A 71,927-nucleotide genomic window follows, 5' to 3' on the forward strand; every position below is an offset into this window, starting at 1 on the left:
CACGGGTGCTGTCACCTCCCCTTCCCTTCCTTGTGAGTGCAGCTGTATTTTCTTTTTAATTTTTGTTTTTTTTTTCTGTGATTTAATTTTTTGAACCGGTTTAATAAATCGGTTTGTTAGGTCGGTTTAGTCATGAGTGATGTGTCATACTGTGATTGGTACATAGATCAGGATATATTGGATGTCGCGGAAATCGGTACATATGGCAAGAAGATTCGAGAATGGTGATAGTATTGTGAGTGAAAATTGTTAATTAATATGAAGAACTAGAAATACCAGGGGCAAAATATGTAAATGATGGACGCATGAGAATAAAAGTTGATGAGATCTAATGGTTGAGAGTAATGTTCCAGCATGGATCACATTCCATTCTAGAATCACCCGTGATTATTTTCTTTTAATCTTTTTTCAAACTTTTCATCAGTTACATGCTTTTGTGCTTTATTAGTTTTTCCCTTCCAATTTCATCCAATACACTATTTATATCATTTTATCCAAAATGAAGTTTCAATTTTGGATCCCAAATCTTTAATTTACTTAATATTGTTCCACCATTAAATTTTGATCCCTTCAATTGTATCACTCAATTTTTCGATACAAAATTATGAGATTGACATCTTTTGAAGTCAAAATTATTTTTTGGGCCAAATTTGGGGGGGTCAGTTCTCCTTCTATGTATATGCATTTTGCTAAATTTTGGTTTGTATAGAAACCTTATAAAACGTATTACAAATTATAAAAAAAAAAATGGGAGTTCAAAAGAAGAAGAGACAATGTTGAAGATTCAAGCTTTTAAAGGTGACTATTTGTCATAGTTGCAGGAATTTGAATCGAGTATAACTTTCAAATTGCATAAAATGAGTTTTACATACGGCTTCCTTATGTTGCGGGGAGTCACCCTATGAAATCTCAAACGAGAAATGCCTTTCCCGGCCGATATCAACAATTAATCAACTTGGGCAATCTTGTATCTTTAAAGTTACACAAACATGAACAAATTACCAAGGAGATGAATGTCAAATTTGATACTGTGAGGTAGAGAGATTAGACATTCATCACTTTTACAATCCTCGACAGAGTTATCTGGTATCTCACATTCGAGATAATGAGGCCATCACCATTTGCCTTCATTCCTATATGTCTAGTCGTAGTTGCCTGAGCCCTTTAAGTTTATGGGCTGTTGTGATGGGGCGGGTCGTTAAGCCCTCCATTGCTCTAAAAGACTATTAGCCCTCCAAGGCCTATTAGGCCTCCCACAATCTCTAGTATTGCCTATGTTCACGGTGAAAGGCTATCCATTCGGGATCCCAAATCTCGATTTGGATTAAAGGGAGCCTCGCCGTCTGCCACCATTGGTTTCGCGGGGTCGTCAATTACCTTTGTAGTCTACAGACGACCTTGAGCGGCCAAATTGATGTTTTCAAGCAATCTTCCCACTGACCACCACACTACTCTAGAGATCGCTAATAGTTATACAAAAGTATAAGCCTCGTAAGAATAAAAAGTTATCACGTAACATAATAGGGACCGGATTTTTTAATGTATTTAAAATGATATCAGTTAATATTTAATTTGACGTATCACAACTGTGCAATACCGTAGTAAAAGAATCATTGTGTTATTTCCGAATCGCCTTGGTTTTAATTTTTATATCATTCAATTTCGCTTTGCTGTCATTTTGATTATAACTGCAATCAGAACGATTATTATCTCGTTCTAATTACTAGGATAACAATATAATTTTGGATTGTGCCACAAATCTTCTAGATATTTCAAATTTAATGCAGATGGAAATGCAGCATCGGTGAAAGAAAGCTTAATGCAAAGAAATTATATAAATTTCGAATCTTAATTTTCATGATTGTAATTGCCACAAATAACGCACAACTTACTTTGTGCATTATTTTGGCCAAATTCAAAGGAAAAATAAAAAAGATTTCTTCTAAGGACCTTTAGAAAGTGTAGTTGGTTTCAGAGTTAAAGTAACTTTGATTTTGATTGTGGAAAAGGACAAATGAGATGGTATTATAAATTTGACTTGGGAAACGTGTGTTTTTGTTGTGTAGTGGATATAGTTAAAATCAAAATCATGATTCTAAAATCAAACTATCAAACCAAATGGGCTCTTAAATCCATAGACATTTCTTGAAATTCAAATTTGGGCACGTAGCACGAATTGATCCTTAAAATGCTTTTGACTCGCCCGGGCAGGTGAGTTAGTTGAGATGCGTGCAATGCTGCCTCAGATGCAGCCCGATTGCCCGAACAAGAGAAAAAAAATACTTCGTCATTAAAGTCCTTAAACGGGATTAATTTGGAATGTTGATTGTTCTAAATACCCATGATTGCATTTAATAGGTTTCCATGTCGTTTAAGGAAAAATGTCTCCCAGATTCTCCTCCCGGCCCACGTCCTCTCGTCTTCATTTTCATGGTATTCCGAAAGTACCCCTCATCAAATCATAGCCACCCCAAAGAATAAGCGAGGGCAGAGGAGTAGTTATGCAAAATACGTAGGGGCATTTCTGGAATTTGCATTGAAAGGGGCACAATAGGCTTCCTCGTCGTCCTCTTAATCGAATCTGCAACTCGAAGGATTCTTCTTCTCTTCCCCCAAATCCCCCTTTTATCTCTTCGTCTCTCTCGCTCTCTCTTATCGGTGAGTTTGCTCTCGCTTCCGAGCTCCTTCTGTCTTTCAATCCGTGCATTGGTGTACGTGATTGGGCTCTGCAACTCTTAGGAGTAAGTTGCTTGAAATCTGGAGATCCAAGCTACGAGCTTTCTCGGCTATTGGAATTCATCCGGAGATTGAGCTGAAGGGTTCCTTAATTTCGTTATTCTTCTCTCAGTTTTGGGGTTCACGGCATTGTTGGCTGCGTCAATTGGTTGAATTGGGGAACCCCTTTTTCTGTAATCGCTTATTGAAATGGAATTAGGAAGTGGGGCTGTAGGGATTTGGTCTGAGTGCCATTTTTTTTTCCCTTTGAAGGATTAGGGAAATGGATGCATCGAATCGGGGGAGCAGCCATGCTGACATTTACTTGCCGAACTACAAGCTGGGGAAGACCCTTGGTATTGGCTCTTTCGGTAAAGTGAAGGTAGCGGAGCATGTGTTGACCGGGCACAAGGTCGCGATCAAGATCCTCAACCGGCGCAAGATAAAGAACATGGAGATGGAGGAAAAGGGTGAGCTTGTGCTCCAAACAGTTCTCGGCCTTTGGTTTTGCTTCAGCTGGGTTTTTGGGATGTAAAATTTGACTTTTGATTGATGATGATGTTATGTTTAGCATTACTTCCATGGACTTGAGTTCAGGAAGAGATGGTTTTAACTAGTCGTTCTCTTGATCCGTATTATGTTCGTGTAGTATCTCGATTATAAGCTATTTAGCATGCAGCTACCTTATTCAAATAAATAGGTCAGAAGGTTCTTCCATCTTAGCCGATCAATTTTGTGTAGATGCCTGACTTTCTTGGCAATTCTCCGTCAAGTCTTGTGATTCGCTGTCTGTCCAATTCTGGAAGGCCATTGTTGTTGTATTTTCTGGACCTCATAGTTTTTGCACAGTGTTTGATATGAGGAGCTATTTGAACTTAGAGTTAGAAATCCTTTGTTGATAGCTCAAAGTCTAATGCGTTAAAATTTGTGTTTTAAGAGTCTGATTGCATCTTGATTGGAAGGTTGATTGATTTGTTGTCCCATTTCCCCCCCTTTCATTGCAGTTAGACGAGAAATTAAGATTCTAAGACTTTTTATGCACCCCCATATCATACGACTTTATGAAGTCATAGAGACGCCTTCGGATATCTATGTTGTGATGGAATATGTGAAGTCCGGTGAGCTCTTTGATTATATTGTTGAGAAGGGTAGGCTGCAGGAAGATGAAGCTCGTAAATTCTTTCAGCAGGTATGGATTCCCTTTTGATTACCATCAATCAGACTTTCACCTTCCTGCCATATTTTGAATCTTTTGGATGAGTTTTTTGTGTCAACTCTGTTTTTTTCTTTTTTTTTTGGGTAGATAATATCTGGTGTGGAGTATTGCCATCGCAATATGGTGGTTCATAGAGATTTGAAGCCGGAGAATTTGTTGTTGGATTCAAAGTGCAATGTGAAGATTGCCGATTTTGGGCTGAGCAATATTATGCGGGATGGTCATTTTCTTAAGACTAGTTGTGGGAGTCCAAACTATGCTGCGCCTGAGGTAGAGAATTGCACTCATAATCTATACTTTTGAATGACACTCTTGTTTTCATTTTTTATTCTTGGAAAATACAAACAATTTGATGAAAATGTGTTCAGATCGCATTTCAGATAAATTCTTGAAGAAAACTGGAAATTAGTTTTTTCTTTTATAAAAACTGAGAACTGGCAAATGCATGATATCAAATGGCATTTACCTTGCAATAAATTGGAGTGCTGAAATATTTTCCAATACTATATTTGTTTTTCGTTTTGGCTGAGGTCGCTGTTCCTTTTGTGTTCACAATTTTTTGTTAATTCTAAAAATTTAAAGTGGATATTGTTGTCTTAATCGGTAGTCCTTTTAATTATGGCTTTCATTTACAGGTTATATCTGGAAAGTTGTATGCGGGTCCAGAGGTAGATGTTTGGAGTTGTGGGGTGATCCTGTATGCTCTTCTCTGTGGCACTCTGCCTTTTGATGATGAAAACATCCCCAATCTCTTCAAGAAGATAAAGGTACTGGTTTTTCTCCTGGAAACAAGTTCAAAGTTCTTCAAAAGTTAATATTTTCTCTTACTAAGCGTAACTGCTATTTATATTATAAACAGATAAATTGTTATGAACATAAAACAGTTTTCTCTTTGTGCTTTCGCTAGACCTAATTTGTGTAAAAAATAAATCAGTATTTGCAGGTTTGGCCAATAGCTAATATTGCTGTTTCTAACCATCTCTTGTGACCAGTGTGGAATATATACTCTTCCCAGTCACTTATCACCGGGTTCCAGAGATTTGATCCCTAGGATGCTTATAGTTGACCCGATGAAACGAATCACAATTCCTGAAATTCGTCAGCACCCATGGTTCCAAGCTCATCTACCACGTTATCTGGCAGTTCCACCGCCAGATACAATGCAACAAGCAAAGAAGGTCTGGCAGTCTTGTTCTTTGGTGTGGGAGAGCTAGGAGTTTCTCAAACATTCTATTATTTTCACTTGTTAAGAACAACAGGAAATAAAGGAGAGAAAAAAAAATGTTTTCTATTATTTTTAGAGGATGTGTTGGATCATATATGTCTTTCTGAAGAGTGAACCAACAATTTCTCTTTATTTGTCTTGCAAGAATAGAGATATGAAAACTTCAATATTGTTCCTTATAACAGTGGTATAGTTTGTGTGATGTTTGAGTTTTAACAAAATTTGGAAAATCATGTCTACTTATATTGTTAATATAGCAGACTTTAATGACTTCACTCTTGCTATGCATTTTTCCAGATTGATGAGGAAATATTACAAGAAGTGGTTAAGAGGGGTTTTGACCGCAATCAGCTGATCGAATCACTTAGCAATAGAATTCAAAATGAGGTTGGTGTACTCTCAAGCCCTTTTTTGTGCAACGTATTTACCTTTTTCCCTTCCTTGAGAAGGAAAGAAATGTGTTAATTTCACCATATTTCAGGCTACCGTGGCATATTACCTGTTGTTGGACAACCGATTCCGTGTTTCAAGTGGTTATCTTGGAGCAGAGTTCAGGGAATCCATGGTATTCACTGTCTACCCTCTTACGCTGTGGTCTAACGATAAGATAAAAGATTAGGCCAATAATGATCGAAACTTACGTCCAACAGATTCTTCAGAATGTCCTATAAGTGATGGATGCCTTAGTGTATAAATTTATGATACATGCAAGTGTTTCAAGGCCATATATTACTGTCTTATGTTGTATATAAAGTAGAGTGGCAATAACATACTCATGCTGAGTCATCTTGCCTAGGAATACAATCGAGGCCATCAAAATGAGATGACTTCTCCAGCAGCTTCATATCGATACCCAGGCCTTACAGGGTACATGGACTATCAAGGAAAAGCAGCGGCATATTTTGGTGCTGAGAAGAAATGGGCACTTGGTCTCCAGGTTAGATTTTGTTCAGTTTCATTTCTTCTAGTGCATAGAAAGAACAACTTGATGAGAATCTTCTTAAATTTGCTGAATTTTTCATGTTTGTCCAAAAAAATATTGGTTCAGCATGCTATGAAAAATTTTTTGGTGCCGGTATTGTGTATGATGACTTTTGGAAGAGAAAGTACTCCATTTGTTTTGTTGGACTATTGCTCTCCTACGCTGGTCTTCCAGACTCTATTTCTACTTGTTTTATGTCTATTCCTTTTCCACCAAAGGAAGAAAATAAAAAAAAGGGTCTGTTCCTTTCCTATAGATTAAGCATCAGAATTCTGTTTCCATGCCTGGCTATTCTATTGCTACTTCATTGTTTTTGTAAATATCAAATATGTTGTTAGTTCATTTATTCTGGGACTGTTGGTTTGTATTAGCTTGCCTGCACTTTTCTTTCCTCCCTTTTTGTTTTTTTGTGTTCTGTATTTTGTTTTCCGTGCTTATATGATTACCTTGTTTTGTTTTCTCGCATTTACATTACAGTCTCGGGCACATCCTCGGGAAATAATGACTGAAGTCCTGAAGGCTCTGCAAGAGCTGAATGTGGGGTGGAAAAAGATTGGGCATTACAACATGAAGTGCATGTGGAATCCTGGCCTTGCTGGTCATGAGGGCATGGTCAATGATGCCGTTCACGGTAATCACTACTTTGGCGATGAATCCACGATCATTGAGAGTGATGCATCGAAGTCGAGAAATGTGGTTAAGTTCGAAGTGCAGGTATATTCCATTATGATTTTCTTTTCTTTTCCAGCTGAATAAGTAAATCTATAACCCATCTAGAATTTTTAGCATGGTGGATTAATGCAATTTAATTGAATTGTATCATTATCTGACGTATGAGATCAACACTTTGCCACAATTGATTTGAATTTTGAACCTGATCGAAATCATGCAATTTGTGTTAACTCAATCCAGCATATATTGTGGCCAAAAAAAAATCCAATATATACCAGAATCGACAATGTTAAGTTTAATCCAGTCTCATTCGAGTTAGCCCTATGATAAAGGTAAGTAGGGAATATTTAGTTTCACATGATCAGAGCAACACTATTCAATACAACTAAATGTTACTTCCTTTCATGCATATATTGTACATGGTGTTTCACTTACAGCTGAATTTAATTGAATCGGAATGAACTCAGTTATTTCTTGCAAGAATCGAGGGCAGAGTGTGAATAACTGTTTTCTGGGTAAAAAATGCAATAATATGATTCAACCCTTACAGTGCTTAAATTTATGTGGGTCGTTTTACTCGGGCTGAAATTTTTGCTGGTTGTGTGGGCTACCCAGCTGTACAAGACAACCGAAGAGAAGTATCTGCTGGATCTGCAGAGGGTTCAGGGTCCACAGTTCCTCTTCTTGGACCTCTGCGCTGCTTTCCTGGCCCAGCTACGGGTCCTCTAAAGAAGAAGACGACGTTATCTATGAGAAGGGCTAAGCTCAAGAGAAAGTCTTCCCAGAGGAAGTTCTGTGTGATGCCTGTGAATAAATTAAAAAGATCAAAAGGGAGGTGTATATAACTTGTCTCTTCATCTTCTCTTTATTTTGTCTTTCTTAAATCTCCTCTGTCCCTGGTTTTTTTATGGGTAATCTTCATTGGGGTTCAAAATCGTGGTAACGGATTGTCCCGACTCTTTCTGGGAATCAATGTTGGGTTCGGATACGTCATCGGCCTTTTGGGCGCTTAGAGCCTACGGAGCTGGAGAGGGAAGTGTCTGTCTCACTAATTATGGTGCAAGCAGCTGACCTCACGGGTAATTCATTCTTGTCTTCACAGCAAAACAGCCTAGTAGTGTCCACTTTTCTACTACCTTTTTCCAAAATGATGTCGTGTAAGCAGTAGATATTGGTTACCTTATATTATTTCTCTTCCTTGATATCCATCCTTCGAAATTTTACTGGGAAGATTAGTATATTATGTTTCGTACTGGAAAGATGTAGTCTCTTTCAGCTTTCTGTGGGCGAATGCCGGGATGTGAACAAGTTTATGTTTCGTAGTTGGTCTGCTATGATTTGGAAAAGTACTGGAGACGTCATGTGCTACCTCTGCTGGTTGATTCCGCCTAGACCTGTTCCCATGCTGAGTTTCAGCTGGTTAGACTTGAACTATAAACCCGCGACTTGATGTTGAGCCAAATTGACGCTCGTGGCTCGGGTATGTTCCCCCTGTAGGGTTGTTCTGCAAGCTAGGTAGGGTTCGACAGCTTGATCTTGTTGGACTTTTGGAGAATTATATTGCCAACTAGATTAATTCACTTTAAAATTTTTAAAACAATATTATTTTAGATTGTTTTGTTTTTATAAATATTACATTAACTTATAATCATAAAATTTGTGTATAAAATTAAAATGTATAGCTATTCCTAACAGAATTTTCAAGCAATCAACTTGGGATATAAACGCATACTAACACATTGAATTTAGTAAAAATATATGATAAAATACTAATACATTTAATTTAGTGAAAATATATGATAAAATAAAAGAGAATATTATACAAAAGAGTTAGTTATAAAAACTTGTGAATTTTAGAAAATTAGAAATAAAAACAATTCAAATAAAATTAGAAAATTAATATTTATTTTTTATAAGTAATAGTGAGGGAAATAATTTTGGTTTTTGGAAATTTTATTTTTGATGGAAAAGGTGTAAAAATTCTTGGAATATATTTTAAGCGTTTGTATTATTGAAAGTATATTATTAGATATATTGAAACAAATATAAAATATAAATATGAAAAAAAAAATGAGGACATGTTCCTCTTAAAGGTGATACATCTTAATCCATATTTTCAGTGTACATATTCATTATTACCTAATCATTTGAGTTTTCTTTATTTCTTTTTTCTTTTTTCTTTTGAAGAAGTAAGAGAGAACAGAGATTAGAATATTTTGTTGTTATTTGTTACCCCCATTAAATGACACATGATTTAAAGAGACTTCCGTTTCGGAACTCTCCTTTAACTCAATATGTAAATAAGCAGAGAGAATAAATCATATAACCCTTTATGTGGGTCACGGATAGGTCTCATGTGTTTTATGGAATGCGATTGATCTGATTTATCGAACTCAAGATCTTTCTCCTTAATTTCTTGCTTTTGTCTAATAATAATTTCAAATTTTAGCAGTTGAACCTCGAAAAAGATTTAGACGATATACTCAAATTTTACCAGCCAAGGACTTCGAAGAAGATGGCACTGCAGTAAGTAAAGAGAGAAGTTGTTCTCTTATTAATTGACATGAAATTAAGCTAAAATCAAATTCCTTAATTCTGTAAAGGTTGCAAGACCCTGTGAAGAGATTAGCATAAGGTTGGAAACACATCAGAAGTTCTAACGTTCACTGTCACTGGCAATTAAAACCAGTGGAAAGAATTTTATCCAAGTCATACTACTAATCGATTATTAGTTCACGAAGCAGATGGGCTGGAGATCGAGTGAGCTCCATAATTCCCCCTCGTTTACGCTCGATCCCAGTGAGGAAGCAGATGAGACAGAGCCAGTAATAAAATCCTTGCAAGGAGTTTCTTCTTCGTGTTTCGCCGTCCCGTCGGGCTTCACTCCTTCTTCCATACTCTTCCTACTGCTACACGCGTTGCGGAGCTTGCTTAGTTGGTCACACTTCCCACCGTTTCCGGACCCAAGCTTCAGTTTCAGGCACTCGGGTATCCCGTTAAATGCATAGAGTGATGCCGAGAACTTCCTCTCGTAGTACTTCATCCTCTTCAGCGCGATGGAGGGCTCGTCCTCATCCCCCTCTGCCTCCAGCCCCATCGGGTCCACCACCACTATCTCCTCGGCAATCTTGAAGGGCGAGTAGTAGCAATCATCGGATTGCCTAACCTCGTCGAGGAAACGGAAATCTATGGCTCCGAGATCAGTCCCTCCCTCCTCCCCTTCCTCCACTGCATCTCCTCCAAGGCTGCAGTCCCCGCTCGAGGATTGATAGTCGAAGGCCCCGCATTCAGGGCTTCTGGTCTGGTAATTGTTGTCAGTGGCAGCGCTACTATTGGTTTTGTTATCACTGTTGTTATGGGGACTGTTTTCTTCCGGGAAGTTAAGGAAGTCGGTGAATTGCATCTCGGAGAAATCTGCTACGTGTTCCTGTACTAAGTGATTTTGTTGCTCGTTGAAGTTCGAGTTTGAATCCAATATGCTGGGACAGTCATGGCTGATGCTGTTGTTTCTAGCCCGGAGCCGCTGGAGGAGGAGGTTTGTGATCTTGGTTGGGAGGGCTGGGGAGGAGGAAGTGCCCGACCCCGAGCAAGGCCAGAAGTTGGTCCTGGTGTTGGCCCCACGTAGGAGGCAGGCGGCCTCATCATAGGCCCGGGCCGCCTCCTCGGCAGTGTCATAGGTCCCCAACCAAACCCGGATCTTCTGGATGGTGTCCTTGATCTCAGCCACCCATCTTCCCGATGGCCTCTGCCTGACCCCGACGAACCGTTTCCTTGCCCTCCTCATGCCTCCAAGCGCAGCCTCCTTCACCATCTCATCCCACGACGTGGTTTGCTCGGGTGTCGGGTTTGATGGGGTCTGCTCTTCTCCCTCACAAGCCTTTCTCTTCCTAGCCATATGAGTTTCTGTTTTAGGATTGAATTATGGGATTTTGAGTGTTTAAGGAATTATGAGGGTGAGTGTGGTAAGTTTTGCCCTTAATTCCTCACACTGTTGGTCATCAATTTATATATGAGTAGAAGGGGAAGATCATGTCAATTTTTTTTTTTTGGCCAATAAATGATGGGAAATTTGAATGAGTCTTTTGCTAATATTTTAGTCCATGTTGCCCTGATTTTCTTTAATGAATTAATTTATAAAATGAATTTGGCCAAAAAATTAATTTTATTAAATTAAGGCTTCCTTATATATCAAACCAAATGGATGATTGGAAATTTAGTAATGCTGCCTTGACTTGGAAAAAAGGGCATTTTTCTATTTATAAATACGTGAAATCTTTCTTCGTCTTTTTTTAATGAATATGAATATGTGAAATCACAATTTACATTTTGTTAACTGAAAAAATTATAGCATCATTCCATTTGTCGGATTTCTCCAGTTTTCCTAAAGCCTTTATACTAAAGAAAGGGTGCAATGTCGTGGAACTCATAGTCGTCTATTTTGGAAAACAAAGGAAAAAAAATGTTCATACGCGATTCAGAAGGTCTAAATTTCAACAATAATCAACAAGACTTGTAGCAATTTTTTTTATTAATATTCTTTTAAGGTGCAACGATCAAGTTTTTGCGGGTTAAAGCTTAGCCTTATCCTCCGAGTTGGTTTGGGGAGACCAACTGCGCCGGATGTGGTGTATACTTCACATAATTACTTCCCTCGGCTTCCCAAAAAGACTTTAACATGAGAATTTAAGAGAATAAACTGGCTTATCATTCGAGCCAACCACTTATTAGTACAATGCCAATTTATTTCTCTTTCCTCTATCCTCTACCAAAGCATATTTTCAACTTTGATGTGGTTGAAAATCTAGGTACACATCAAATGCATTATCTTTGATTTCGGAAAGATTATATCAAATTAAATTCAAACCAAATCTGCATTGCGCATAACGGGCTAAAAATTTTGGTAATTTTATCTCCTTGAATCATTTTGTATTTAGCTGGGTGCAGGATTCTTCTGAAATTCTTCCAGAATTACAGTATTTATGACATTTTAACGGGGGAAAAAAAAAGTCCCGTTTATAGTCTTACAAGAGAAATCGTAATTGCACTTACAGTAATTTATGGGGTTTCATGATATCGAAAATGACAAAAAAAATTAACCTATCTTAGTGAGCGTCATAGACAAAAACATAGAACTCATCACAGTGTTTGATCGTAACTGATTGTACCCACCTATTGGATGTTCTCAGGGGAAAGATTGAGCAAAGAAGATACGATCTAGGGAAATGGGGTATAGTATAGTGATACATGAAAGATTGCATGTTCAGATCTCGTCAGTAAAATTACTTGTATCCTTATTTAGATTTATATTATTTTGTACTAGTCTTATTGATCTTTTTTGTAATTGAAAAGAAAATTACAATGTACCTGAGCACATTTATTTTTTATAATTTTCCCCAAACATTTTTTATATTTTTTATGCGTACTTCTCTGTGCTTCTACAGTAAATTATATGTTTTTTTGGGTAAGTTATATACGCATTTTGAAAGAATAAGTTGGTGTAAATAACTTAAATTTCATGATAAATCACATGGATTTCGAAGAATTTTTTACCTATATTGTTAGAGAATTACAAGAATTCTGGAGAATTTTACTTAAATTTTTAGTGAAATATTTGATTGCACCATGCACTACTTTTGGTGATTGGACCGTATAATTTCCCTTGTTTCACAGCATATCAATTAACATCCTTTAATGTGTTTTTTTTTTCATGCTGAGGAGAGTTTTCCATATACAAGTGGAAAATCGATTTAAGGGGATAGTTAGGGGTTACATCACTAAAACTAATTTTTTTTTTGCACCATATTATTCAGAGATCCATGGAGCTCAATTTATCAAAATTCGAGCAGAGACAGCCCACTAATTAAAGGGTAAAAATCTCGCAATCATGAATTTTTACATTCGTATAATTCAAACTTAAAATTTTATTTAAGGAGAACAATTCCCAAAACACCTGAATTAATGGACATTTGTGAAATTTCTTAATTTAATTATTTGCTAATTGGTAATGCCTTAAAATTAACATTTTAATTTTCCATAATGGAATTTGTTAAAATTTTCCAAACATAAAATAGCTGTAAATGTGTGAATATCAAGATATCCCACGGTTCTTTTTCCACTATCTATCTATCTTCTGCAGTTAAAGATAATGAAAAACAGGTCCCTTGGGGACCTATGGGGCCCACCCCCCTCTTTTTTCAAACAAATATATTTTAATATTTTTAATTTTTATTAAATTTAATTATACAAATATCTTTCTTCCCACCTATTTGATATTCCGAAATTTACTAGGTCTGATTAATTTAAATTCAAGCAAGGTTGACCCACTAAGGAAATAACTTCTCCCATCGTGAATTTTCTCCAATAAAAAAACTTGCATTCAATAACTTATATAAGGATAACAAGCGTTGATTCACTTAAAACCAACTCACATTGATAGAAAGTCTATTTCAATTCGGTCATCAATTTTTCTGTTCAATAATTAGTCAACAATTTAAACAGTCTCTTTTTATTTGTTATTTTCAGTGTACCACTTAAAATTTGAAAGTCTACTAGATCCAATTAATTTAGATTTGAGCGAGATCGACCCACTAAGAAATGAACCTCCCCCGATCATGAATTTTCTCCAATCACAGAACTCACACCTGAGGCTATATGTGCCGTTTGTGGTAATATAAAAAATATATCAAAGAAGAATATATCATAATAATAATTTCTGACAAAAAATAACGATTGATTTAATGTCATATATAAAATTGTAATGATATATGATACATTATTAGGAAAAGTAAAAATTAAGTTATACATATATTGAAAGAAAAATGGCTCAATAAGGGGTAACTTCAACTGATAAATGTTTTCTAAACTAATGTGAGTGTTAAGAGAGGGGTTTTCATATTTCTTTGAAAGTTAATTTATTAAACTGATTATATATGTGGTTTCTTGAAAGTTAATAAGGTTTTTTTAAATATTATGACACTTTCTTGGTAATTTATTTAATGCTTTTGTTATAGTAATAGATGTTCGTAAGTAATTTTGAGTACTCTACTTTTCCGTGCATACCCTGGTTATATAATAAGTTCTGATATGTCATAATAGTTTTTTTATTAAAAATATCAGATAAATTCTTTTCATATATTTCAATATCCTAACATATATCGATGAGAAAATGGCTCTAATAAAATAGAATATAGCTTTATAATTATTAACAATAAAAAATTTAGACAAAGTATAAAGAGATATTATATACATACTTTTTGAATTACAAGTAATACGTTTTCTTTTATCCATACAAGAATACCTATAAACGTTCCAATAATATTTTAAGATATTATAATCCTAGATAAATTATCTAGGTATAAGAAATAATAATTTCTTAATATTACATGTATCTAACAAATTATTTGAGGAAACGTTTATACCCGCAAATAAGTGCGGGCACGTTCCCTAGGCAGGCTGTAATTATAGTCAGAAAGGTAATTATTTCATCTGCAGTTAGAAACCACATAATTCTATATAATGGACATCTTTCTTTTTTTTTTTAATCCACAACTACTTCTAGTTAATGGATAGCAAAAAAAAAAGTTTGGTAGACAAATAGTTTGCAATTCCTCTTTTTATGTCAATTGTACTTCAAGAATAGTACCTGATAATTCCCCTTTCGTAACTGGAAAATTCAAATATAGATACATATATTATGTATCATCGTTGATTAGAATTACATACAAGCCCTGCTGAACTCGTATTAATGATTGAAAAAGTCATGGTATGCTAGTGCTACAGGCTTGCATTGATTAAGGGTTCCCCATTAAAACAATAGATGCCACTTTCCAATCTGTTTAAAAAATAATTACTTCCATCCCATTAATTTAACCTTGGTTAATATACCGAAGCAAATAGGAGTCTTAATTTATCGGTTTGCATTTGTCTCTGCAGATGATAACAACCAACAACGACTTCCCCAAAGTCCCCACCAAGCCATTAATTAAATCACGACATTAACAGGTCGTATCGTATGTGACTATATTACATGTACGTATGCTTTTAAATTGTTCCCCCATTTGCGGCTATATTTTATACACAAATTGGATTTTCTGATTAAAAACTTCGTAGTGATGCTCTTTAAAAAAAATGATAAATCTACCACCCGAAAAAAAAAATGATAAATCTGAGACGGGCCTTTTTTCTTTGAGTTATTTTATTAGGCGGGGAAGTGACTTTCACGGGAACAAGAAATTGCTCCCCATTAATTCCTTTCACACATATGCTAAAGAATTCTAACATAAGATTCAAAATTTTTGGTTATACATGATGCCCATAAATTAATATAATAAAAATAAAGATGATAAATAAAGATGAAACCTCTAGATTACCCGGTGAGAGTGCATGCTATTATACGACACCCCTTTCTCCAAGATTCAATGTTTTTAACCGTACAATTAATTTTTTATTATATATTAGCCACGCTAGAAACTTCAAGGATTTTTCACTAGCTAATATTAATTAGTAGAAGCAGGCGACTCTTAGACATGTAAGAAATAGAAGGCCGGAGATATTTCAAGAAACAATTTCATGCCTAATTAAGTGCGATTTCAGGGGAAAAAAAAAGTGCGTTTTCAGCAAGCCAAAATCGAAAAAATTTACAGTAAAAATTCAATTGCGAGCACAGAAGTGCATCGAGCTGAATTATAATCACGACAATTGAAACTATGCTTTCTTTGGTTTTCGAGTAAAATAAATGATTGGGCTCTTCTCATTATTATGCAATAATTCTTTTAGAGGGAATCATAGCAATGGGTGAGCAATGTACGGCATAACGATGGAAGGAAGGGGAAGCTTCAAAAAAAGACAATTTCTCACATTTTCTTCCGTTGGTTGTGGTGGACTTCTATATCCCTTGAAGTTAACCGAATCATTTTGCGCTTGCAAGTCACTTTCATGGTTTCAAATCTTCCCCATAATAATAATAATAACATAACCAATATTATCTTACTTTTATACATGCGTCGCAGATATCGATATGAAATAAGATTAATAAAATTAAAAGAAAAAAATTCACTAAGACAAATGAAAAAAAACGAGAATGTCTAAATGAGAATGTCTGCCGTTCTACTGATATTTTCTTCATAATGATCTCAGGCTTATCAATTTTCTTATAAGTTATCATGAGGCCTCCTGGGTTTAATTCATAGAAAATTCTACATGAATGCCGGTCCTTCTATTTCACCTAACAAGTTTGCAATTTGAGTTTCGGGATGAATCTCACAATGCAGTATAAAAATTTGCAAATTCTTTTAAAAGCTGAAATCAAGAACCATTGTGACATTGTTATTTCCAATCCTTATATATATATGAAGCTGGAACTATAAAGTTCATGGTATTAAAAGGCCCTTATAAATCCATATTCGAGTCAGATTGACCCAGTAAAGGTGAAACTCCTCCAATCTTGAATTTTCTTCATTCATTACACTAGAACTCGAGATTCTCTTTCTTTTTTCTTTTTTTTTCTTTTTGCTTATTTAATAGAAAGAAGCGTCAAATCATCTAAACCAACTCTTTTTAGTAGGCAAGTGATGTAATTCTTCTTCTTTTTTTTTATGTGCACTATGGTATTTGAGAGACTAATAGACCCAATTAATCCAGTTCGAGTCGGATCGAACAAGTGAGATGTAATCTTTTTTTGCTGGGTACCCTAATATTTAAAAGCCCAATGAGTGCGAACTAATCTAGTTTGAGTAAAGTAGTCCACTATAGGGTAAAACTCTTCAAATCAATGATTTTCTCAATTCATAAAACTCGGACACGAAATCTTATTTAAGAGGAAGAAACGTCGAACAATTTGAACTACCTTTTATTGGTAATAAGTGATGTCACTAAGCTGTCAAACCGTATAATATTTGCACTTGCCAAATGGGATGCTAAATGATCATCAGCATTTCCTTTTCTGCTACAATCCGCCTAGTCGCTCGCGTTGTTTCAAAGAAAATGATAAACAAATCTATATCTAATGGTTTAATTATGTTATCTAATTTAATTGGAAGAAGAAGAAGACAAAAACACACTTTTGATTTGCTGATGGGAGATAGATCCTCTTCTTCATTTTTCAGGCGTCAATGGCCACTGAGTTGCTTCCACGTGGAGGGCCATCGCCAGACGCCCATGTCATTCTCCTAACCTGATGAGCTATATTAGGTTTGATTTAAGCTATAAGACTTGACTTGTATAATCCATCCAAATAATAATAATAATAATAATGCAGCTATATACTTATTGAATGCAAAAAAGTTGAGATTCCCACATGTTTGAGTCAGCAAGTGCTCTTAGTATAACGTCTGACAATGTCCTTAGAAACATTTAGATTGATGATGTTGCACCATTTGGACTCCCAACAAAGCTTCACCAAATTTCACATCTAGAACCAGCATGATACATGCGTGGTCGGGTGCAAGAGAGTTTGATTTTCCTTCCTCACTCTTTCATCATGGACATACTGCTTGTGGATCATGCTAATCATCTTAGACTTTTAATTTTTCTTCGTATCTCTTTTTAAAGCACGTTGTTGGCTCAAAACTAAGCTAGCAATAGAAATCAAGTGACATAGATTTGTTTAATAAGAGGATTCTGAAAAATGTCTTGTGGGTTTGGTCAGGTCCGACCATTTGTAGATAATCTTCATACTTACACACATAGAGAAAGGGGACTTTCTCAAGAAAGATTAACTTGGAGATATTGGACTATGAGGCGACTAGATCAGCAAATGGGGATGTAGCTCAAATGGTAGAGCGCTCGCTTTGCATGCGAGAGGCACGGGGTTCGATCCCCCGCATCTCCATCCATTTTAATTTTTCATTTCCATTATCATTGCTCTTTTGCCATACAATTACAAACGATTCCAGTTTCTCCACTGTCTACAAGGGACTTCTTGTTTCAATAGAATTTTATTACTGTCCGAGAATTTCTCTGAGAGTTAATATAATTTTAACTATTTATCTCTGTCCATGAGTGTCACAACCATTCATCTCTGTTCATGGATATCACTCAACTTATTTACGCCGATCCCAAACTACTTATACTATATGGATTTATTACATACAATCCTCGTATTTCGAGTCCTAAACCTTAACTAGGTAAACAGTTTCAGCATCATGCCACGACTTGCCCTTAAATTGTTTCTATGAATTTCAGGTAGTTAATTGAAAAAGAAAGTTATGAAACTTGTGATCAAGGCTTTATCGCTTCGAAGTTTTCATCTCGATAATGCAATAACTAATATTGCATTAGAGTGGATTTGCATCTAGAATAAATGGATCTATCGTTGATCAACAATTTACGTAGAGGTTACACCTAGTTAATACATTTTCCAGACTAAAATGAGATAAAAGCTAACTTTTAAGTATGGATAGGTAAACAAATTTTTTTGTTACATATGAAGCAATTCAAGCAAATGATTCCTCTGAGTCATTCGATCTTTTGATCAATTGAGCGATTAGTAGCTGTTGTATAACCATCAATGTCTTCAATGGCCAGACTAAAATCAGTCTTTGAGCAGCTCTCTTCGATAGTTGTTGTAGTCTGTGAGCAAGTTTCGGCTCATGTACGAGACCAATTTCTTTATCCCCTGCTTTGTTCATCAACTTGCAGGTCAGAAAATAATCGCAATTTTGAATTTCACCTTGCTGGAGGACAAAAAGAAAAGTTAGATTCTGATGCTGACCTCTTCGAAAACTTTGGATAGGAGATCCTTCGGGACAAATGAGAGAGTCGGGGGAAGAGAATAGCTTATGTCCATCTCCAGATGGCCCTTGAGCCTAGGCTGCAACTGCCTTCTATCCGGATATATCACTCCTCTCACGGAAAAGTCGAAGTGGGACGGCTTGACATTAAGCCCATGAAGCACCCATTTCATCTGCCACCAAAAGTACAGTGGGCGGCTGTTACTCTGTGTTTTCCTGTAAGAGCATCATGAAGAGGAAATTCCAACAAATATTTGAAGGTTCTTCATGGTGCTTACAATGCTGAAATTGAGAACGTTTGCTATGTCCGGAGGAACTTGCGGGAGGCAAACTTCTCCACTTGGTTGGCATTTTACTCGCATTTCGACCACTGGTGTGACAGTCAAGAACAACAGCTGTACAGGCAACATCTCGATTCTCCAAACATCCTTCGTAGCAACAAAGAATCAAGTCATAATTTGTCCTTTAAACCAGTAGAGAGCTGAAAACAGAATGAAGATGCCTTGACATATACATTTTTAGCTAGCACAACTGCCCGGAACCAGGATGGACGCATGATTCGAACTAAGGGGGTCCAAGGTCCTTGAAGAGGCAAATAGAAATATATATTTTCAGACTCACGGGGGCCAACTATAGGGATTTTCATTAAAATTTGAGGAATAATATGTAAATTTCCTTAGGAATGTCCCTGGGCCGGAATGAATGCATCATTCGAAGTCCAGTCCTGATTCCTAGAGGAGGACGATGTGCAATGAGTATCGTTGTTTTTCAGGCAGTAGGAAATGATTCAAAAATGAGTTTTGAGTTTGCATGAGATATATTTGAGTATATCCAGATGCAATGACGGTTTTAAAGAAAACACCAGCAGCTCTTGGGGAGTTTGTATTCGCCTGGAGATGACCTGGTCGAGTTGTTGGCTTTGTTCCTCCCGAAACAAAGCATTGAGAACTCTGGGTGTGTCTTCCAAGTACTGATCAAATGAAACCTGCAAAACATTCATATCGAGACAAATCACACAAACTGGCCCCTGCATCTTCGTGGTAATAAACTGATAAACCAGAGAAAAAATAAATGGAGAGGTGTCATGGCGTACCCCGTTCGACTCGTTGAGAAGGTTGTCAGTGTTGAACACGGAGGAATACTTGGATGGATTTATCTTGTTCCTCGTTCTGCTCGCGCCCATGAAGTTCATCAGGACCGTTGAGTTCCTCAACAACGGGGATGATTTCTTTCCCGGGTTCAACTGCAGCACCCATTTCTCTTCCTTGACAAACCGGAAACTGCTAGAAAGCCCTGAGAATTGTTGGGTCGGACGAAGGCCAAATCTCGAACATTGAGGAACCACAGTTGTCATCATCTCGAAAACTTTGGTCTAAATCAGTAGCTTTCAAGCTAATTGATTATAGTATATGAAAAGGAACATTGTTGGGGTTGGAACAGACGGCAAGTCTTGAAATATCGATAAAGAATCGATGGGAATGGGAGAGTTTGATTGCTTCTGTCTTGTACTCATTTGCTAGGACGGAAGATTCAATCCGACCCCTAAGTAAAGGAAAACGTTTTCCTCACTACCGCAGATTATGGAGAACAAGATCATTTTCTCTATGATATAAATGATCTAAGCGGTTCGTATTCTACATGGTACGATGTTGATTGCACAGTGTACAATCAGTTGACAATGACTCTGCATGGAAATGTTTAAGACCAGTATTGGTTTTCGGTTCCATTTGACTTCAATCGCCCCGCGATCCCGTTGGACAGAGCGAGAAAGATATAAAAGCTAAACAGGCACTTCATGCATTCCTAGCATGGATAACTCCCTCGCCCATGACTTAAGTCACTATGGCTCATTATCAAATTTTCACTTGCTATGTACTTTTCAAGGATATCCAAACTTAAGTCTAGGAATCAATGTAAATGCAACCACTTATTAACAAAATAGCATTATTCATCAAAAAAAAAAAAAAAAGAGGCTCTTACAGAGCTTTGCATTCATAGATAAACTCATCTGAATATGTCCAAATAGCAAGACTCCAGCCTTCCACCATAAGAAACATAGAACGAGACCTGTTTTACACCTCTGAACTCGAAAAGATTTCGAAATAGAACTATCCACATGTCGAGCTATGAAAGTATTTTATCTTATTCAATTGCACAACCCTATCTCCCGAGTTCTTCATTACAAAACCTTCGTGTATATAACTCCTCCAGTCTAGGCACAATATGGTATTCTGAGGGCCATTCGCATCGCAAGCCAAGGCCTCTCAGGATTAGGATCGATGAAGCTGTGCATGAGGAATTGTTCCGCTTCTTCATCCATGAGCTCTCGGGCCCACGCCACACGCTTAGATGGGCAACTTCCAGGCCCAAAACACCTGCAGCGGTTCCCAGTTAAAATGCGCATGTACTAACTTGAGTGCACATAATGTACATACTGATGAGTTCACGTGTTCTAAGTGCCAAGATTATATCGTTACAGAAGAAGCCACGAAAGGTTAGGGTTATTTGCATGCACTCAACAAATTGCTCTCACCCAATCAAACTGCATACAACCCACGTGCCTCACAGATAGCACATGTCCCACCTAAATCCTTAAAGCAATTGGCTTAGGGTGCCTAAGATGCCAGTGTTCCGAGAGCAATCAATTAGTTTTCTCCCAAGCTGAATTTTACCTGTACTCATAAAAGCAAGCGGATCTCTCATTCTCGACCTTGCCCCAATTGTTCCAGCCCTCTTGTCTGATGCAAGCGTCCATGTAAGTGTAAGCAAAGACAACTCTTCCAAATGGACCCCAAGGTCGCCCAAGATACATATATGAACGTCCTCCATTGCCAGTGATGACACACCTGCATCAGCACAAAGAGAATTGCTATAATGCCAAAGATAAAAGAACAATCAAAACAAGCAATTCTCGTGTCATGTTAAGTACAACAATTTCCACATTCGTTAGAAGGAATGTCTGATCTGTCGTAGAAAATGGCTCTAGATCCAGGTCTCATTTTTGTCATTTTGATAAATCAAAGAAGATAAAGGGAAAATAAAGGATAAGTTTGCACTTCCAAGACATTTTGTAGTCTAACCTCAGCAAAAGTGGTGAACCAACTTGCTCTTACCTCATCTGCCATTTTTACAAAGAGAGGAATTGAAAAACTGTACAGACACAGCAGTCCAAAACTTCTCCCTCAGGGAGACCTAGTCAAAGGTGAAAGAGAAACCTTAGGAAGACATAACCAGTTGACTCCTGAGAAGACTTCCTGCTCTGTGCTGTTATGAAACCCTGTGACTTGCAGTGAATGTGACAATGCTCCAGAAGAGCCGTACTGTTACCAAAGATGAAGTCTACACTCCCTTCAATGTAACAGTCTTTCAGGTACTGTTTCCCGTGATGCAAGTAGAGTGTATCCTGCAGCGGAAGCTTTACGGTTACTATATAATTAGGCATCAAGATTCAATTCTTTGTCCGGTTTGTCTAATATCCTTTCAAAGAAATGAGAAAAAAGAATAGATACATCATTGTTTTCGTCTTATGAGAAAGAATAATAGAGGTTGAGCTACTAAAACTTCTCGATGTTGCTCTTCTTTCTTCACCTAAGTTAACGGAAGAACGAACATGAGAATGTACCTGCCAACCAAGAAACCTGCAGTTGTAGAAGGCACATCGATCAGCTGTCACTCTAATGGCCACTGCTTGCCCTGAACCCTGTCAAATGAACAGAATCATAAATTCAGACTTGTATCCAGGAGAAACAGAGTGAGTGAGGTCGTTAAATGGGGGGAGAGAGAGAGAGAGCGAGGAAAAAAAAAAAAGAAGCCTAAAAGGTGGTTTCCGTGCCATCAGAAAATGTAAAACAACTAGCAAAATTAATAATAATAATAAAAGGAGACTTGGGCAATACAACAGGGCTAATGGTTAGGGCGCTCACATAATTGTTGAAGTTCTTAGCTTAGACCAAACCTAGATTATGCCGTACAATGCCTGTGCCAGAATGCTCTGTTTTATGAGCCTATTTGGATACTTGGAGGCGTGTGGTAGTTCGGTTAATAAGAATATTCAGCTAAGAGATTCTAGCCAAATGACAATAGATACATACAACCTTCAACTAATTACAAGACTTCCAACATCCTCATCTGAAACTGATCCTAATTGCCATTATTATTAATAACTGAAAGATGCACATGCCAGACTTGCATAATAACCTAATCCAGTACCTTGACTCAAGCATAGGCTTCGACATACTCGTTAACTGAAATATAGCATAGCGAATAGGCAGAAGGACAGTAGAGTGATCAAGAACTATGAGCAATACGAGCACATAATTTGCTAGCAAGCCGGAAAATGAAGCAGCATTACCTCAGGGGAGGAGTTCTCGAAAGTGATGTTCTCAGCTATGAAGTCCTCGCCTTCCACGATCGTGCTCCCGCATCCGAACGTCCCAGTCCCGATCACCCGAGCCACCTGACCAAATCCAAAAACCGATGGCAAACCTTATCAGAAACATGACCCACTTTCGAATTCCTAAAGATGCTAGCTCAAAAATTGAAAGAGCCTCGGCAAATCAAGAAATTCAGCAGACATTGATGTTAATTGAAAAGCTCAATTTGACCCGTTGGCGCCGCCGAACTGGTCTTGTTCCGACAAGGGGTTTAACTTTACCTGGTGGTGTTCGATCTTGGTGGCGGTGTTGTTCCAGGTGAGGACGGTGATCTCGGGCCCGAGTCCGGCGAGGGTGATCAGGTTCTTGGTCTTGGGCACGTAGATGGGCTGCCGGTAGATCCCCGGAGCCACCCGGATGATGGTCCGGCAGCTGTTGCAGAGTGGGACCGAGTCAACCGCGTCCTGCACCGTCCGGTAGTCCCCGCTCCCGTCCTGCGCCACCGTCACTACTCGCCCCGCCATCCGCCCGAGCTACTTCCCCCCAGCCACCCGGCTCTTCTGCTGCCTTCTTGGGGTTCTCCGATGGTGATGGGGTTGCGGTGAAGACAAAGCTGTCGGTCAATCCAAGAATCTTAAAATTGAATTTAATTCATTTTTCTATTTTCAAGAATCTAATTCTGTTCCGTCTTCGGATAAACTGACAAAGCTGCATTTTTTTTTGTTTTTTTTTTCATTTGTCGTCCCTTTTTCCATTTCGTTTCAATTGTCATGGATGTCTCTGTCGACTGACGAGGACGGCATGATTTGCTTACTGAATCTTCCTTCACAACATTTCTATCCCACCGATGTTTACGTGTTTGTGGTGACGCACTCGTTTTAGCAGACGCGTCATTCCACATGCATCATAGTCTTTATTCGAGCGTAAAATAATATGTTCAGAGATGGATAGCTTAGATCAATATGGTCGACAATCCAACAGAGACGAAAGCCGGCCCTAGTGATCCGGCAGTCTCGTCTCTGAGGGCTCTCGCTGAATGGATCAAAGGTACGGCGGAGATAACAGGCTGATGACTCCCATTTTAAGAGCTCTTAACCACGGAGGAGACTTCATTTGAGTACAAAGATGGCCTCACTCTTAGCGATGCTTACATACCTCTTCGAACACAAGTGTTCTTCCATACCAAGTTAGTTGTCCAGCATTTACCGAATTTCAGCGAAGTTAAAAAAATTTATGTGACCAAATATTCCTGTTCAAAGTAACTGCCTAGTTTTATGATGTAACTGTAATTACTATATCATCATATAAGAAAAGCAGTTTGACAGTAAGATCTGGAACGACTATGCTTTGTGAGTTGGGAACATTGCGTTTCATACAAATCATTGTTCTTTGGACTATAACAGCTTCTTTTTTTTAAGTTATAAGGAAGACTTATAGACTAATATAACGAAATGCAAATTTTAATAGCTAATAAAAATGTATAAATAGTCTCACAATAAATATCGAACCTGTGATATCTTGATTACACCCTCTTTCACGGCTGTAATAACTTTTGATAGGAAAAAATTGTAGAATGTGTCAAAAGTGACGCGGAGATACTCTGCTCAATAGAAAGTCTCTTTATTGAGCATGAATAGGCTATATTGGGCTACTATATATAGAGAGTATTAATAAGTTGGACGACATTAGATAGGTTTGAGGAGCTTGCTTAACCGAGTCTAATGAAAACAGTACAAACTAATTGCCATCTAGTGACGGTTTTTCTACTTATGGAAATTTCCGTCACTAAAGTCTACTTGACGAATTTGCAAATCAGTCAGTGTAAGTTAATTCTTTTACTGGCAGACCAGAGAGCAGTCACTATAGGTAGGCACTTACTGTTATCTAAAATTTTTCATTACTATAAGTTATTCTTTTACTGACAGACCATAGAGCAGTATGGTTTTATCAAATCACTATTGCGACAGCTTGAGATGTCAGTATACACTTTCTATTGACAAACAAAATTGCCGTCAGTATTGAATGTGTATTGCTATGGTACAAGTGACAGTCAGCATTATTTGACATTTACTGATGGACATCTCCAACATATATCATAATTGATTTCCAATCAAATACTTTGTGATAGTTTACCTTTTTAACGAAAAACTTTTGATGGACTTTTGTTTAAAATTATATCAGAAAATTTCATATAGAATTTTTGTAAATAATTTGTTTGTTGAGTAAAATAGTCAAAAATTCTTGTGGACATTGAATTTTTTTATGGATATATGGTTGTCGAATTTAAGTAGAGAATGAGAAGAGAAATATGGTGGGAGGAGAAACAATCGAGAAGAACATGTAAAGTATGACATGAGAAAATACTTGTGTTGAAGAGAAGATCGAATAAAGAATATATATATGTGTGTGTGTGTGCGCGCGCGCGCATGCGAAAAATATTTTTTAGGGAAAAAAGATGAAAGAGCGAAAAATTAAATGAATAAAATAAAAATAATGAATTGCAAGTTTCTTCATTTTTAACTTGTAAAACCTTTAATAGTATTTGATAAACCACGAGCTGGAAGAATATTTTAATAGTATATAATATATAGGTTTGTTGGTAATTGAATTTCGTAAATAAGGTAAGGAAAAACCATATTAGTGAAGAACATAAAAAAATATCTAAGTAATAATCGGGTCATGCAGGTAATTATCTAAGTAATAATAAAGGAATATATTGTTGATTAGATTATTAAAATTTAGAAAAATATTATTTCAAATTAAAAAATTTTGTAATTGTTAAATTTTGTAATAATATTATATTAGACATTATAAACTAGAAAATTCAAGATTGACTTATATATAAATTCAAATGAAAAAGAATTATTTTTTCCTAATCCGAGTATTTTGAGGTGGTCAAGGTGATCTCACTCAGCTTTCATCTCACCGTAAAAAAAGAAAAGAATCAGATATATAATTAAAACGTACCTAAGATTATATCCAAGTCTATTCCAATTAAAGATTAGTCACTTACTTTAATTTTCACTTCTCCCGCTAAGGCTTTTCGCTACTCCCTCCAATCTTTTCATTTCTCCCCGCCTACTTCCATAGAGGAAAAGTATGACTCTTGCCAAAAAAAAAAAAAGGGTTTTCTTCCCTGACTTCTCTTTCTCCTATACGTTAAGCTCTCTGGACTTGCTTTTAACTCGGCAGTTTGTCTATATATGTGAACTAATTTGAATTTTTTTGAATTATACGACTATTTGAATTTTTTTAACTCCTTGCTTTGCGTTTCTTGTAGGACTTATATGGGAGTTTCGACTGGCGATAACTTCCTTTTGGTAAAAACCTACTTAATGAATCTATGTAGCTTGGGCTTGATAGTGCTGCACATATTTGCAAAAACTTGAAATATACCAATGTCGTTGACATTATAGCTGAAGAAGGGGGCTGCCATATTTGTCGCATTGTTTAGCTCCCTTACAAATCTGCAATGAGCTTGTCGGTCTTGTTGATATGCTGCTTCTTTTTTTGTTATTTAGTTTCACTGCACTGCTGATTCGAGGAATTATAGTTACATGGTCTCAACTTGGTAAGAAATTTTTCATTGATAGATGGGTGTGCGGATTATTGGAGTTGCTGGCTGGATTTTCAGTGCTGTTAAGATAATAGCTGAAGCAGGGGGCTGGTATATTTGCTGCGTTGTCGAGCTCCATTGCAAATCTATGATGATGTTGTGGTTGATAACTTACTCCGGGTATGTTGCTTTTGTTGTGTTAGTTAGTTTTATTACGCTGATGGTATGAGAAATTATAGTTGCAAGGCATCAATTTGGTAATGAATTTTCCATTGTAAGAAACAAGTGTGGATTTTGTGGAGTTGCTGTTTGGATTTGAGGGCTGCCTGATGGTTTAAGAAGTGGATAAAATCAACAGATAGGATTAAATATTATTATCTTTTCCGTGGAAAAATTGGGATATGTTCTTTAGATTATCATGGATACGTCGCACTCCTCTTCCAGCATCATAAGCATGTGTTGCGTTTCCGCTTTAGTTAAACGATCTCACTAATCTTTTCTTGTATGTTTCTTGTATTTGCAGTTGGCAAAGATCAACGATTTAATTTGCTAATGGAATTAGAAACCATTTGTACTGAATTGGCTTTCCAATTGGTTGTTCCCTTTGTTGTCGTGATTTTTATATTCTATTTTGATCTTTAGCCAGGTGGGACTATTAGTTATATCGGTTACTCTTGTTGTAATTAGAATATTGGAGATACTTTTCCTCATGGCCCATCCACAAGTTCACTAGATCACTCTTGATAATTATATTAAAATGATGGTAAAGGTCTAGTTTGTCATTTTACTTTTGTGTATATAATAATTTAATGCTGTTCACTCTTGTCTTGGCTCATGATATTATCTCTTGCCATACTTCGAAGAGCTATATAATTGTATATCCTCGAGTATAAATGCCTTAGTTTTCACTTCATAGTTGTTGATATTTACAGCAATATTAAACTAGAAGCAAAAAGAAGCATGAAACAAGCTTTTAACTCAACTTTTTGTTCATGCATGTATACGTGGACTTATTATCTCAAGTTTATTGGGGAAGGCTAAATTTTGTGACAAGGTGAACTAATGTAATCCTTTCATTTTCATTTTGCTTTCAGGTTAGGAGTTTCAATTGGCACGGGACAGGTCCTTTTTGTAATTTGCATCCTTCATGTATGTATATAGCTCTTTTTTAATAATAGTTGTAATTTTGAGATTCAGATACCTTTTCCTATGACTAATTATACTGTCACATTTCTTGGATGATTTGTAATTACATTAGATATTATGCCAAAATAAATGTTTGTTTGGTTTCAAAGTGTGATTTTAAAATCACACTTTAACTTAATTCTATCCACAATAAAAAAAATAACTCATACAAAGTCAAAGGATGGGTTCTATTTATATCATTTTTTTTCACAATAAAACAAAATAACTCATACAAAATCAAAGGATATGTCTCATACATAACCATTTATACCATTCTTTTTCAAAATCAAAATCTGATTTTAAAATTATACTTTGAAACCAAACGCAGCATATAATGGCTCGTTTGATTTCTCAGTGTGATTTTAAAATCTAACTTTAACTTAATTCTATTCACAACAAAACAAAATAATTCATACAAAGTCAAAGGGTGGGCCTCATTTATACCACTTTTTTGTCCACAATAAAACAAAATAACTCATACAAAATCAAACGGTGTGCCCCATACATAACCATTTATACCACTCTTTTTCAAAATCAAAATCTGATTTTAAAATGTTACTTTGAATCCAAACGCAACATAAGAATTATATGCAAGCTGCAGGGTTGTTGCGATGAATTCTAAGTAGTTGCGATGAACGTACAAAATATTCCTTGAATATGGTCGAGATTGAGACCTCTTGAACAAGCAAGTGGAAAAAATTATTTGAAGAAATTACATATTTAATATCAAATTTGAAAAGGAGTGTGATTCAAATTGCAGATTGGGAAGGATGAAAATCACGGAGACATATACCACGTGCACGTGCCTATCTAATAGTATATAAATATATATATATATATATATATATGTATCCTCTATATCTATATATAGATATATATCTATGTATATATATATATATGTATAAATGCATTTATTAACGGTTTTAATAAAAAAGGAAAATAGAAATTAATAAAAATGCATTTATTCGTTTAATTGAAAAGCAGTATTCATTTTAATAAATACATTTTATTAATTTCCATTTTCCTTTTCTGTATTACAGCCCAGTAATAAATGCATTAATTAGAAGCATTTATCACTGACTATATATATATATATATATATATATTTATAGATATAAATATAAATGGGAATTAAATGGGATTCGTTTATATATATAGATATGTATATATACTTGTTTCAACAGTGGGTATTTAATTTTAGCCAAAAGGAAAAATTATAGCGCCTATTTGAAGAGAGTTTTAAACCTCGAAATTCTTATAACCATCATTTTCTTTACCAGAAACTCCCCTATGCCCTCGCTTTAACTTCTCTAAGCTAGGAAATTAGCTAAAATTAGGAATTATATATAGGATGTGGCCTTTAGGAGTGTTGCATGTTGTGGCCTTACTTGTGATTGGACTGATCCATTATTGGGTATGCAGATGGAGGAACCCTAAGTGTAATGGGAAGCTGCCTCCTGGTTCTATGGGACTGCCCCTCACTGGGGAGACCCTCCAGTTGTTTACCTGTGGCAACTCCATTGACATCCATCCTTTCTTCAAGACCCGTACCAAGAAGTTTCTTTCACCCAGATTTATTTCATGTACTGTACGACCTACCGTTTAAGTTCATTTGCGCAATTAATATTAATGGGGTCTTCAATATAATTTAATGAAATACATATCCACATCCACAGATGCATAAATATACGTAGAATAATTGAACCAACAATAATATGATTTTTTGTATGGCTGATTTTATTCCATATATATGTTTTAGTTTGATGAGAATATTTTGAAGTAGTTGATGAATTTAATTGTTTTTATCTCCATTGAGACCTGAGTGGTGGAGAAATTTTTCCAGAAATATTTTACTGTCGAGTCTCTAACTTGCAGGTCGTGAACGAATCGTTGAGAATGGCAAACATTGCACCAGGAATATTGAGGAGAGCGATCAAAGATATTCATGTGGATTGTAATTTATTCTGTTAATGTGGAATGTAACGTTTGGTTATTATTGGAAATAACTTTTGTTCAAATTTCTGAAAGTTGAAAAATGCCATAGGATATACAATTCAGGGAGGGTGGACAATCTTGGCCGTCCAATCAGCTCTTCAGCTTAACCCTGAGACGTACAAGGACCCGCTTTTGTTCAATCCATGGCGATGGAAGGTATATTTACATGAAGGACCCAAACTCTTTCATTCATTAGAAAAACGACCACAAAGGCTTTATCGTTTTTCTTCCAATTTTCATGCCCCGCAGGGTTTGGGAGCGAGTGTTAGGGCAAAAAGTTTCACCCCCTTTGGAGGCGGGACAAGAATGTGAGCTGGAGCAGAGTTCACTAAGGCATTCATGGCGGTTTTCCTCCACATCTTAGTCTCAAATTACAGGTGATACACCTATATGTATAATTTGCGGGGTACAATTTATAATTAGTTGAAGGTCAGGTGGATATGATTCATGGATTTGCTTTTACAAGTGGGAGAAAGTGAAGGGAGGCGAGATTACTAGGTCCCCGTTACTAGGGTTTGGAGATGGGTTTTACATCAAGATAAGGAAAAAAATCGGACGCAAGATATATCAAAAGAAGCTTACAAGTCTCCCTAAATGCAGACATCAAATAAGACTGAATTAGTTTGCTTTAAGAGCTTCAAGTTTTAACATAACTCGTATCTCAACCTCCACTGAAGGTGTCCGACCAACTATGAGAACAATGCAAAGGTTAGCAGATGTGAGCATGCAACTTGATCAGTCTCATGGAACGCATATTGCTTGACATCGTATAGTATGATATATTTCGTGTGAATTTGATGTGGCCTTTTGCAAGAATTTTCTACGAAGGACGCTTCACACAAACATATATGCTTAAGCCAATCAATCAAGATGCTAGACTAACCAAGGAAACCTAACTATCTGATCAATAAGAATCGAAATAACATGCTACCTAGATTACGAGAGTACTCTAATCTATAAGAATGACATCTAAAATAACAACTGAAAGTTAATCGGTGCATGAGTAGACGTAATTTTGGTGAACTTGATATTCTAACAAGAGTTAAGGAATGACGCGGACGGGAAGTGCTTCATAATTGCAAAGCTAACCACAAGTGTACTCTTGACCGAGGTATATGGACTTACCAATGACGGTATATATGTATGGTTATTTTCTATGTTAGGAATTTTTAGATGATTCGTCCACACAATCCAAAAAAACAATAGTATATACATACATACATATATATATATATATATATATATATATATATAGTTTTGATATTTTTAGCAAATAAAAAATCTGTTTCAAAGTTTTAATTATTGCCAAAAAAATATTTATGACTTTAAAATTTTTCTAATTATATAAGATGCCATGTGATTGATACTTGCGCTTGCTGCAATCTATATATCTTTTCTTAATAACCCCCACGGCAAGTTTAATTATACAAAAAGCTCGATCCAAGTTCGATCTGTGAACTTCATATAGGAATGTTCAATTCCGTTGGGGTTTATATCATTATGATTAGAACAAGAAATTAGAACCCTTTGATTATCTTGAAAATCGGACGAGTTAGTAATTGTAAGGGGAGTTTTCCGATCAGTATTTAATTTAGACGTACATGAATTCTTGAATGTGTGTTATTCACCCGATGTTCGGTGATTGGATGTCAAAATCAGCTCCAGTCATCAGGGACATGCCTTGACAGCCTAGAAGATGCGTGGATCACGGCATGCCGGTGGGATCCCAAAGTGAAATTAGGCAAATTCTTTCACCAGACCACGTTCAGTATCGGCCTTTCAGTGGTCAAGAGCTTCATCTGAGACGAGAAGAAGCTCGTTGACATGGAGTCGAGGTCCCTGTGTGGAACAGAATTGTACAATATCATTCTGATGAGATATGTGAAACCGTCACCAGCCAATCTGGGCAACCAGGACTTCGACATCACATACTATTGAAGTAAGGATCCCTTCAGCCCCAGGCAGTTCAAGGACGTTCTCGAGGAGGTCGAGTAGATGGTGATCTTCAAGCATGGTGCCCTGCCCCGCCGGGGTAAGAATCGAAATGTGGCATTCCAAGGCGCAGTCAAGAAATACAGGAACGCAACAGAATTCCTCAAGGTAAAAGATGCTTGCGATCCGTCAGGGCTCTTCTCAAGTGAATGGACCGATCAGATCCTCGGGACTACATCGTTGTATTAGAATTAGAACAAATGAAAGAGAAAAGCTGTAAAGGGACAACTAAAAGTTGAAATTTCTGATATCTCTCAAATATACAATTGAGAAATTATCAATACATTATGGCAAGAACGAGAGTTCATGATTTTTTTAAGTCATTTACTCGTAAGTTTATAACTATTCAATTCTGATTTTAGTGAAGTATGGGCTCAAAGTGGGCTCAGGCCGGGTTTACTCGATCCAGATTTGGTCCTCGAATAGTTTGCTCCTTTTCCTGTTTCGTGCAAACAGATCTGGGCCACCCAATTCGAGGGCCCACAATGGGTGCCACTAGTGATGCTAAAACCCTAGCCGTCGATCCACAGATAGACAGGCAGTCAGGAATAAGGTGTTAGCTAATCAATCCCATGTTAAGAATCCATACAGTATATATAAATCTAATGTCACCTTCACAGCCGACGGCCGTGAAATAGAACAGGGTGCAACTTCGAAGCTTGGGAAACCTACCAGGTATGGTTTCATGGGTGTTTGTTACTAATTAATTCTCGATGACATTCAGATTCCTATGCTAGTACTAAGTTTTACATCCTTTCTCGCATTGCTCGTGATGACTAACTACATTATAAGTTTCCTTGGAATGTTCCTTTAGGCCAAGTAACCATCGAGTTCCTTTAAACAATAATTGGTGATGCGTGGGTACGCATTAAGTTAGATTTTGAGTTTCATTGAGCTTAGAAACATCTCTGAGCTTTCTGAAAGCCGAAGACCGTTTTTCGGTATCAGTAGGTCAGGTTTTAGAATTCTACGAAATCGCACGAGTACTAAGGCTCCATGACAAATAAATCGCCAGGTTGCCTAATTATAAACGTGCAAAATGAATACTTGGGATCCGCTTTGCAGCCTAAACGTTCCCCGTGTTTTTTGCTGCCTGTAATGCCCTAACATTGTAAAAGGATATGCAATAATTGGAATGAGATATATAGCTGAATCTTGCACAGACAGTGAGACCGGGACATCGGAAATACCCGAAATATGTACTGCCGTCTCGAATCAGCATGGCTGCAATTCCAGAGATGCGCAGATTATATGAATAACTTGAGTTGGGTCTGCCCTTAGTCATGATGAGAACATTCATATTTGCAAGCCCATGTTCAAAGGTGTTCCGGTCCCCATGTCAATTCAATGGCACCGTGGGACTAATAAGGGACGGTATAATTTTCCACCTTTTCTCGCTCTTCTCCTTTCTTAACTTTTCAAATAAGTAATAAAAGAACTCGACAATATTCAGAGCAAACAACATCTAAGTGCGGTTTTGGTTTTGATTCTCATTAGTGATATTCGGGTCGATTGGATTTGTTTCTCTTTCCATGTCCCCTAAAGCTCAAGCGTCTTGCTTACAACCCAACTAATTAATAGAAGGGCTATGTCGGTGAATGATCTAAATGAGTCTATTCCACCAATGCGCTAATATTCAAGTTTCACGTCAGTAGTATTTAAGTGTTCTCGAAGACTTGGGGGCACATAATAATCTCCTGTTTGTTGTTGAACCTGCTGGATTTGCAGTGACGTGTCCAGCATTAAGGTCCTGGTGTAATTATGGTTCAAATCGGACATTCCGCGGAAAATTCGAACCCTATATATGGTTGCACTAGATGAGGATTGCGATACCGGTCAGCCCTTCGTACACCATTTTACCGATTAAAAACATAAATGGGCCTGCTCGGGTTTGCAATGGGCCCTTCTGTTTTATAGAAGGTCCAATAAAAAGTGAAAATTGCAAATGGGCCGATTATGTTTTCCATTCGAGTCCACGTCAGTCCAATTTCTCAATATATTCATTCATCATTAGAATGCCATGAAGACAATGACCACTTAAATAAAAAATTATGATGGACCTATTCGACATCATAAGATCTTCATAGCACCATCTAGTAGAAAGTTTCAAAAACCAAAAGTAAAATTGAAAATCACTATTAATCCATCGAAATATAGTTCATCTGCTTCCACTAAAGCGTCGTACATGCATGATATAATTCAATATAGATTATTCATCATCAACAACGTGTATGGTTCTCATTGTCTTTTCATTGTTTGTAAGTTGTGACCGAGTAGACGACATACGACTCGACACTGAAAAGCTTACCATGAAAGCTGCCGGCTAGGTTCTGCTGGGGGTACGAACGCATATTAAATGTGAGTGCGCATGTGGCAATGGGATGGTTAAAAAATTTCGAGGTCCGAATGTAGTTAACATCGCCAGTGGACATACACTCACACACACACACACAAGGGACATTGAATGCATATTTACGGATCAATGCAGTTTCTTAAAGTCTGAGAATGACGTTCACCCACCAAAGTGGCTGAGTTTAATTTCCTCTTCCCCATTTTTTTGACCTGCTGGTAGGACCTGCAATAGAAATTGGTCAAAGAAATCGGTAAGTTTCAAAGTGCTTCAATTACAGCTGGGGTTCCATTCAATCATATTAAATAAACACTTTTTTTTCCTAATTCCAATCGTAAAAGAGGATTATGAATCTAATAAAAGAAGAAAAAAGATTAATAAAGGTGTATAGAAAGTCCAACGCTAGCAAGAACCGAACTCAAAACTTTTTAGTTCTTAGTCGAGGGGTGTGCAACTGCTCAACGTGCCTGTTTTTCTAAATGAAGACTCACTTAAATACAATAAGATGCAAAAGATTATTTAAATTACAAAAATATGAAGGAAAAATTCTATGAGGATGTGGTATAACGGTAAACCGAGTTTCCTATTAAATAGACTTTATGTGCTATATTGGGATTTAAAACTCATCGATCGGTGCCACCATAACTGGGATTAGGTTTCATTAACTTTTTTTTTTAAAACGATGGGAGTTTATGTGTCTAATACAAGGAATTGTAAAGCTAAATGGAGTACACATAATCTCACTAACGTTAATCAAATGTAAAAGCTCTTGGTTTTGAAGTCAAGGCGTAGTGCTACAATCTTTCTCTAAACTCTCTTTCTTCGACTGAAGTTCGGTAAGCTATTGAAGTACATGAAAATTTAGGACTTCGGTGATGGGGTGATCAGAAAATTTATGTTTGTCACATCCAATTGGCAATTGCTATTATATTTTTCCTCTTTAGGCTCAAACATCAATCTCTGCGAGACGAAGGTTCTTCGGAACAAATGAGGCAGATTCCAAATAGGAATATCTGATCATTGCCATGGAAGTTGAAACACAACATATATATATATGTACATAGTGTATAATAGTTAACAAAAAAGGTTTTCTCACTCATTTGCTCCTCCCACAGCTTTCAAAGAACTATTTTATTGATTCCATTCCAACTATGACTATAACAAATTGGAATCAAGAAATTAGTCGCCATTGAGTCACTTCCGGTTTAACAGAGATCCCCGATTGCCTTACCTTGAAACTGTCACGTAATTGATATAAAAGTTATTAATCCATTGTTGCAAATTTGGTTCAAATGGGAAAAAATTGTACACAGCTTGATCCAAGATAAAGATTTAGGATGATATAGCACATGGTGGAGACAAATAGCTGAGGGAGATGGAAAGAGAGGGTCATAAATACCAGAATGTGAGCAGTTACATCTTACAATAGAAATTTAAAATAAATATCACCACGGGAGAAATATTATTTTCCTATCAGAGGTAAAAAAGACAAGACATCTGTTAATTTGTGCATGCTGTTTTCCTATACGCTTCGCATTGTCAGGAAACATTTTTGTATGGCTTCTTGATCGGGGAATAAGGATAAGAACACAAAGTTTAATATAGTTTTCGCAGCATCTACATGCCTATTGCATATAATATTTTACGACTTAATTAATTGGGTAATTTTTTTTTAGATAAGTACGTAATTAATTGGTTAAAGTTTGCATATGTCAAGAGGAAATTGTGGGTGGCCTATTTAAAAGAAAGGGTGGCTGCTCCTCTCCTTCGATGGATGAGATAAGTGATACATTTGCGCTGTGTCTCTCAAATAACAATGTAACCTTAAATGGAAAAAAGAAAAAAATTCACACAATTTCTTTTTTGATTATAAATGAGGCCCAAACCTAGTATAATAAAAGAGAAATCCTAAATAACTAATAAAGGGGTACAAGTAGTCTCACTAGGTATTGAACCTGCGACCTTTAGGTCAACAAGCGAAGGCATGTACCACTACGTTACACGCTCTTTTGATTTAAATTAACACTATTTATTTAGAAGGAAAGTCCTCAACTATAATCTTGACTGAGTTTAAAAAATATATAGGAATTTCCTTTAATGAGATCACGATGTGTCCTTAGTCTATAGAATCAAAATTTATATATTTATTTGAAAGTTAATTTGACTCTGATGGCGAGACCCTTTGAGTGAGTTTTTTAAACTGGTAAATATGAATATTCTCCTTTTGAGGAGGGCAAAGGTTCGCATCTGGGTAGATTTTTCCTCTCCTCAATTCCCCCGTTACTTTCAAGACAACCTGTCTTTGCATGGCATATGATCTCCATTCAATAATGAGAAAGTAACTCAATTTCATGTGATTGGGCATCATTTCCTTTTCCCATCTATTTCCGAATTGACAGATTAACATGTGGGATCGTTATAACAACTGCTGGCTGGTTCGCCATATGCATCTAACAATCAAAAAAAGTGTTTCTTTTTCTTTTTCTTTTTTTCCCCATTTTTCTAAGAAAAAGTATCATAGTATATGAAGTGATTGCGCATGCATGTGCAAACGGGAAATAGACTCATCAGTTTTCATTTGTTATTATGTTATTTATCACTGTCACCATTATGCGTATTTGTGTACCGTTGAAGTAGGATATCTCGATCCATAAAGATGAAAAGTTGGTGTACGGTACGCAAGAAGCTGTAGGAACAATCGTATCCATCATAAAAGTTTCAAAAGAAAAGATAATAGTCTTTCCAAATTAACATTGATCAAAATGTCTCTTAAACTAATGAAAACTAATGTAACAGGTTTTGTACGTAATATAGAGGATAATGCACTTTTTTATATATAAAATAAATGCAGTGGAGTTTTTTTTTTTTAGTCCAAAGAATCATTGGGATTAACTTGAAGAGTAAATTAATTTGCACACGCCAACACAAGATCACATAATAAAATGCAGGTTGAAACATGCACATTATGTCCTCTGAATTTTCCACACTTTTTATTATGACTCCATCAAACACATGGAGGACAAATTTATGTCACTGGCCGAAAGGGGAAAAAAAAAAAAGAGTTAAAGGCCCACATGTATCATTTAAGTTCAAGAGGTTCCCACGTGAGTAAATATCCCCATAATGCAGACGTAAATATATGGGGTTTAGAAGCACATGCTTATATTTAATGTATGCAGGTAATTCCTTTTTGAAAAGTTTCTCGATTAATATATTTCCACTGGATCTTATTAACAATCATAATTTAAGATTGTTATGTTTTGGTTTCATCAAGTTTAGATGTTTTCTGAAAAACTAATAAGATAACTAAGTAGTTATAAATAATGTTGATAGATATATCGTTTTATAAATGAACAAATATTATATAGGAATAAACCAAAGCCATCATTTAAGTTGATTATAATAAACCTCTTAATTATAAAAATAATAATAGGTAAAATAATAAATAAGTAATAAATTAATGAACTACTTATAGAAATTTTAAATGCTACTAGTTGATACCAGAGTGTTGAGTGGAAAATTTGTCCATTCTTAGGCGATCTAGATAATATTTAGCGCATATGATGTACAAATAAATACAGATATGAAGAAAAAGTATGATAAAAAGATAAGTGGACATAATAAATACTAAAATTTATAAAAAGAAGTATATATTATGATGGCAAACAAATACATAATTTAGTCCTATGGAATACGAATAATGTATGTGTAGAAAGTCAATAATCCTATAATATGATCCTAAAAGGATTAGTCTGTAATAAAAATAATCTTAAAATATGTATTGGCACAACAAAGAAGGTTAATATTTTTCATGATTTAAGATACAGGAAAAATTATAAATGTAAAAAATAATTGAAGAAAATGAATTTTCGTCTCATATTTATAGGAAATTTGGTACATTGAACTTGAAAAATGACGCATATCTCAAGGAGTTATTTTAAATTATCGTTTATTTTTTAAAAAAGTTAATTTTATATTATTACATACAAATAATATAGACAAATAACTTAAATACGCCGAATATGACACAAGCAAAATACAATAAAAATTCAGTGAATGAAATCGAAAGGTCAATTGAATGTGGAGTTGTGGGTCTCGTAATAAAGTGTAAGTTCACTCAACATGGAGCTAAGGATTTGCTAACAGAGCTTAGACAACATACTCTTTAGATTTTATATATTATAATAGATAGCTAAACCTGGAAAAATGTTAGGAAAATTTCGTTTATACTATTTAATTTCATTCATTATATATTTTTAACATAAAAAATCATATACTAGGTGTGACATTATTTTTTTATTTTATAAATTAGAAATATTGAATATCTAAGGGAAACATTAATCGATATTTCAAGAAGAAAATAGGGCAAGCGATGAAAAAGCAAATTTTGTTGATTGCATATAAATTAATATTATACTAGACTTAAGGTCCCAAGCGTTGCACGGGCACTTGCGAATTTTTTGGTTAATTTGTCATAAATAAATAAATAAATAAAATATTTATATTTCTATGACTTATTATGTTTATGTCTTATATGTAGTATTATATATTTGTAGATGTAACAATCATTGAGAGTATAGATTTGTTATTTTTATGGGTTATTATTTTTATGTGTTACTCTTTTCTTAATAGAAACTTTTAAATTTATTTGTAATATATTTGTCTAGATGGTTTTATTTATTTTTCATAGAAATTTATTCATAAACAATATTCAGTATAATGTTAAATCCAATACAACTTCTCATATGGATAGTTATATTAAATAATATATATTTCACATATTGATATTATAAAAATAGGACAATTTGTACATTTTATAGTAATAGGAGTTACATATTTGTAACTCTTACCTTAAAAGTTCCATATCCATATTATATATTAAACATATGATATATATGTCACTTTATAGGAGCCTAGAAAGGGGAGCCCCTGATCCAATCCCCCTCTCGACAACCATCTAGCCCCTTGGAGTTATTTTTTAAAAGTTTAATTTATTTATTTTATTTTAATTTATCATTTTTCTCACTTTTTAAATAATTTAAATTTGCTACCACTTATAAATTACCACGTATGCAAAATTAATGATGCCAAGTCCACATTAAAAAAGTCCTTTTTTGTCAAAAATAAAAATATGAAAAAAGCATAATAAACATATGAACAATTGGATAGAAAGTTTCGAACACATGACAATTGACACATGCTCAGGAATTGTTCAGAAATCCTACGTAGTAGGCTCCTGAATGCACATGCTCAAGGAGCATACTTTAAATACCTATAATTGATAGTAATATTATATATATATACATATAATATAAAAATAATCATTTCCATTTATAGTTATATATTTTAAAGTTTTGCTAAATCCTTCTAATCCTCTTAAAAATCCTCCAAACCACTCAAAATGACAGGAGTTGCAATTTTATTGATATTCAAGGACAATTTAACACATGTGAGTATTAGGTGGATAATTAGACACATCATTTTGAGGAGAGTTTAGCATTTTTTATTTATATATCGGTTTATCTATTCTATGCCCTAAGGGCATAGAATAAGCCAACAAATATTATAAAATTAAAACAACATATGCAATCATCCTAATTTTTTAGTGCGTAATATACCCATAAACCTCCCTTATCAAATAAATTTCATAACATTAAACCCATATTCTTTACGAAATAAATCCCCAGCATTTTATTCAGAAGATAGGATTTGATTGATTTCATTAGGAGGCATGATTTTTTCAGTGTACTTGACATTAAATTTGAATTCTCCTTTTCTTTATTAGAGTTTTAGGGTTTTACAATCGGAATTATTTGGGAAGAGATATGGATTTTATGTTATGGGATTTATTTGGTAAGAGATGTTTGAGGGCATATTAGATGCTAAAAATTAAAATCTTTGCATTAATAACATACTGTTTTAATTTGATAATATTTATTGGCTTATCCTATACTCTTAGGGCATAGAATAGGCAAACCCTCTATATATTTATCCCTTAATATTTATCCCTTACTGTTTGGGGCTCTTATATTAATGGGTTGATATCATTCTCCAGAGGCAATAATTAATTTTTTTCTCATGTCAAATTATAATTTGACGTAAGTTAAGAAGTTTGATTTAAATTGAATGAAATAATTTTTAAATTTTACCAAACCTAAACCTAGTTCTATCAATTAACATATAACATTCAGTCTTTGACAACTTTGAAAGCATAATTTTTTCATTGTATTTTTAGAATTATGTTTCTGATATATGTATATGAAATATTCGTATTATAATATATGTAGGAATAAATATGCAAATATTTAATATTTTATACTTGTCTAATATTTTTTTATATTAAATTGAAATGATTTCTTTAGTCTTAATTATTACAGTTATAAAAATGCTAAATTTTGGCAATGATCAGGTGCAATAAATGTGAATTTTCCGTTCTATTAAAAATTCATTTTTTCTATACGTATATTTTAAATAATAATATTTGATGCTCAGAAAAATTGTATGTAATAAATATTCAAATTTGAAAGACATTATTTTCTCACCATCTGAAATTTTAAGTTCATTTGTTTCTTGATTTTCATTATCGATTGAGGAGAATTTTTTTTTTAAAAAAGGAAAACTTGACTTAATCATTTTTCTTCTGACTAGAACGAAGGCCTATGGACTAGCTTAGTGTAACGAAATAGAAACTTAAACAAATGGATATAAATAATCTCACTGGCGAGAATTGAATGTTGATCCTATCAGTTCGTAGGTGAGAGTGTATACCACTAAATTACGTCTCTTTTTTCTTATATGAGTTTTAATTACTAAGAAATTATTTCATATATAGTACTAGTGATATCTCCTCTCCGCTGCAGCTAGAATCAGTGTTTGTTTTCAATGAAGCATAGAGCGGGGGGCCGGTTGGACCCGCCCCGAAACATGGCAGGTACGGATCCGTCTACCACTGCTCATGCCAGAGAGCGGGGCAAGGCGGAGCGCGGAGCAATTTTAGCAATTCAACTGTCCGCCCTGATCCGCCCTTTTGCTGTTCCTATACCCGCTAGGATTTCCCCATGCCTTTTTCGAGGTGGTGGCCCACATTATCCCCCCCTTCCTACTTCTTCTTGTCGTTCTCTTTTTTTTTAAAAAAAAAAATTAATTTTTGAAGTTTGTTTTATAATTCAAGAATTTCCGTTTAAGCAAATTATATTGAAATTTGTTTTTCTTTCGTGAGTAATTTCGACGTCAATAGATTTGATAGAAATTCAAACAGGGAATGGACAAGAAAATAATGACCTGGGATGAAATTGAAAAAACAACTTAAGATCGGGGACCAAAAGAACCTTTTTTTTATTAGTTAAACTTAGTCAATGAAATGGAGGGTCAGTTTTTATTAAAAATTGGCGTAGCGTGATTTAGCAATACGTGAAGTTAGGAGAGTACAATTTACCTCATGTGAGGGGAGTTCAAATTACCAATTGAAATGTTGGGTTTTCTATATATATATATATATATATATATATATAAGCATTTATGATTTCAAATCCTATTTTTTTATTTAGGGCGTTTGATTCGGTGTCGGATTTTACATTGTAAAGTTCGAATTTTACATAGCATTTTACAATATTTGGTTATAAAGATTATAAAAGTTAACCATTGTAATTATTTTCTTAAATTAGAACTTTTTACAGTCCTAGGTTGGTAAAAACTTTGCATCCGAAACATGTGCAATTATTAGATTACAATGAAAATTACGGTTATGGGATCCACAATCATCCCTATAAAAATAAATCATATATTATATTATCACCCATATTTTCCGTAATCCAACATAATTTACCAAATAAAACAATATCACATTTCAAATTGCAATCCATAAAAAACAATTCATAATTAAACTTTCTCTCAAATCTTCCCATTCCTCGAACCAAACACCCCCTTATCATTTCAAGTCCTTGCTAGTTTGAGACTCATTCACTTATTTCTTTAAAAATGGTGGCCGCATAATTCTAAGAAATTTGTGAAAACTTCCCAATATTATCACTGGAAGTCCAAAAAAGTGTCACCACCATATATGAGCCGACAGCCACCCCGACCTATATATGCTGTGATGGGAACTTTACAAATTTTGGAAAAAAAATATATTGGAGAATTTGCTTTTCTATTAAAAGAATTCTTTAAAAAAATATTTTATGATGCCCTATGCTATAATACATGTATATAGCATAGTTTTATATATTTGCAAAGATTCGGAATTAAATGTCTTTTATTGTCCAGATTTTTATTTATACCTCTTTACTCAATTAACTCCTAAAAACAATTAAGCTTACGGATCATCGTCATTAAAATGATATTTGATAGAAAATATGCGTGGGACCAATAAATCCTGACTAAAGCGGTACTTACGATATGTATATAGATATCTTCGCTATAACTGAGTCTTACTTCCCTTCTTTATTTTTTTTCCCTCCCTGTTTGTTTTTCAATCAATGAAGGAAAAGCATGCAGTACGAAAAGCGTGCAAAAATAGAACACTGCATTGTTTTATAAGCTTCCATTGAACTCTACTTTGTAAAATTCAATATCAATATCTATGTGTTAATCCAATATTTTTTTATATTTTCGAACTGCCAATAATATACAGATGCATATAGAGTAGAATCCTTTACCACTTAGTTAATAACATATATGTGGATATTTTCCTTTTCTGTCTTTTTCGATTATAAGGGCCTAATGATTAGTACAATGAAAGAAAAATTATAAATAATTAATAAAGAAAATTTTCCTTTTCTGCCTCTAATTAGGCTAAACCTATAAATAGGCGACGTGGAATCATTTCTTCTAAACTTATCTTTCGGTTGCATGCCCTCTTCTGAACTTTATTATCACGTTTACACAAGTGCAGACTAATCATGAGAACATTTTTTTTTATTAAATAAGCAAAACTGACATTTTTTGACAGACGAAAACTGCATATTGGAACATAAATTTTCAAACCATGCTCGTGCCATGTACACATGGCTGATTTTTAAATCGACTTTGTGCATGATCTTCTAAAGACATGTTCAGACGTGAACCATTTTGTTACTCAAGCTTTCAAATCGTTTCATACGTGAACTGTTTGATTTAGTTTACTTTAAAATCGCTATGCGTGCCTTTTTATTTTATTTTTATTAAGAGTTCACCAGAAATGACACCTTGATTCAAGGAAAAGGGACACAGGAGTAGTGAAGAAATAACTGACCAAGCCCAACCCTAGAAGCAGTCATTTTTCGTCTTCAGTCGAACGCCCTATGGACGGTGACCCGAATTGGGGCAATTGTAAGCACCTCATTCTTGTCTGGGTTAGGACCATTGTTCCGGGAGCATACCAAAATCAGAGAAAATGATAACGCACTTGAGAATTGCCTGTATAAAGACGGATTATCGAGAATAAGCAGATAAGTCCTCGAGTATTGAGTATCTAATTTTAACTATAGAGTACTGAGTATCTAATTTTAACTAGACATGCCTATTTTACAAAAATTATACTAGTTAATTGGCAGTATGGCTTTCTTCGGGGACGCGCGTGTAAAACGAATTTTGAAAAGTGACACTCACTCTCAGGAGACATTGTTTTAAACACAATTGCTCGTATTTTTTTCACGTAAAAATGTACAATAAATTTTCTCTGATTAAAACTCTTTAATTCATGACTTTTATTCAACATGACAGGAGTTCGAGACAGATAAATCAATATTCTCACATAACAAAAATATTCATGTCGGAGTGGTTTCTAGTGAAAAATATTTTTCTAAACAAGAGAATATTTTCTGATATTTTCTCTCCACTCAAATGTGCTTTAAAATCTCAAACAGAGTAAAAATGAAAGGTTTTCAAAAGTTTGAGGGCGGATATGTCACTTTTACTTGATCAAACTAGTTCAGTTCAACTGGTTTAAGTGAGTTCCCACCGAGATGGAATTTTAGGACAGGGGCGTGGTTTCCTCCCGCGTCCATATACAGAGGCGCGATAAGTAACCCCGCAAGCGGCCAGTTGCCTCCAACGGATAAGTTTAGACAACTGGCACCCTTCGAACCATTGAAATTTGAAAAATCCTTTCATATTCATCCCTGCAATTAAAATTGTAAAACGATCCCTGAGCCCCATTCCCTATAAATAGAGGGTCATTTTTAAGATTAAGGACTTTAGGCCAACTTCATATGCATCCTCTTCGAAGCAGTAGACCACCATCTCCCGATTTTCCGCCACCATTCTTGCAAGAGTTCAAGCTCAGCTGATGTTATCTTCCAACCCCGTCAACTTGAGAGGAGAGAAAGGGAGGCAAACACCCGCCCCAGAATTCAACACCCGATCGTCCAATCCAACAACGGCCGTCAATCGCAAAGATGATCGAGACTATGATCGACTGATTCTTCTAAGGATTCTTCTTCCTTCTGTTGTGTTTTCTTTTCTTTCATTCTTTTTTTTTCCTCCCTTCTTTATTTAATGGGACCGAAATAATTGAGACTTTTTTTATTGCGTTTATTAAGGAAGAGAGAGAAGGGGGAACCTCCTTACGGAGACAAAAGAAAGAGAGTAAAGCCTTTCTCCTAGGGTAATCAGGAGGTTTTCTTTTCTTTTTTTTTAATTAGTGAATATTATCTCTTATTTTAATATCCGGACTCTATTCTATTTTCAATACGATCTACTTTGAGCCTACTCTAATGGGTAGATTCCGACCGGTTCCGGATATACTCGGTATCCGTGCACACCTCTAGAAATGCCGCCAAATTACTGACTCAAATCCCTTAATTGAGCCTAGGATCCTTTAATTAGTAGAATAATTTAGAGCTTAAACCCCAATTTCGTCCAATTTGAGCTTGAAGATCCAAAAAGTTATTGGAATCAAGGCAATGCGAGGCTCCAAGCTTTTGTCCAGAACTGAGGTCAAGCTATTTAACATATATTTCGACGGATACTTGCTTAATTAGAGTAATTATGCGTAGATTAGATGCCAAGGTTGGTAGATTGTTTGAATTAGAGCTTAATTAGGATTAATTGAGTAGTATCTTTCTTAGTGAGGATCAAATTTGACTAATTAATCTTGATTGTACACTGGAGAGACTAATTGCATGATTCATTGGACTTGATTTGGTATTAATTGAGTTAATTTATGCATAATTGGTTGTAATTTGTAATAATTAGTTGTAATTAGTCTATGTATGTGCTAATTGGTTCCTAATTAGGTCTAAGCTTGCTTAATCGCTCATGTTGACATTCTGGTCTTGTAGTGATTAGGTGTAATTTGGGGTCAATTAGATGCAATTTGACTCGATTTGTATTTAATAGGACTAATTACGAACGTGGCCATTTGCGATTATGCTTAAATGTGCTTAATTGGGTGAAATTAGCATGAAAATTGGATATTCAATATTCTGTAATTTTCTGGAAAATGGGTTAAATGAGGCTTAGATATTTTAATTAGTGGAATTTCGGCTTAGTTAAGGTTGATATGCATGATTAGGCTCATCTAAGGTGAAATTGACGATTAAATCCACCAGATTAGCACGAAATGGACCTTATATGCATGCTGTACTTTTCTGTGCTGAATTGATACGAGGCCTCAGTTGTTTGATTTCGTGTTTAATTAGCCGCAATTAGTTGTTAATTAGGACAATTAGTTGTTCCTTAAGCTAGAATAGGCTAGGTGGCTTGTAAATATTATAAATTCCTCCAATTTCTTTCCTAATTGATGTATGGCGAATTTATGATGATGGATGCATGGCCAAGTGGGATTAGACTTGATTAGATGTTAATTAGGTTTGGTTTGACGACTTAGAGTCCGATTAGGCTTAATCAAGTGAAAATTAGCAAATTAGGTTGCGGCCACTTGTAATGGTAGTCTAATTGAATCTAAGTTGGAGTATATAGGTTGAATTGTTCGTGTATACATGTGAACAATTGATTGCGTAATCAATTGAGTCGATTCGAGTCAATTTGTAAAAATTCGAGTCCAATTGAATTTAATCATGTAAATTGAGACTAATTCCATGGGATTGGGGTTAATTAGACACTAATTAGGCCTCTTAGGGCTTAAGAAGGTCTTCGTGACCTTGACGTGAGTCATTAGGACTCGGGAATTGATTAAAGTCCTTAATTCGGCTAATTATTGACTAATTAACTAATAAAATCCATTCTTTTGCTAAACTTGCGCTAATCGAGATCAGGATAGATAATCATGTAAATTTGAACATAATTCCCCGGATTACAGGTATGTAACTCACATGTGAGTCTTAGGAATAAATTTAAAGGTCATTTGAGACCGTGAGGGATTAGGGTTTTCTTTTAGCATCTTGGGGATTAAGATAATTAATCACATAAATATGATTCTTGAATAAAATTGGAAAAGGGAAAAGAATGATGAAAATGAATAAAGACTCTACACTCATATCCTTTCTTTGTGTTTTAGGCTCGAGTTGCAGGTTTACTCGGCCTGTGGATGTGATTACATGTATGTTGGCTTATATGTATAGCCATTTTACTTTGGCTTGAAGGTATGACTCGTTTCATTTTTCTTGATTCGAGTGTGTGGCCTATTTTAATTCGGACTGTATAATTGTATAAGCACGTGTATCGTGCAGAGTCGGTAAATTCATTCTTTAAATTCCTTACACAATTGCAGATATAGACCCGACCCTATGATAAAATAACACGACTTTAACGAATAAAAAGTGTTAAAACTATTAAGAGTTTAGGAGGGTACTGAAAGAGCAAGTTATTGGCTTGGGACATTTAATCTTATAACAAAACCGCCAGACTCATTTCTCTAGTTAGAAAGTCCAAGTCAAACTCTAAATCCTTAGATGGTCAGTATCTTGACTCCTTAGATGATTATAGGTGGCTCATCGACCAAATTAAATAGTTTAGTGGCAACTCAAATCTCGAATTGGGTCCCAGGCCACGTGTACTAACAGACACACTTTAAAAGTTGGCGACAGAGGCCTAAAAATCACACCTGTAGCGACGGCCGAAACGGCTCACTAAGGAATAAAGCTCTCCTAGTATGGACTTGAAAAGCAAAAATTATTTTGGACAAAGTTAACGTAGTTAATTAATATGATTATCCAACAATTTTGTGATTTACTTATCATTTTAGTAATGCATTTTATTTGAAAATTTGCATTTATAGTTTTATATCCAAATTCATTTGCAATTTTTTTCATTTACTAAAGTAATTACTTAATTCTTATTCAAGCAAATGTTTTTCATCAAATATTAAGTGAAAAATCATGAAAAGCAAATTAATTCTTCGAAAATATTAATTATTAGTATTTTTACGAATTTAACTTTATATATAGTTTATAGCCCTGAATTATATGTTTATTAGCTAAAAATGTTAAAATTGAATTACAGAATCAAATAAGATTATTTAAGTTGAATAAATTGTTATATATTTCTATTTTAAAAAATTAATTACTTTAAACTCTCTATTATATGCCTTCTCATTTACTCTATGAAGGAGGCTTGACCCACAAGAATTAACTTCCCATTTATCTCTTTGATACATAACACTATCTTATTAACCTTAAGATGACACGTGGCGCAATCTCATTAAATCTCTTTTCGCGTTTCCTATATTATATATAGATTCATGATTGTCCCAACAATCTCTTTAATCTTCGGGACACAAGGGCATTAAAGAAAGAAGCATTGACTAAAGTGGGACCATAATGGAGTGGAGAACTATTTTGTCAGACTTTAGGCTTCTGTTGCTGAGTGGAACGCCTCTTTTAATATATAAATTTCATCAATCCAAAACATGGACTCATGATTTTCCAGTGACAGTCACCATATATGTATATTACTTGGAAAAAAAAATGCAAAAATTATTGAGCCCTGAAATTAACTAATTAATTAATTATACAAATAGCTATGATCTTTTTTCTTTTCTTTATTTTGTTCTTTTGATAATTCGTCATTGCTTGGTTTGGTTGAAAAAAATGGGGAAGGCCGCTGATTTTAAAGTAATGGCCAAAGTCCCCAGAAACGATTTTTTAAAAAAACCTTAAAAAAATTATGCTCCTTTTTCTGTGTAATTTCTTTGGAAGTACAATAAACTTAAAAAGAAGAGTAAACTAATTATTTGGCCGTCCAAAGATGCATATTACATCAAATCTAATCTCAAAATTTTTTTACATCAAATTGAACCTCGAGAGATTAAGTGTATATCAAATCCGAACGTAAGAAATTTTTTACATCAAATTAAACCTTGAGAGATTAAGTGTACATCAAATTGAATCTCGAGAGATTAAGTGTACATCAAATCTGACCTCAAGAAATTTTTTATGTCAAATTAAACCTGAGAGGTTAAGTGTACATCAAATTGAATCTCGAGAGATTAAGTGTACATCAAATCCGACCTCAAGAAATTTTTTACGTCAAATTAAACCTTGAGAGGTTAAGTGTACATCAAATTCGACTTTCCATCAGAATGCCATCAAAAAATGGATGGAAAAATCTGATCTGACATTCAATAGCTGATATGACATTGTTTAATTATTTTCTTCCATTTTTTTTATTATTCCTCATTTATGTTTGACTTAAAAGAAGTATTTCTTACAGTTCCCTCACTTTTCAGTCGGAGACGGGAAAAACTTCATCCTCCCGGCTCATCCTTCTCAATAGGAGGACCAATAGGGCTTTGTTGTCAATATGTATCTTCTCTTGTGTTGACATAAGCCTCAAAATATATCAACTTGAGCTTGAGGATATCATGGGCAATATATGATAGTTTTTCTTTAGCATAGGTTGGTTTTAATTACGCTTCACACACTTAGGTTATAATTTGAAATATCGCTCGTACAAAATTGATATCATAAACAATTCAAATCAATCACTTCCCAATTAGATTTTGTTAAATCTTTTTTGTGGTTCTTCTAGACGCGATAAAACTGATTTTCTCTATTTGTGCTGTGGGGATCAGCATTTTTGGCTCATTTTCAACTCTCATACGAGGATGACTACCAAATTTTGTATTTTGAGCTTTCCTTAACAGCACATATATTAAATGAATGCAGTTAATATATATATATATATATAATAAATATTCAATGAATATTACTCATTTAAGGTGAATGAGTAAGAACCTGTGAACACACTGTAGGGGACGGATTCCCACTTTTAAGTATTTTCATTGGATGTTACACATCCAAATGGATAAGTAATACTCATCCAATATTTGCTCGAGTACGGGGTATCGCCATATTCTATCAAAAGTATCAAGCCCTCTGGATCTATCGGTCATCCCTGGTAATTAATATATTGTCAAATATTAATTATAAAAGTTTAAAGTAAATAATATGTACGAGCTGCATAAATCTTAAGTTCAAGTTAATGTTTTAATTCCATCAACTTTGAGTTAATGAATCTCAGCTCATTCTTTTTCCGGTGATAAATGTGACTGTATTTTATTTGATAAATGTTATATGAATTTTAAATATTTTGATGTAAGTACAGACTATTTTTTTTAAGGAAAATTTTCTAAAAACCATAGAAAATAAAAAGTATGAAAACACGAAAATTCATCTTTCGCACCAATCTTCCTCTCTCTCATTCTGAACATCATATATTAAAAGAACCATTGTCTTCTTTACTTGGAACCTAAGAGTAACTAGTTATAGGTGATTGAATATGATGATATATAGAAAAATTAACTAAATCAAGGTAAAAGACCTATACAAATAACATATAAATTCAATAATTAAATGTTCATATAAAATACTTCAATATCATTAGCGGATTAAAGAAAATAAATTTCATAAATATATAAATCCACCCGCAGTGGCTCCGACAAGTCAATTAATAGATAATATATTGGATATTTAATACATCTAATTAATAAAGTATTTCCCTTTAAGGGAGATTTTTGGTTGAGGTCAGCTGGAGTAGGTACTTATTATAAGGGATATACTTGGGTTGTCGCGATTTATCCATTACTAATGTTGTATGGGATATTAACGTAAGTTATTTTTATAACAGAAAATTACGAAAGTAACCTATAAAAATACGATTAACATGGATTACAAAAGACATAAGAAAAGTTATTCTATTAACTAGAAATCAAACATTATAAATTGTCAGCGAGAATGGAAGAAGAGAAAATCATGTTAAGGATTAAGGTGTTGGAAAAACTATATTGAATCGAAAGATAGTGTAAAATGAATTTTTAATTCTTCTATTTATAGGATGCTAAAGTATTGGATTTGAAAAAAAATATATTATGTATCTCAAGGGGTTTTATTTAGTAATGGAGAAAACTTCTCGATATTCTATATACATTGGATATAGAAAAATATCTTCTCAGTATTCTATATACATAAATTAGAGATAATATACTTATGAAATATTAATGTAAAAATGGACAAATATTACGAATCTTTGATTTAGAATTAAATTGTCCGAGCAACCAAAAAGACTAAGGATTTGCGAATGAAACTCTCACAACATCATTTCTCAGCTTTTATATATTATAATAGATTGTAATCACTACAAACTTCTACGAAAATTTTCTTTGTAAGGCTCAATTTGCAACTAAGATATTCAACAATACAGTATATTTATTAAGGCAAAAACTTGATATCTTCCTCCCCGTTCTAATGAATTGTAGATGGTGAACGCAGATCGTCGAGGAAAATCCTTTTAACGAAGATATGGAAGGATCACCCTTTCAACGGATTTGTGAGTCCTTGCTTACTAGTAAAGAGGATAGCAAGTTGCAAATTCTGATGAAGATATCGGTAGCAATTTTACTCTCTAAGAGGACTTCCACACCTTGAAGATGATGTGAACTCCATCTTTTATTATTGGATTTTGTGCAGAACCATATTAAATGGGCATTATCTTTTGGAGTATTCAGAGCCCAGAATGTGACGTATAACCAACAGAAATAAATTCTATCAATTAATACTTATGGGACAGCATGTCTCCATAGAGGATAAATGAAGCATTAATAATAATAATTTCGAGAAGCAAATATTATATATTAGGGAGGCAATGGAGTTACACCCTATTCAAGAGAAGTTCTCATAAATTGGACTCAGCCACTCAGAAACTAGATCTAAAAGAGAATATTTATACATAATAAATACACAATATCCAAAAAATTCCAAAAGAAAATGAAATTTCAACTTCACGACAACTTCTAATTTCAAGAATTTTGCCTCGTGTTTTTTGGCAATTAAACAATCCTTTATGAGGAGAAATAACGATTGAGTTCGGTCTGGAGCAACTCCCTCATATATCTATCATTGCGGACCTTAAATCATCAGTGCGGAGGAATTATTTCACGCCTTCCACGGGGCACAAATCCTTTATGAGGAGAGCGTTCGCAATTTGATTTTCTATGGACATAATTCAATTGGTTTCATTCTAATTGACAATTGAAACAAATAGATGGTTCTTACTATATATACTTGAGGAAATGGACCGACCGAGATGACAACAAGTTAACCCCCTCGACCTTTACCGTGGCCTTCTGCTGACTCACCATCTTGACAAAACCCTAGAAAATAATTGAATTTAAGTAGAGCCGTAGCTAATTAGAACAAGGGGGACCCAGATGGGGAAGAATTCACCAAGTTGAGGATGCTATTCCAATAATTCTTGTTGTCCTCGTAGTAGTCGCTCCCGCTGCCGCTGCCACTCCCACTGCAGCCACTCTCCCCGCCATTCTCCGAGTCCCCACCGCTGCCTCCGCCGCCCTCCGATATGCTTTGCTCGCAGGAGCTGTTGAAAAGAAGATTAGTGAAACCTTCAGCTTCGATCTCATTCTCTAAACTGCCACCGTGCCCGCTAGTGCTTGCCCTAATCGGAGAATCATGCCCAGTCCATGGAGCTTCGAGGGACATGGACATTGAAATGTCGTGGAAGTTTGTGGATGTGAAGGACAGCGTGTTCCCGATTCCCTCCTTGAATTCTCCCAAATTAGGCATTGAGTTCTTCGTCCAATCTTGTTCACCTTCTTCCTTGATCATATTGTTCCTGCCTTCTGGATCAGACGTGCCGACAAACTCGATCATTTGCTGCTTAGAATTCTCCCTCATATTGCAACCAGCCATTATAGGGGGAGCACTCTCCGAGAATGTGAGAGTAGATGTTGGAGACTCGAGGTGGTCACCTCCAACCCCGGGGGTTTTAGTCAAGAGTTGTCCAGAAACAGCAAATGCCGAGGCTGGAGTGGTAAATCCCGATGGCGACGAATTGCCACCTTGGTGGAAGGAGTGAGATCGGAGCTTTGACTCCCTCACTAGTCGGGCCTCAGCCTCAAGTCGGGCACTCTCCCATTGAGCCATGTGGCTCAGCTTCGCAGCGCTCTTGGATTGGCCATCGCTGGATAGCAGGGCGTCATTTTTCGGCTTGTGGGTGACCGGATCAATCCCCATTTTCGCCAACCGCTTCTTCAGGTGAGTGTTCCAGTAGTTTTTGATTTCGTTGTCCGTTCTTTTAGGCAGGTGGGTAGCAATAGCCGACCACCTGAGTACAAAACAAAGAAGTCATTGTACCAAAAACCCTAGAATTCATCAACACCGGGAAAGGAGATCATTGGAAAATGATCTTTGCCATTAGAAGCAACTGTAAGGACAAATGCCCTTTTTTGGCTTTCTCCGTCTTGGGTGAAAAATTCAAGAGGAAGAAGCTTTTTATCAAAGGAGATCATTTGAAAATTCGTCTTAAAGAATAGACTTCGGAAGAAGTCCCAAAGACAATATAAGAAAACGAACCACATCCCAATCTCAATAAGATTCAAATTATATGACCCGAAAGTTAAATCAAAATTGTGAAAAACTGAAAAAAGACTATTCATAAAACAACCGAAATTGTGATAAACTGAAAGAATCCTCCAAAATGTTCAATTGCCAGGCAATTGGAAATTGTTACTCCGTTCTTTCTTGAGAATCGACATCGAATTTTCAATTACCGAGCCAGTCATTCTCTTTGAGAAGCCTTGTACCTGTTACCGAGAAGGGCGTGGAGTTGAATGATGGTTTGCTCTTCCTGCAAGCTGAACTTCCCTCGCTTGATGTCAGGCCTCAGGTAGTTAGTCCACCTCAGCCGGCAACTCTTCCCGCACCGCTGAAGGCCTACAAACACCGTTAGACTAACCGATGAGAACAGATGCCATGGGCGGTGAAAGCATTTCGTACACACTCTAAGACGGCATAATATACATAAGGTCTGAAAATATTCACCGGCTTTGGCAGGGAGGGCACGCCAACTTCCATGGCCGTGCTCTTCGATGTAGGCTAAGAGCTTCTGGTCTTCTTCGGGGGTCCACGGCCCTTTCTTGAGCCCTACTTTATCGCAGCAAGGCGATCTCCCCATATTTTTCGCCGAATCTCAACGTCGGGACGGAACGGCAGGCAAGTAGAGTTCTTCTTCTGCTCTTTATAGTATGGCTCGGAGGACCCAAAAACACCACTGAGATGGAGAGGAAAGGAGAGTGGAGGGGATGGGAATGGATGAGGGAAAAAGAAAGGGTGAAGCGGCATAAATTGGACAGAGAAATAAATATTGAGGGGCTCAATGGGAGTGGAGAGGACTGGAGAGTGTGTGGTGAGTCTGAGTAAGGAGTGAGGTGTATATATTTGCTTGCCTGACGAAATTGCCCTCTGTAAAAGTGTACATAATTAAGTTTCACCTTTTTTCACTTTTATTGTATTAGATCTTGAACTTTCTTTGTAACAAAAACAAAATCACACCATTTTTAAAAAGTGACATATTAAAGTGATGATAACCATGTAAAATGTTAAGATATAATGTGATACTATTGATTGATACTATGTGATTTTTTTTTCGGTGTGTATCCGATTGATATTCAACAGTTTAATAAGTCCCGATTAAATCAGTTCGAACCGGATCGGCCTATTAATTAAGGGGTAATAGCATGAATTTTTTCCATTTAGAAAACTTGAACCCGATACTTTACATAAGAGAAATAAGCGTCGCATCTCTTGAATCAATCCATGTTAGTGATACTATGTGAAATTTTAAGAAAATCATAACTATTTAATTAAAAAATTAAATTTGTTAGATATGATGGGATTTTTAATTATTTATATTCTTATTCCCTTGGGCGTTATCGATACTCAATATGGACTCCCTTCCTCTGGTTAAGTTTGACCAGTATATACCACAAGTACGGTGGTTTAGTGGTTAAGTATCAAGCGTTCCACTTGAACATCACGAGTTCGAACCTCACTGAGGAAGTAGAGCTCGTCACTATGTGGGTGTATTATGGGATGGCGGTGGCCAGCCCATAATACTTGATTCAGTGGGCCTTAGACTTAATTCACTAGTGTATTGATAGGTTTGCGGTGACCAAATTGGGCTAAATCTCAGCGAGCTATGGCGAAAGGAACATTTCGTGGCAGTTAAATTCCCTTAATTAGGACAACCACAGCGGGCTAATAATTCGAACTAACCTTTTTATTCAGCGAAAAATAGTTTGACCAGTATATGCAGTATATGTTTCATCCACGTTTTCTGCTGATTTTGGTGGCCTGATGCGGAGTTGTCCATAATTTGGATGTATCTCACATCCATCCATCCAAGGTGCGCCAATCATGCTTAACTAGTTACTGTACATTGTGCGAATAATTATTATCAAGAAAATAGTATATTTTATTATTTAACTCAATCATAAAAAAATATTAATTAATTTATGAATGAAGAATTTACTCTTTTTTATTTTTAAAACGATTGTGGGCTGAAAATGTTGCATTTGTTCCATTAAGTTAGCTCTAGTAAAATACTTCATTTACGGAAAAGGTAGTGTATATAATTATATAGTTTGCAACATATTTCTAAAATTTGCTTAGTCTTTTTGAGTCGATAATTTACTTAGTCTTTTATCTCATGCAGTGTGTGATTTATTATTATTATTATTGTTATTGTTATTATTTCTTCCTCATTAATTATCCCATTTGGTGAAAGTTGTTACTTTAATTATTAATTATTTCATAATCCTCCTAAATACATATTTCAATCAATGTCTCTTACGAAAGATATATTTCACTTTCATTAGTCCCACCCAAGCCTCAGCAACGCCAGCTTGTTCAGAAAGAGTACTTTTGTGTTCATCAATGCAATTAATTAGTTACTTGGTCCAGCATTTTACATATGTCTTGCCTTCGTTGGCCTATCTTCTGTTGTGTTATTATAAGTTCTTCATTGCTCATCACTCTTCCTAACTTTCCACAACCTGTCGTTCACAATTGTTTATAATCAAACTAGTAAAAAGAACCATGGATCGCACTCACGATCAATTACTAAAATTTAAAGATCTAATTTTATAATAATTTTTATTAAATTATAGAAGTAATTTTCCATGTTTAAATTATCCTTTTTATTCATGCAATACTGCATATAAAAATGTTCTAGCTGAAAAATTAATTATATATAAGGGCGCATTTTAGTATTTTGGCAATGCAAAATTTTAAAACACAACAATTCATATAGAATAATTCACCAAATAATTTGTACAACTGTATAATGCCAAAATCCCACATTTGGTCTCACTTTAACTTTCCTAAAATGTCCTTAATTACATAAATTTCAATATATATGGATTACTGGATTTTTGATATAATGATAATTGAATAATCCACTACTCACTTCTTTTTTACGGCCACCAATTCTAAAAACTACAATATTTTTATTCATTTCATTTTTTTCCTTATCTGATGAATTTTATCCTTTTTTAAATATCAAGCTCATCATATGCATATTAGATAGGATTAGGATATTGTTAAAAAATAAATATATAACACTTTTAGGGATTAAATAATGTTGAAAGAAATATTTACATATAATACTGAGAGAGCGTGATTTTGAAACTATAAGAAGAGTATTGTTGATGCAATTTTTATTAAAGAGTGACCTTTATTAATTAAATTATTATTTCCACCTATAGTAATATTGCAATTTAAATAAATCAAAGTATTGAAAAAAGTTGAAAATTACGTGCAATATGGCGCATAGTACAGACACAAACTTTAATAAAGTGATAGTTGAATTAAAGAGGGTGCAGAGCAGTAGTGCATGCTTCTCACATGAAAATCAAGATGTTTCAAGTTTGATATTCAAGCGGGACTATCCATGCTTTAGTTTTAGATATTATGATTTTTTATTCGTTGTACTAGGTTTATGAACCTCTTTTGTAATAAAAAAGAAAAAAAAATAAAGAGACATTTGAAATCTATTTAATTATTGATAAAAAAATTCTTAAGATATTATTTAATTTTCCATGAACCCTTCAACAATCAACAAATTCACTATATTCTCTTTAACTCTTTTAGGGGTGTAAACAAGCCAAGCCGAGCCAGAATATACAGGGTTCAAGCTTGGACTTGTTATACTTTTCCTAGGCTCAAGCTTGAAAATTCCGAGTTTGAGTTTAGCCCATCAGACAAATCAAAAGCTCGAGCTTGACTCGTATGAGGTTCGTCCAATGGACCAAGTTTAGTAGAAAAGTCATGCTAGGGCTTGGGCTCACGTCAGGCTTAGGCTTGAATCGGGCTCATTTAAGCTAAAAAAAAACTATAAACAAAATTATAAAACAACAGTATCATGTAAAATATAATTCAAAAATACCAATTACAATTTGATAGTACTCAAATTCAAATCACATGGAGTTTAGTTAAAATACTACGTTTGACAACATGAAAAACTATTAGAGTTTCGTTCGTAAAAGGATTAAAATCGATATCTTAAATCAATAATAATAATAATAATAATAGTTCTTTTAGGCTTGCAAGTTTCGTGAGCCAAATATTATTAAACTCGGCTTGGCTTGTCTGGTTTAACTGGCCAGCTCGAGCCCGAGCCGAGCTTGAGCTTAATAAGAGTAAGCTGAACTTGAGCTTTCGTCGAGCCGAACTGAAACCTTTCGCGAATAGTCTATTCTCATTTATACCCCTAATCTCTTTTCTGCTCCTTCCACCCTCCTTTTAAGAAATCCATTAATAAATCTCTCTTACATCTATCAAATATTTGAAACATGTCACACTAACAACAGTTCTTTGGAATTCCTCTTTAACTTAATATATAGATATCCCCTTATCTTATACTATTATTTACTTAAAAATTGGATCTTGTAATTGCATCCTAATTTGTAAGGTGAATGCAAAAGTCAAAAGTACCCCAAATTGTTAGTTTAAGTATAATATAATCAATATATATAATAACAAAGTTTTGGAGCTGAATTCTCAAGTTGCTACGTGTTTAAAAATATTAAACGGAGCTCTCTCGCGATACCTCGTTACCATTTATACTAAGGAAATTTTTATATACTTATTAAGGAGTGTAATAGGCAAGTCGGAATATACAATAAAATATATTTTCAATATGGATATATTAATGGAATTAGGGGAAGTGAAATATATATTGGAAAATATTTTTGATAGGGGTATATTAGTGGAATATAGTCTAATAAGGGTATTTGAAATATATAGCCCATCATTTAAATTTATATTATAATATTACATAAACTATATTTATAGTCTAGTATTTTCATAAGTAAGAAATATTTCAAATAATTATTAAGGAAATAATTACTTATGTATATTTCGTCATCTTACACAAAGAATCAGACCTAAAGGTAGATTTCTTTTTGCTCATATAGACTTGAAGGTAGATCTTTTCATCGGTTTTCAAGAGGTTCATAACATACTTGCTACCTCATGAACAATTTCATATTGATTGGAGTTAGAATAACTCTTTCTTTCGTTGATCCTTATTTTTTTTTCACATTCATTAGGTTCTCTTTATTATTAAATTTATTCATTGAGTCATCACTCATTCCACCACATTAGAATTTGATTGTTTTTCTATGTTATTGCGATCGTTTCAATTGATATGAGTTGGCACCGCCCATTTATTGAGCATTTAGATAGTTGCCTTACTCCTAATGATTTATTGGTTTGAAGGATTTTCTATTCTATTGAAGAGTTGTAGTTATCATGCGAGATGTAATTTTTGTTAAGATGACAAGTTCGATTGTGTGAGCCATCAAAAGTTGAGCTAAATAGAATATTGATAATATAATATGGTGGCATTTGGAACTCCACTCCACTCCAAATATTTATATGCATTTTTTAGTGGGGTTGTAATCATGGTTAGAAAAAATACCCGTGAGAATGTGTTATTAAATTGAGGAAGAAAATAAAAAAAGTAATTATTGTGTTGTTAAATTGTGGGAAATGTAATGAATAATTGAAAGAATTTAGTATTAAAAATTAATTGTAATGATAGTTAAGAAAAAGTATCTGAGATAATTTATTATTATATTGAAAAAAAATATAAAAAAGTAATGATTGCGTTGTTAAATTGAAAAAAAAGTAAAGTGGAGTAAAGCGAAATTAAGTGAAGTAAATTATACTCGATAAACAAACAAAGCACAATCATTATTATAGAGAAAATAGTTATTCTTAGAATAATTGATTCAAAAAACTTTCATTTTTAGTTATTTACTTTTCCAAACAATGACTTAAGATTTGCATTTCATATACTTGAAAAATCGGCACATTGCCGTTTTTCGCATAAAATTATTTACCACTTTCAAATTGAATTATTTCTAATTGTTGTACTTTCGTAAGTATTTATCTTAGATCATGTGATTTTGATGTAGGAAACAAAAAAACCCCACTTAGGATATTAAAATTTTGCTCTCTACTGAAAATAATTTTCTGCTCAATTCATTTAGAGAAATACAGTAAAAGTCCTATAAATTTGAACTCTTTTGAAGCTCAATTCTATAAGTTTTACTTTGGACTTTTCAGTCCTATAATGTTTGCTCTACAACACACTTTTTGGTTATATCTATAACCGGCCATTACAGAGATGCTGATGTGAGTTAACACCGTCAAATTCATCCTAGCTAGTCGTTAATTGTCCATGTGGCAATTTTCAACTGGTTGAAAATTAAAACATTAGAAAATCCAAAAATAATAAAATTAAAAATAATAAGTTCAAGTAGCAATTTTCTATTAGCTGAAAATTAAAAAAATAAAAAATTAAAGTAATATTAATAATTTTTTAAAAAAGAGAAAGGTTGTTGTCGGGGTTGGGCTTCCCTCCCAACCACCCCTCCTTGCCGACGAGGCACCCTCCAATCTAGTCCTCCCTTCTCCCTCATTCTTTGTTTCGACAAAGAGAAGGGAGGACCAGATCGGGGGCTCCCCTTTGGGCCAACCCTCCTTTTCGACAAGGTCGCCAGGAGGGGTCAGAAGAAGAGCCCTCTCTATCCGATCGTCCCCTCTTCCCTCACTCTCTGTTTCGATAGGGAGAGAGAGAAGAAGGAAGGACCAGATCAGTGGGCTCCCCCTCCTAGCCAATCCTTACCTCCCGGCGAGTCGTCGGGAGGGAAATAGGGTCGAAGGGGAGCCTACCCCCAACCCAATCTCGTCGTCCCCTTTTTCCTTTCTCTCTGTCGAAACAAAGAGTGAGGGAGAAGGGAGGACTAGATCGGGGCTGGGATATCCCCCTCCTTGCTGGCAAGGTCTTTGGGGGCTCCGCAGGGAGGGGTTGCTGGGGAAAGAAGCCTAACCTCGATAGGGAAATTTTCAAATTTTTATGATGTCAGCCAATGAAAAATTGTCACATGGGCTTATTATTTAAAATTTTGAAGTTTCTTTTTGAATTTTTTAATGTTTTAATTTTCAACCAATGGAAAATTCACACTTGGATAATTAGGGCCAACTAGGAAAAAATTTGAAGGTGTTAAGTCTACATCAACATTTCAGTAATGACCTGTTATGGATATGACCAAAAGTGTGTTACGAAACAAACGTTGTAGGACTGCAAAGTTCAAAGGGAAACTTATAGCACTAAAATTCAAAAATGTTTAAACTTATAGGATTTTTATCGTGCTTCTCCCAATTTTTAAGTGAAACAATTTTAATCTATAATATATTTTTCTTTGGCGGTAATTCATGATATAGTTAATTTTAAATAAGACTTCTTGTTAAAAAATAAAAAATTATGTATAACACACGGCTTATCACCTATTTTAAAATAAAGCAAACGAAGTTACATAATAATATTAGTTATTTAACATTATTATTTCCTCTTTCTCTCTTCTCTCTTCCATGTCAACCGCTCATTATTTTGCCCTCTCCTCTATCTTTGTTTCTCTTTGAAAATTTATCTCTAACTCTTACTTTTTATTTTTCTCACCTTTAATTTTTTTTTCTTTCCTCTTCCAAGTCAATCCAACCATGAGTATATTGGAAAAAATCATTATATTTTCCTTGCGGAGCACAAGGGCAGCGTCTAGCATAATTTCATAAAGAAAGGAAGAAATTTCATTTTTCTTTTTTGATAAGCGAGAAATTTGATTATTATGATTGTAATAATTACTAGACTCGAATAGTTTCATTAGGGTAGAATTATATAAGACAGAATTTTTTTTTTTTAAAAAGAGCTCTTCAATATTGTTACATCTTCAATTGGCTATATTTCATGTACCATGCATCCTACTTTAACGTAATTTTTTCCCAAGGTATATAATTACATTCAGTTTCTTTTCTTTTTTCCTTATATTAAGTTATTGTTTTTTTCCAGCTGAACATTAATTATCAATTTCTTAAAATAAAATCTACATTTATTTTTTCTTAATTGGTTTCTGATAGTTTTTTTTTTATGTAGCTTTACCCCTTTTGTTCTAATGCTTTGCTCTTACTGTGATCATTTATGTGTTGGACCTTTTGCATGTCCTTAGTCATAGCTAATGCAAATTATACATGTGTGTTATACGTGACACCTCATCTTCTATTGATAAGGAAAAATCTAAAATAATACAGAAAGATACTAAATAAGGATATCACTTGTATAGTATATAAATAAATTTCTAAAATATGATGAAGGAGTTTTGGTGCAGTGGCACAAAGCGCCGCTCGGAACCGAAGGTCATGGGTTCGATTCTCACCAGTGGGACTGATGTGCCCCTTTATTTAACTTTATTTCATTTCCTTACTAGGTTCATGTGTGTATGCATGTATGGGGGTGTGTACGTATGCTGCAATGCATGAGAGAGAAAGTGAGTGAGTTGGAGAAAATTCCGAAGAGTGTTGTGCTCCCATTAGAATTCGTGAGATTGGGCATTTGTGCTATGGGAACATGTTCGGTTCTCGTTTGATATGTAATGAAAATCCATTGCTGGTGCCATTCGTGGTCATTCTCGTAGGAGACTCAGTACGTAATCAACACCGTTCAACGATTTTCTAGGAACCCGATATAAACGCCTTGAAGTAACTCGAATTCTATCTCAGTTATACTATATCGGGTCAATGAGTTTAGTCTAGTTTTCCAACAGTGATACGAACGTTGAAAGACCAATTTATCCTTATTTTAATATCTCAGGCCATTTGCTTAGTTCCCTCTTTTAATATCTTAGGCCATTTGCTTAGTTCCTCTTTTAATTTCAGACTAAAGAAAAATCAAAGGAAAGAGATAAAACTGAACTATCTTGCCTTGTTCAAAGGGAAGAAGACTTTCCACGCATCGAACCCAATTATTGTCTAAACTTTCGTATATTGGGAAGGTCTAAGATACAATTATTTTAAAATTGGTTGCAACGTGCATACAAGTAAATTACTTAAGTTCATAGTAAAGTAGCTTAATATTAAGTAAATTACATATCATTTGAGTAAGTTGCTCATATTTTGATAAATTAGTTAGAATAAATTACTTAAATTCTTAGTAAATTATTTGTATTTGAAATAATGCACGATTTCTAAAGAATTTTACTTATGAAGATTTTGAAATAATTTTACTTGATTGGACCTTAGAATCTCCCCGCATATTGATATTAACTATGAAATAAATAGGGGCACAAAACGAATATCATTCATATGGAAAATCATATAGTATTCTTTATATATATTGAACGAAATATTTTACAAATTGTAATTGGTTCAATTTTTTGGATTTATTGTGCTGTACATTCCAACCTTTTGAAATTTTCTTAAATCTATTTAATCTTTTAAAAATTTTCTGAAAATGCTTAACGCTTGTAACATATATCAAATCTATCCCATCGTGACATTTTCCATGAGAATATGACCGAGATGCTAACGTGGCTCGGTCTAATGGGTAATGACAATGACACCTACGTGGAGTAATACGTGGGACTCCCTTGTCCACGTTGCTTTCCCGCCCACACTCTCTCTCTGTCAATGTGTGTTCGTACTGCTCGTCTCTTCGGTCGCCGGAGAGCACCACTGCCAAGTACCTCAATAAAGCCCATCCCCTTCGATTCCGACTCTTTCAAGGCTGCCGCCCTCATCTGCGAGCTCATATTTTCCATGGGGATCGTGGCTGTCGCCCACTATGCTTGGCTCTGTCGCTTCTCCTCCTCCTCCTCCTCCTTGGCGGCGCCTCCCTCCAAGGCGAACAAGGGGTTCAACCGTTCAATAATAAAGGTCTTCCACTGCCTCCCGAAGCCGGAGTTCAACTCGAGGTTCTCCGACGACTGCACCATCTACTTCGTAGACTTCGCCGCTAGGGCAGGAGATCCGAGTGCTGCCGCACTACTGCCACGCATTCCATGGGGCGTGCATTGACAGGTGGCTCGGGTCTCACTTCTCGTGTCCCTCATGCCGCTGGATCCTCATCTCCTCTGGCCGGTGCGACAACTACGACGGCAACTTCCCTCTCTGAGCTCAAGCTTAAGCTCCGTCACCGCCTCCACCAACTGCTCAGGAGCTCATGCCGAGGCCAGATCTAAGCGGAGACCAGACGACGTCAATAGGTTCCTCCCTCCACTGATGATAAGCCATTAACACAAGCCCTTCCTCTCTCTCTAGATCTCTCTCTTTCTGAACATGCAGATCAAAATTCTTGCCAGTCATGCTAAGGCTAAGGCTAGGGTTTCACTGTGAATATGGAAGAGGGAAAGTGGAAAGGAAGCTCAGACAACGTGGAGAAGGGTGTCCCACGAATTACTCCGCGTAGGTGTTGTCAACCATTAAACGGAGCCATGTCAGCGTCTCCATTAAGTTTTCATGAAAAATGTCACAGTAGGATAGATTTGGCACACATTATGAATGTTAGGTCTTTTCAAAAAATTTTTAAAAGATGTGATAGATTTGAAAAGAAATCCAAAAGGTTGGGATGTACGGTATATACTATACAAGTAATCCTAATTTTTTTGAACAAAGATCATCAGATATAGTTTTAATGTGTGTGGGGTTTGCTTAAATTAAAATCTCGATCTTCATTAATCCCCTGCTGGAAAAGTTTGACATAATTTATAATAGGGGATAATGGCGATTGTACCATCTCCAGTACATTAAATACAATAGGTATTCTTATGAATCTATGTTGTGCGTTGCACGGGTTTGGTTTTATATTTCGATTATCATTGTTATTACAATTATTTACATTTAGAATTCGCTTATTAAGAATAATAACAATTTTCAATTATTTAATGAAATTGCGAACAATAATTTCAATAAAATTTGGGTAATATTAGTGAAAAAGTTAGAGTGGTTTTAAGTTCAAATTATAGTAAATTTAACAACTCAATAAGAATTTTATAACTCATCGTCACGTGAACTACAGGGGCTATATATATAATAGCAATAATAAGAATAATTTTATCTATACATTTAGCACTATATTTGATCATTTATAATTTTAAAATATAATATTACTATATATACTATTAATTGACTCAATAGTCTGAAATGATAAATAAAGTCATCTAGAAAGCAGAAATATAACTCTTATAAAATTAAAAGCCTCCATTACAATTTTTATTCATAGATTTTATTTTCTAACATTATATGCTTTCTTGGTATATTTTAATTGTTTATTATTGCTTACTTTTGATTAAAAAGATAGTGTATTATTTAATTAGTATTTGAGTATTTTCAAACTGTACTATGTTTACAACTTTGAAAATAGTATTTGTAATTTAATAATTTTCAATTGCATAAAAATGATTTGCATTTAATGCTTTCAAGTCAATTTTTTAATATTATATATGCTTTCTTGATAATATTTTAAAATTTTCATAATTTTAATAGTTATTATTGCTTACGTTTGATTAAAAAGATAATGTACTCTATTATTAGTATTTCATTGTTTTCAAATTATATTATGTTTATCATTTTGAAAATAGTATTTGTAATTTAATAATTTTGAATTGCATTAATTGAATTGCATTTAATGCTTATTTAATTTTCTAATACTATATGCTTTCTTGATATATTTTAATTGTTTATTATTGCTTACTTTAGATTATAAAGATAGTGTATTCTTTTAATTAGTATTTGATTATTTTCAAATTATACTATGTTTACAATTTTGAAAATAGCATTTGTAATTTAATAATTTTCAATTGCATATATTGATTTGCATTTAATGCTTTCAAGTCAATTTTTTTCTAATATCATCTATGCTTTCTTGGTAATATTTTAAAATTTTCATAATTTTAATTGCTATTTTTGCTTTCGTTTGGTTAAAAAGATAGTGTACTCTATTATTAGTATTTCACTATTCTCAAATTATATTATGTTTATTATTTTGAATATAGTATTTGTAATCTAATAATTTTGAATTACATTAATTGAATTGCATGTGATGCTTTCAAGTCAATTTTCTATGTATAGACTATACGAGAATAAATCGGGTTCCCGATCCGGGTCGGGTTCTTTCGATCAGGTTCCTCATGGGTGGACCAAATGGCCTTCAATTTATATTAGACTCCCACAATTGAGGTTATAATTAAGGAAAACTAGCAATTACAAAAAGGACCACAACTTACCACTAGCCTCAAGGTTATGATTAAAGAATAACAACCCGTTTGAATATCCTTCTACGCGCTTAGCCACAGCTCCATCCCGACTTTGAGCTTCAAGATGTTCGATGTAATCTTGCAGCCCATTCTCTAAGAATTCCTCATATGCATGTAGCTAGCCCAGCTCATTGGCGAGCTCTTGGCCAGCTCACTCACCAGCTCCTCAGCCTGATGTTGAGACAGCAACTCGGCCTGCTGCTGTGCTAGCATCTCGGGCAGCTGTTGAGCCAACTAGAGAGCCTCGAGCTCATCTAGCACAACCCAAGGTACTACACCACCCTCGTGGACCCAAACAGCCTCGACGACATGCAATGGTATCAGGGATGTGCATGACTTAACGTGCCTCCAATTCACCGTGACACGGCCAAGATGACGTCAGGCTTTGCCACTAATAGTCAGACTGCCCCGTACTGGCATATCACAATAGTTTCAGTCAAATTTCAAAAACAAAGATTAACAAGATATGAAAAAAATTATTTTTTAAGACTAAATTTTTCACAATAGTTCTTTTTTTTTATGGATAATCCCACAATAGTCTTAAATACAATCTTTCCTTTGTTTTTAAAATCATAGAAACTATTTCACTATTTTATTTTAAAAACCATTCAAATATGACCGTTCTAAATTATGACGGTCGACATTCCAGTTTTCTTTCTTCTTTTTTCACCAAAATATCTATGCAATCAATACGATTGCTTTTCTTTCATTCTCTTCGTGAAACGTCTTGTGCACAGGCATGTTCCATTACAAGAAAAACTCCCTTTAGAAGCAATGATGATATTTGCATTTAAAAATTATTTAATTGCCTCTAAAGGTACTAGAGACAAAAGAGTAGATGCCTCAATTATCTGTGTCATTTTAGATCTATAGAGACAAATTAACAACGATTAATAAAAGTCACTAATTAGTATTTGTAGTGTAAATAAGGAGATATAAAAGTTTTTTCAAAATAAATGCTGACGATTACATTTGACTATTATCTCTCTCATATCCTTATATTACTCCTTGAACACAAACTCGTACCCTCGACCTCTAGCATAGTATTTTTAGTCTTGCATCTTTACCATTTCACCACCAATGCATTTTTGAATTGAATTGCATTTGATTTATACTTAATATTTTTATCAAGCCTCAATAAATATGTAATATTTTTATATAATTATTTTTAAAATTAAGAAAATAATCAATATGCAGATATTAAATCGAAGCGCAAAATATATTGTTAACTTCTCAGGTGGTAAATTGAAGATTGTTAAATTATCCAAATATTTATGTAATAAATCACATATAAACACAATAGAAGTAAAACACGCAAAAAGAATACTAGTTTACTATTATACTTAATTCAAAATATGCATAATGTAATTTAAACCTATAAATAAATAAAATATATTTTCTACTTATGTTGGGAGTAATTAGAATATCCTTTAATTCATGTTAAATAAATTATTTATGTTTCGTTAAAAATAATCAATCAAACTTTCAACATTTTATCTACTTACCATATAATTAAAATTTCGTAAGTTGAAGGCAAATAAGAATTAGATGCAGAGGCAATTGTATTTTACCTCTAAAAGAATATATTAGGGGCAAATAAGATTGGATTTAGAAGCAATTAAGTCTTTTGCTTTCTAAAAGTTATTCGTTCAGGTAAAAGACTTATTTATTGCTAAGAATTGTGATCTTATAGATTTGTAACTTAGTAAAGTATTGATTTTATGTGCTTTTGGAGTCAAATGAAATCCACATAAGATATATATATTGAATTTGTCTCAAAATGAGAATTTTAGAGACTAATTATGTTATAATTGCATAGTACTCTCTTGAATTCAAGCTGAGACTTTGATTTCATCAGGCAATGGAACCGAAGCCATCCTTAGCAATTAGTAAGTGAAACTTCAGGACTTAATTCACTTATTAATTGAAGTGTGCAACAATTTGATAGTCTTTGTAACAACTGTTTTTACATAGGAGAAACACCCCTAAACTCTGTATATACTTTTTGGGTAATGAATGAGATGGCCCACCACTTCTCAAAGGAAAAAAAAAATGTTTGCTCTTTAGTAGTGACCAAAATATTATCCGGTGCGTTGTACGGGTTTGTTTCAAATTTTATTGAGTAATTTCCTTTAGGGAAATTTATCTAAAATGGCCCATGGTTTACCCATTTTGTCAAATCTATCATATGTTTTTTTTGTCAAATTTATCCTATAGTTTACTTTTTATATCAAATCTATCCCGGCGTTATCCTTTCCGTTGACATCTAACGGCCGTGCTGACGTGGCGCCCACGTGTCAAGTGTGGCCCACTATCTCTCCACGTGCCACGTCAGCACGACCGTTAGATATTGATGGAAAAGATAATGCCGGGATAATTTGATGCAAAAAGTAAACCATATAATAGATTTGACAAAAAAAAAGCATATGATAATTTGACAAAACGGGTAAATCATGAACCATTTTAGGTAAAAATCCATTTCCTTTATGATAATTGAGTATTTCACTAATAGAATCGCATTAAATTAAGTTAATAGCTACCACCAAATGAGAGGAAAATTATAAGATTCTCGAACTTTCAAAATTGATACTTCAATAAATTTTAAGAAGCCATAATACTGGAATTAAAATACTTATAATATAATATGAAGAGATTACATCAAAACATTATCAGATCTTGAGTTGGTGAAAATTCACTATTTGGTACTTGGACGTTGATTTTTACTTTTACTTTTTCGACTCCCATGTGCTTCGTTGTAATTTCATAATATTTTCAATCTCTATGAAAAATAATATAGTAACCCCGATTTTATTTATTATTTTTAAGTATATGTCAATCTTTGTGTGTTTTTTTTAAATTTTTAGTTCTAATTGTAATTTAGGATATTCTTTTAACACGTTGAATATAAATTCCATAATTTCCCCGAATTGTTTATAACTTATTTATATTTTCCAATATTTTTATTATCAATTTTCATGTTTGACTTTCTTTTATATTGTCGTTTGTTGTAGTTGTATTCTATTTCATTTTTACAATTTTAAGTATGACTTGATTTTTTTTCTCGTTTGATATATATGTGGATATATGAAATAGATTCTTATATAATTTTTTATTTGAAAAGTTAAGATATATTTTCCATTTTTTAAGTGCATTATTTTAGGCACATTTAATACCAGTCAAGTAAGTTCTTCTATAATTTTTAACTCCGAAGAAAAATTAAATTGTCTTCTATTTGTTCTTGTTAAATATATAGGCAGAAATATGATATAAATACTTAAATTATTTTTCAATATTCCATATTAAAATAATTTTATTTTACTATTTTTCCTATTGCATTAATCTAAGCACATTTGATACTATTCAAGTGAGCTTTTTAAAATAATTTTTACTGCATTATTTTAAGCACACGTAATGCTAGTAAAGTAAGGTTTTTATAATTTTTTATTCCGGAAAAAAATTAAGTTGTTTTCTATTTTTTCTTGTTAAATATATATGTGGATATAAAATAAATTCATACGTTACTTTTCAATTTCCAAATTAAAATAATTTTCTTTTCCTATTTCAAGTGCATTAACTTAAGCACATTTAATACTACTCAAGTTAGTTTTCCTATAATTTTTAATTCCGAAAACTAAAATTAATTTTTCTTCTATTTTGAAGTGTATTAATTTAAACAAATTTAATGTTCTTCAAGTGATTTTTACTATATGTATAGATTATGGAGTTGGTGTACAATACATGAACACTAGTTGTAAAATCCAATTCCCAAGGAACTTCACGCACCATAGAATGCGTTTTTTTGAGATTGATCACTGTACGCACTCCATTCCGAATCATCACAACACTTTTGTTTTGTTTCCCGTTATCGTAGATTTTGTTTGTCCTATGGATCTTTCCATCCCTTGGTGCATATATATGTAAGTAATTATTCCCATTTAATTTTTGTACAGCATTAGTTATCAATTTGGAGGTTTAACTTATTTGAGGGTGGAGGGAGGGTGAGAATGGGAAAGTAAGAAGTGCAATATATCTTGATTGACTTGGTGCAAGCAGAAGACAAAGTGGAGAGGGCCCAATGTCAATGAAAAAAGAAAGGACCTTCCAATTGAATGAAATGTGTATTGAATGCATTCTCTCAAGAAGAAAAAGGAGAAGGAGGAGGAGGAGGGGAACATTGAATGTTTTATATGTGTGTGTGATATGAGTGGTGCTCAAAGAAAAATTGAAGGCTAGCTATGGCTGGGTGGGTCTCATGCGATATTGCAATTGGTGTCAAGGATTGGGCATTTGGCTAAAATGGGGACACCCCTCCTTAAATTCAATTTTTTTTATCATTGCCAGCTTCTGCCCCTTGTCAATGGTCCAACCCAAGGAATTTAATGGTCCCTTATTTAATGGCCCCTTATTTAATGGACTTCCCCTTAGCCTTCGATCATCTGTTGCACATACAAACGTGGCCAGTTCCCCCTCGAATAAATATACTTTTAAAAAAAGGAAAAATAAAGAGAGAGTTTATTAAATAGAAGTATTCAGTAGAATGGAGTCATTCTCATCATTGTTGGTAGATGTCCTGAAGGTAAACAAGAAGAGAACGAGGTTGATCAACACATTCAAGTCCCAAACTGTTATTACAGTCCAAGGGCGATGTTCAACATTGAAGTGGCGATGCTATATTAGAGGCCATGGGGTGGCTTTGCCCTCAAATTCAGTTCTCGACTTAGCATAGCTGATATGGAACCCTTTAGACAATTAGGAATGAGTAAATATGGAATATAACATCGTAATATAATGGTCCAGTCACCATGATCAATTTAGTACACCAAATGTACTAAAAGTATTTTCATTTTCATTTTTTTTTGGCTCGGCAATCAATTAATGACAAAAACGGATTCAAGGTAAAATGATCAAGGGGAAGATACAATAAAAGCATTTTCTTCTATTTGCATCTGCCGGTTGATTGAATTAGATCGAGCTGGAAGAGTGTCAATCATTTATTTCAAGTGGACGTAGCATGCTCCAACAGGGATTTGGGTCATAGGGTTTTAGAAGGAATGAATATGATTCGTCTCTAAAAACAAAAAGGCTCGAAAAGGGATTTGTCTCTCCAATTTTTATAGAAGGAATGAATATGTTTCGTGTTTGTCGAACTTCAAACCTCATAAAAGGTGACAAGGATGAAGGATGAACAATCTAACCATAATACAAATGCAACTGACCCAAACGAGGATTAAATCCGATATTCTCCTAATTATAGACATTGCAATTTTTGTTTACCTGTTTCTGGCAACCCGCTGCACGTCTCTTGTCCAAGAAGTTTATTCATATATCAATCCAAATCCGATATTCTCCTAGTTAATTATGCAGGGAATCCATCATTATTTATTATTATTATTACTATTATTATTATTGTCGTCGTCGTTGTTATTATTACGAGATGTTTGGGTTGCCCAACTAATCCTATACTTAACCTGAATACCTTACAAACTCATGGGATTGGTCAATCCAACAAGTCGTGCATGCAGGTGACCCAATAAGAAGCATTCTTCTGCATAATTTTTGAGGTGAGCTGAATTTGAAACTTTTCCAAGGAAATCATATTTTTTAACCACTAGGTTGACCTTATAGATTATCATCATTTATTAATATATTGATATAAAGATTTTTTCGTAACGAATAGTGTCCATATTTCGCCCGATTATTCTCAGGGCCAACATGAACACCCTTCATAGGCACGAGACACGTCAATTGGCCATATAGGCCATGCTGGTGGTTTAATAGAGAACATTCTATATAATTTTTGGGATGATTTGAATCATAATTTTTACACGGGAGTTGCCGGGGAAAAAAAGAAGAAGAAAGTCTGAACAGTATATCATCAACCATTCTGCCATTTATTCAATATATTCGATCTCAATGAATTTAGAATTTTTTAATATTAAAGAGCGTATAGTACAGTGGTACACATCATTGCTTAGTAATCAAGAGTTTTGAGCTTCGATACTCGAGTTGAGACTACCCGTATCTTTTTATTAGCTTATAGGATTTAGGATTTTATTTTATTGTGGGTCTCCCTTGTAATAAAAATACGATATCTACAACTATCAATAATTGACAACAGAATCTTAAACTTTCAGTTTCTTGAACGTTTTCCTTAAAACCTTTTTTATTATTGCAAAAGAGAAGGGAAGGGCGCCGACGGTGTGGTCATCGCCAATCACCACTGTGATGGTAGGCGACTCTATCTATGGGGTGGTCATCACTAGTGAGGCCGAGGCCCTACCTACCGAAATTGAGAGAACTCCGTAATATATTTTTGAGGCCTTGCTGGCGGCCATCATCACTTCAATTGGGTTTACCGGTCACCACTATGATGGCCAAGAACCCTAATTAGGAAGGCGGTGTCCACCGGGGAAGCCCCAACGACCACCGATCAAAAGTGAAGGGACCCTATCAATAGGGCATTGCCAACGACAACCACTCGCCTGGTCAGGGTTGCCGACCATCATAGTCACCGGTGACTCCCATTGGGGGGGGGGGGGGGGGTGGCCGCCTGTGAGGTCTCCATCGCTGATCCCCTCTTCTTTCCCTTTCACGATGGAGACCTCATTGGAACCCACCAACTACTACCCCTCGCCCCCAAAAATTGAGTCGCCGGCGACCTAGTTTTAGGGTGGCAGCTGCCGGCGAGGCCCCCCACCATCGATCATCTCCCCTTCTTCCTCCACATTTTTCATTTTTTTATTCAGTTTTATTTTTCTATTTTTTAGAATGATTCTTAATTAAAAATTTATGTGTGGCCTGCTCAATCAAATCTATGTGCCGTGTGGCACTACAAGTGCCACCTTTGCATGTCCAGTTGAAATTTATGGAAATTTGGATGGATGCTAGATGGAATGAAAAATAAATGTAAATTTATGATAGAATTATAACGGAGCAATGGGAAAGAAAGATGTACTGAGGGGTGTTACCTGGGCGTATGAACGTAAATTGGGGGCGCAAAAATATAAAGTTGTAAGAGAGCGATTATGTTCCTTCTTCTCATTCGTAAGGATAAGGAAAGGGGGAAATAGCTTGAAAAATCATTTATATTCATTAAATTTCTCGATTTACCTAT

At 34.8% G+C, this 71,927-nt stretch overlaps 5 protein-coding genes, 1 non-coding gene and 2 pseudogenes across 9 annotated transcripts; 4 read left to right on the forward strand and 4 right to left on the reverse strand.

Moving 5' to 3' along the window:
• Window positions 1-2,500: 2,500 nt before the first annotated feature.
• Window positions 2,501-8,128, forward strand: LOC116214608 (SNF1-related protein kinase catalytic subunit alpha KIN10-like). Of its 4 annotated transcripts, none has more exons than XM_031549987.1 (11): window positions 2,501-2,658; window positions 2,989-3,185; window positions 3,720-3,904; window positions 4,019-4,201; window positions 4,567-4,698; window positions 4,924-5,109; window positions 5,454-5,543; window positions 5,638-5,721; window positions 5,953-6,093; window positions 6,616-6,852; window positions 7,426-8,128. In XM_031549987.1, exons 2-11 carry the CDS (start codon window positions 2,999-3,001, stop codon window positions 7,537-7,539), a joined length of 1,539 nt encoding a protein of 512 aa, XP_031405847.1. In that variant the 5' UTR covers window positions 2,501-2,658; window positions 2,989-2,998; the 3' UTR covers window positions 7,540-8,128. The 4 variants fall into 4 exon arrangements, with proteins under 4 accessions (XP_031405847.1, XP_031405850.1, XP_031405848.1 ...); XM_031549990.1 differs by having other exon boundaries at window positions 2,525-2,658; window positions 2,995-3,185; XM_031549988.1 differs by having other exon boundaries at window positions 2,588-2,741.
• Window positions 8,129-9,341: 1,213 nt separating this feature from the next.
• Window positions 9,342-10,839, reverse strand: LOC116213261 (ethylene-responsive transcription factor ERN1-like). The gene has a single exon (XM_031548134.1). The coding sequence runs from the start codon at window positions 10,703-10,705 to the stop codon at window positions 9,539-9,541; it is 1,167 nt and encodes a 388-aa protein (XP_031403994.1). The 5' UTR covers window positions 10,706-10,839; the 3' UTR covers window positions 9,342-9,538.
• A 6,726-nt stretch (window positions 10,840-17,565) lies between these two features.
• On the forward strand, window positions 17,566-17,638 carry TRNAA-UGC. Its single transcript has one exon. It is a non-coding gene; the product is annotated as a tRNA-Ala (tRNA).
• Window positions 17,639-18,132: 494 nt separating this feature from the next.
• Window positions 18,133-19,893, reverse strand: LOC116214467. Its single transcript, XM_031549869.1, has 5 exons — window positions 19,633-19,893; window positions 19,441-19,524; window positions 18,818-18,967; window positions 18,521-18,712; window positions 18,133-18,424 (listed from the first exon to the last, which is right to left on the reverse strand). Exons 1-5 carry the CDS (start codon window positions 19,891-19,893, stop codon window positions 18,341-18,343), a joined length of 771 nt encoding a protein of 256 aa, XP_031405729.1. The 3' UTR covers window positions 18,133-18,340.
• A 602-nt stretch (window positions 19,894-20,495) lies between these two features.
• LOC116215668 (pectinesterase 31) lies at window positions 20,496-23,547 on the reverse strand. The gene is made up of 6 exons (XM_031551470.1): window positions 23,194-23,547; window positions 22,891-22,995; window positions 22,162-22,239; window positions 21,755-21,942; window positions 21,212-21,385; window positions 20,496-20,914 (listed from the first exon to the last, which is right to left on the reverse strand). The coding sequence occupies exons 1-6, from the start codon at window positions 23,434-23,436 to the stop codon at window positions 20,752-20,754; spliced, it is 951 nt and encodes a 316-aa protein (XP_031407330.1). The 5' UTR covers window positions 23,437-23,547; the 3' UTR covers window positions 20,496-20,751.
• Window positions 23,548-29,004: 5,457 nt separating this feature from the next.
• LOC116214468 lies at window positions 29,005-30,411 on the forward strand (annotated as a pseudogene).
• An 860-nt stretch (window positions 30,412-31,271) lies between these two features.
• On the forward strand, window positions 31,272-31,829 carry LOC116214469 (annotated as a pseudogene).
• Window positions 31,830-50,975: 19,146 nt separating this feature from the next.
• On the reverse strand, window positions 50,976-53,576 carry LOC116215678 (transcription factor MYB16-like). Its single transcript, XM_031551486.1, has 3 exons — window positions 53,205-53,576; window positions 52,967-53,096; window positions 50,976-52,488 (listed from the first exon to the last, which is right to left on the reverse strand). The coding sequence occupies exons 1-3, from the start codon at window positions 53,335-53,337 to the stop codon at window positions 51,555-51,557; spliced, it is 1,197 nt and encodes a 398-aa protein (XP_031407346.1). The 5' UTR covers window positions 53,338-53,576; the 3' UTR covers window positions 50,976-51,554.
• Window positions 53,577-71,927: the final 18,351 nt, after the last annotated feature.

This window comes from Punica granatum, chromosome 7 (genome assembly GCF_007655135.1).
Source record: "Punica granatum isolate Tunisia-2019 chromosome 7, ASM765513v2, whole genome shotgun sequence".
In the NCBI taxonomy this organism is placed as follows: domain Eukaryota; kingdom Viridiplantae; phylum Streptophyta; class Magnoliopsida; order Myrtales; family Lythraceae; genus Punica; species Punica granatum.

Excerpts from the sequence above, each read along its gene's own strand:
- LOC116215678 (XM_031551486.1), bottom strand. The coding sequence starts at position 53,337 with ATGGGGAGATCGCCTTGCTGCGATAAAGTAGGGCTCAAGAAAGGGCCG. Across the intron at positions 53,097-53,204 it reads TGCCCTCCCTGCCAAAGCCG|GCCTTCAGCGGTGCGGGAAG; the intron begins GTGAATATTTTC and ends CGGTGTTTGTAG. Across the intron at positions 52,489-52,966 it reads CACGCCCTTCTCGGTAACAG|GTGGTCGGCTATTGCTACCC; the intron begins GTACAAGGCTTC and ends TTTTGTACTCAG.
- LOC116213261 (XM_031548134.1), bottom strand. The coding sequence starts at position 10,705 with ATGGCTAGGAAGAGAAAGGCTTGTGAGGGAGAAGAGCAGACCCCATCA.
- LOC116215668 (XM_031551470.1), bottom strand. The coding sequence starts at position 23,436 with ATGGCGGGGCGAGTAGTGACGGTGGCGCAGGACGGGAGCGGGGACTAC. Across the intron at positions 22,240-22,890 it reads TCGAGAACTCCTCCCCTGAG|GGTTCAGGGCAAGCAGTGGC; the intron begins GTAATGCTGCTT and ends TTCATTTGACAG. Across the intron at positions 21,386-21,754 it reads ACTGGTTATGTCTTCCTAAG|GTGTGTCATCACTGGCAATG; the intron begins GTTTCTCTTTCA and ends GTGCTGATGCAG.
- LOC116214608 (XM_031549987.1), top strand. The coding sequence starts at position 2,999 with ATGGATGCATCGAATCGGGGGAGCAGCCATGCTGACATTTACTTGCCG. Across the intron at positions 3,905-4,018 it reads CTCGTAAATTCTTTCAGCAG|ATAATATCTGGTGTGGAGTA; the intron begins GTATGGATTCCC and ends TTTTTTGGGTAG. Across the intron at positions 4,202-4,566 it reads CAAACTATGCTGCGCCTGAG|GTTATATCTGGAAAGTTGTA; the intron begins GTAGAGAATTGC and ends TTTCATTTACAG.
- LOC116214467 (XM_031549869.1), bottom strand. The coding sequence starts at position 19,893 with ATGACAACTGTGGTTCCTCAATGTTCGAGATTTGGCCTTCGTCCGACC. Across the intron at positions 18,713-18,817 it reads ACGTTCTCAATTTCAGCATT|ATGAAATGGGTGCTTCATGG; the intron begins GTAAGCACCATG and ends TTTTGGTGGCAG. Across the intron at positions 18,425-18,520 it reads TATCCAAAGTTTTCGAAGAG|GGGATAAAGAAATTGGTCTC; the intron begins GTCAGCATCAGA and ends TGAACAAAGCAG.